We start from the raw sequence: 72,089 nt of genomic DNA on the forward strand, positions 1-72,089 counted from the left end.
TACTATATCAGCTATCTTCCTACTTATTTAAATTTCTGTCCCAACACCTCCTTTGCTTCGACCGATCAACCTGCACATTAAGAAAAACAATATGCAAGGCTGAGTACTTGATATACTCAGTGGGCTCATGCCGAAAACATTTCTCTTTTGGTTGTCAGCCAAACTTGATTGAACGCGGGGTTTTTCTGAAAATAACTCCCGGTCACTAAAACAGTTATTTCTTTCTGAAAATAGACTGCAGTCATATAACTTCTCATGAAATACCATATCTGATCTGTGTGAACTGGGAATATGGCCACATTCCACGACGATCACTGGACCGGCCAACGTTCTTGCAGGTTCCTTAAAAGTATTTCGATGATACTGTGATTGAGCCTGTAGCTACTGGTTGTCGCTATAACTCCTAGTGTTTTCTCTCGGTTATGGAGTATCCTTGGTGTTTACTACGTTCCAACCCATTTTCTTTAATATGTTAGAACCTACGTCCTCTGTGATCCCTATGATGCTTCTCTAAATGCAAGAGTTGAGGTTACCTCTCGTGAGTGTAGTGGAAAAGATGGCCGTGAGCCTCTGGTCACGTTTACACCGAGCTCCCTGCTACAGCCTGATCCTCTTTGCCCTCTTATTTGCTATCTAACTGAGTGAAAGGCGTTGGTGTGATAGAGTGTAACCGAGGGGGTTTAGCATGTGTATACATATACACATCTTGTAACCGAAAGCTGCTAAGTTTGTTGTTTGGCTGAAAGAAAGAGTCCTTAGGCTGTGAATGTTGGAAATTATTTATCATCATATATTCAATAATACATAATTGAATATAAATAAGGCAAGATCTTCGAACATCATGTATTTCACGTATTAACCATAAACATAATGGATCGAAAACTTACCTTTATGATCCATAGCGGAAGCGATTGGGGAAGACGAAGAGAACTTCCTCGGTCTTTCTTTGGCTTAGTGGCGCAACTCCAAGGATTTGTTTCTCTCTCTTTCCCTCGTTTATGTGTTCTCTGTAATGTGTGCAATTTGATGGGATCACTACACTTGTATTTATAGGCAGAGAGAGGACAAACCCTAATTATCAATCATTAATGCCCTTTCCATCAAAGTGGCTATTAAATTAATATAGACGTTTCTTATTGACCAAGAATATAATCTTCCATCAATTGATACTACTAATTGATCACAATCAATTCTAATATAATCATAATAATATGTACGAAAGTTTCTTTCCTTAATAGCCAAAGAATGAAATATTCATTCCATAACGACTATGTAATCTATCGACACATATATATAAATCCAATTCATTCCTTATAATTGGAGAAATATAATATGATTATTTAATTAATTGATAAATGACAATAATTAATTGATAGTCAATTAATTAGGATAAAATGTGTCTTATACCAAGTTAATGTATTACATTCAAAATCCAATTCTATTTAGGATTCTATCACATGTCACATATGTGAGACATAAAACTTACATTCTCCCACTTGGCGAACATGTGGGACACAAAGTTTTTGATTCTCCCACTTGTCACACTTGACAGAGCCATAGTAAAATAGACATAATAAACATAAGGCGCGCATAGTATTGGACTTTATAAATACTTTCATCATTGGCAAACATAAGTATTATATTAGAGAGACTACTAATGCGGGTCATGGCGGGCGTATATCATTCAATCGACATAGTTCCTTCCATGTACTACATCACCAATAACCGCACCAATATAATCTATAAGTGACACAATGTCCATAATTGTCTTATTTCAAGACCTCCTGCATTAATACTAAAAACGTATATATGCATATCAATAATAAGTTTATGCAGGAAAAATAGAAACAACTTTATTGAATTCAAAATATCCATAACTTAAGTGTCTGAACCAACATGGATACATAAAGATTAGACATCTCCATACCCAAGACCCATTCTGTTAACGTGTTCCATAAATGTCTTAGGCGGTAATGCCTTAGTCAATGGATCAGCAACCATAAGTTGTGTGCTTATATGTTCTATAGATATTCTTTGTTCCCGAACTTCATCTTTCACGACAAGAAACTTTAATTCCATGTGTTTAGCTCCTTTGAATACTTGGCATTCTTACAGAAAGATACAATTGCACTATTATCACAATACAATTTCAAGGACATGGATATTGAGGAGACAATACCAATGCCTGAAATAAAATTTTGCAATCATTAATGCTTCAAAGCAAGCCATAAATTCAGCTTTAATGGTGAATGCTGAATTAGAACTTTGTTTTACACTTTTCCATGATATGGCTCCTCCAGCCATAAGAAGAATGTAATCAAAATTCGATTTTCTAAAGTCAACACATCAATCATAATCTGAATCAGAATATCTAATCACTTCTAATTGATTAGATTTCCTAAATGTGAGCATATAATCTTTTGTCCCCTTTAAGTATCTCATTTCATCTTTGCAGCTCTCCAGTGTTCAATGTCAGGGTTACTTTGGTAACGACCTAGCATTTCGAGTGCAAAGCTAATGTCTGGTAGTACAGACTTGAGCATACATCAAACTTCCCACAATAGATGCATAAAAAATATTTTTCATCTCGTTACATTCTAATTGATTCAAACTGAATTTGTCACCTTTATGAATTAGAACAACACTTGGAGAACATGCATTCATCCTATATCTCTCTAAATTCGATCTATATAGTTTTCTGAGATAATCCAAAAGTCCACGTGATTGGTCACGAGATATTTCTATCCCTATGACGTAGGATGTCTCACACATATCTTTTATGTTGGAATTTTTTGAGAGATAATTCTTAGCGATGTAGTAATCCAAGGTCACTACTAGCAAGCAATATGGCATCAACATACAAAACCAAAAATATGAACTTGCTCCCACTAACCTTGAGGTATATACACCGATCAACGGTGTTTTCTTTAAAACCAAAAGCAGTAATAGTGTCATGGAATTTAAAATACCATTGTCGAGAAGCTTGTTTCAGTCCATAAATTGATTTCTTAAGTTTGCAGACTAAATGTTCATTCCCTTTCTTAATGAAGCCTTCATGTTGTTCCATGTAGACTTCTTCTTTCAAATCACCATTCAGAAAACAGTTTTCACATCCATTTGATGCAGTTCCAAGTCAAAATGGGCTACAAGTGCCAAAATAATTCTAAGTGAGTCCTTCTTTGATACGGGAGAGAAGGTCTATTTATAATCAACACCATCTTTCTGAGTGTAACCTTTGGCAACAAGTCTGGCTTTAAATCTTTCGATTAAACCGTTCATGTCGAATTTGGTCTTGAAGACCCATTTACACCCAATGCACTTGTGTCCATCAGGCAATGCGACAAGGTCTCAGCCTTCATTAAAATCCATAGATTTCAACTCTTCTATCATGGCATCAACCCATTCATTAGAATTATGACTTTTAATGGCTAGTGAATATGAAACTGGATCGTTGCGTATTCCTATATCACATTCAGATTCTTGGAGATAAACCAAATAGTCATCAGAAATGGCCGATCCTCGTTCTCGTTGAGAACGCCTTAGTGGCACTTCTGGAGGTGCTTCTTCCACACCTATGTTCAATGACTTTGGCATCATCATTAAGTGGTTGGTCATTCAAATGTTCAATATTGTTAGGCTATTCAACAATATTTGGCACACTTAATTTTTAAGGAAATGAGGGAAGAGGGAAATCTACCCTTATTTCACTAATGACCGCATTATGAGTGTTAAAACTCCCACTGATCTCACCATTCTCAAAGAATCATATATTTCCAGTTTCTACAATTCTCATGTTATCATTAGGACAATAAAACCTATATACCCTTTGGATTTTTTCTGGTAACCCATAAAATAACCACTAACTGTCTAAAATCCAATTTCTTTTCTTGCAAAGATTATACTCTAGTTTCCGCTGGACAACCCCAAACATGAAGGTGCTGCAAACTTGGTTTTCTACATGTCCAAAGTTCATAAGGGAGTCTTTGGTACAACCTTACTAGAAACCCGGTTTAATACATAAATAGCGGTTCTAAGAGCATAAATTCACAACGTTATGGGTAAGGTAGAATTATCATACTTCTAACCATTTTCATGAGAGTTCGGTTTCGTCTCTCAACAACATCATTCTGCTGAGGCGTACTTGGCATAGTATATTAAGCATAAATGCCATGCTTTTCTAAGTATTTGGCAAAAGGTTCATGTAATTGACTTATTTTAGTGGTACGACCGTAAAATTCACCACCTCTATCAGATCGAATAATTTTCACCTTTCTATTTAATTGCCTTTCAACCTCAGTCATAAAATGTTCAACTGTGCCTGAGATTTTTCTTGCAATAAATAAATCCATAACGCGAAAAAATCGTCAATAAAGGTGATAAAATATTTTTTCTCCACCAAAAGTCGGAATACCAAAAGGTCTGCAAATATCTGTATGTATAATTTTAAGGAGCTCATTGCTTCTTGTGGCATTCATAGTATTGTGTTTGGTTTGTTTACATTTAATACAATCCTCACAGACGGTAATGCTTGTAAAGTCTAAATTCGAATGAATATTATCCTTTATAAGCCTCTTAATTCTTTCACTGGAAATATGATCCAGTTCCTTTATGCCATAAGAATGATAAATTCGAATGAATATTATCCTTTAGATGCTCCTTCGGTTGCAATGTGAGCATGAGATGCACGCTCAAAGAAGTTAGTTCCATTAAGTTGGGGAACGATTGAGGTAAACATACTAGTAGAAAAAAATATGTTTTTACATTATAGGAGCAATTAAGAGATGAATGCTCACATATAAAAGCTTTGAATAATAACACGAACATTAATTTGAAAACCCATATCATGAGGCAATTATGAAAACTCCTTTGGGTAGTCTTCATACAATAATAAAAATCATGCTTTTAATATCCATATCTTAGTTCAACAATTGAGTAATAATAAATTGGCATTACCTTTGGGTAATCGACACCAATTTAAATTATTAACTCCATTAGTGTTCATTATGTCGCAAAGACTATTTCCTTTGGGAATCTAGACCTTTTATGACAAACAAACTATTTAGATAATGAATAGCCACAACAAGCATGATGATTAATTGCATACATAGATTTTCATATTAACTTGATTATAAACTCTTCTTATTTTACCTCACTTTGATGATTGTAAAATAAACATTATATAATCAATAATGTATAATGATTAATTGTTTAAGCAGATTTTCACTTAATTTGATTATAAACTTCTATTATTTTATCTCACTTTGGTGATGGTAAAATAAACATAATATAATCATAAATGTATAGTGATTAATTGCTTAAACAAATTTTCATATGAATTTAATTATAGACTTTACTTATTTTGCCTCACTTTGGTGATTGCAAAATAAACATAATATAATCATGATTGTATACATTAAAACATAAATTGAATTATATATGTAATCATTTATTCCACCGTCTCGATAGATTCATAATCATGAAACATTTAATTGAAATCTCAATTCATCCATACACACATTCAAACATAATTTACATACAGTATACACAATCAATATACCCAAATCAATTCCATATAGATAAATAGAATCAATTTGGGAACAAATATTTCAAACATGGAAACCATTAATTCTCGGTAGTGAGCATACAAATATGAATTGACAATTCATCAATTAAAAAAAATATCCAAAACCTATGATGCCGTGCACAACAAGATTCAAAACATACACTTAATGTATAACATATTCTCTCGAATCTATGGCATCAAATAACCATCATTCAGTTTAATAGCCATTTTTAATTGTAAGTATACACTACTGCATACGCATATTTCATGTAATTTCATAATCACGCAAAATAAACAACCTTCAATTCATAAAGATAAAGTAATTAAACCAATACAATTCACAAATATATTATGCGAATAAACTAAATTTACCAATTCAAATATCTCACTGCCACGCCGTGAGATATTCAGGCAATACATAATCAAATCATGTGAATAAAATAAATATTCAGGCAGAAACAGTTTTCCATGAAAACATCCGAATCAAAACATAAAGGTTCAACTAGTCATATGCATATATTGAATTCACAAATACGTAATACACAATTCATCAAATTTGAAGTCATAATATGCTTGAAACATATTTTAAAAACAGTCGATTCAATTAACAGTAATTTATCAAAAAAAAATACATTCAAACAATATGGTTTTCAATAATACGAAAATACATGAGTTCTCAACCATGCTCTGATACCACATGTTGGAAATTATTTATCATCATATATTCAATAATACATAATTGAATATAAATAAAGCAAGATCTTCGAACATCATGTATTTCACGTATTAACCATAAACATAATGGATCGAAAACTTACCTTTATGATCCATAGCGGAAGCGATTGGGGAAGACGAAGAGAACTTACCTTTATGATCCATATCGGCCTAATTCGACGGCTGCTAACACTTATATGGTGTCGAATTTGATGCACGTGGGTTTCAAGCAAATGGACGTTGGGTGGGGCCCTGCCGCGTACGGTGGGGTGTCTAAAGGAATTTATTGGGCGGCCGGTAATATTCAAGTGGCATGGTACTTAGGCTACAATGATGGATTCGTGGTTCCGGTTTGCCTACCTATCAAATCAATCAAAGTCTTCGAGAAACATCTTCAGGTCATGATGACAGCATAGCTAGTGAGAAGAAGACACCATCGATTTCACGGAGGTAAAAATATGCTCAATTTGATATGGAGGTACTCTTCTTTTTTCCCCATCAAATATGTTGTGCAGAGAGGTGAAATTCAATATTATCCTATACATCAACTGCCTGAGTATGAACATGGCTTGCAGATTGAGAGTCTGGTCGAGGCCCCGACTTCGAGTGAATCGGTCAGTGGAGGTAGGAGTCGCCTTAGAATGTAAATAACACTCTGACCATGTCGAAAGAGTAGCTGAAATCATCAGCTGCATTTGGGCTCATCAGGCAGACCAGCCTTCTTCACATATGTCGGTGGTGTCAGCGCTGCACGCAGAGCTTGAGAGAGCTCAGACGCAGGTCAATTATCTAATGCAAGAGCAGCGGAATAGAGACAAGGTCCATCATCTCATCAAGTGTTTTGCTGAGGAAAAGATGTCGTGGAAGAGGAGTTCATCATCTCATCAACCTTCTTCACACATGTTAGGGTTAGTGCGAAAATTTTAGTTCAGCCCCAAAAATGGAGGAATGAGGACAATCTGGGAATTATGAAATATTAATGAGGATAAATTTGTGCATTTATGTGTGTATCTACAGTTTGGCTACCTCATACCAAACAGAGTGTTTACAAAAGTGAGATACGATCTCGTGTATGTACAAACAAACAAATGTATGTGATTACTAACTCCAACCCTAAACATGAGATTGGAGTTTACAATATTGTAACATAGGTTAGACCGCCAAACAGAGTGTTTACAAACGTGAGATACGATCTCGTGTATGTACAAACAAACAAATGTATGTGATTACTAACTCCAACCCTAAACATGAGATTGGAGTTTACAATATTGTAACATAGGTTAGACCGTCATGGAAAACAAATGAGCCCTTAGATTCCCAATTTTCAAATAGGCTGTAAAGTAAACTCTACTCTAAAGTGGATTTCTTTCTTTCTTTCTCATAATAATTTTATTGAAGGTATGCATCCAATAAAAATGACCCGATCAATTTGGTCATTATGACTTGGACAACTCAACCAAATATGTATGCCGAATTGATTGATTTGATGTAGAAATTAATATTGCATGTGATCTTGGACCATTAACTAAGAGTGTCCACAGTGGGGGAGCCGCGGCCCGCGGCCCCCACTGCAGAGAGCCACGTTTTGCGGCTGAGGGCCAAGAGCCACGAGAGAGCCGCGGCCCTCCACTGCAGCGAGCCACGAAACGCGGCTGGGCCGCGGGAATTTTTTTTTTCGATTTTTTTTATATATATGCACTTCCATTTTCATTTTTTCCACTTCATTTTACACTTCCAATCCCTAATTAACATTCTACAAAAAATGCAAGGTAGAGATGGTGATTCCCCAATGGTAATTAACACTGGCCTAAGTGCACCTACTGGAATGAATATATGCTTCTCTGAGACCGCCCTCAATTCAAGGCGATCTGCGATGATGAGGCCGGTCCCACCGGGAAGCGGACAAAACTCCGTGCCGACGGCACCTATAGCAGTGGTAGCGACACACGTGCATTCGACCTGAATGACGATGCGTTGGATGAGCCCCCCTCTACAATGTCGAGGCGCCAACGCCCGCAGGGCCAACAATCCGCCATCCGGGAAGCTAAAACCGCATCCCAAGTCTCTGCTGCGAGCGTGTCGGTACCGCGTCCATCACCGACCGCGGCGTTGGCTCAAACACTGGAGGTGCAGATGATGAAGCAACTTGGGGATAACTTGTCATTGTACGAGAAGTCGACAGACCCTCTCACCAAGAAGATGTGCTACGACCTCATTATTAGATTGAGGTCGAAGTTGGGGTGGATCGATGGGTCGGAGACGGGCGAAGCTAGTGGCAGTGGGGGTGGTGGCGGCGGGGGAGAAGGTGGTGAAGAAGATGTGCCGGATTCCGATGACGCCACCGAGTAGAAGGCGGTGGCGTTTTTTTTATCTTTTGATGTTTTTTTTTGTGTTTAAAAATTTTCGTTGTAGAATTTTCATCTATCTATAGTACGACGAAAATTTGTCTTTAATTCGTAACTTTATTAAATTATGTTTATTTTCCAAATTATTAGTCTTATAAAATTTAATATAGTTAAATTAAAAAATATAATTAAAAAAAGCAAACAAATTAATATTTTTTTTGGAGATGGCCACATTTCGTGGCCCTTATTGTTATTGTTAATTTTGTTCATTTACCATTGCGGAGGGCCACAAGAAAGCCACAAACGATGGCCGGGCCAACTTTGATGACATTCAAGGGCGTGTACACTCTAAAATGACCTGATCAATTTGGTCATTATGATTTGGACACCTCAACCAAATATGTACGTCGAATTGATTGATTTGATTTAGAAATAAATATTGCATGTGATCTTGGACCATTAAAGTTAAAGACAAATATAAGTAACAAGATCAATATACTAGTACTTACTAACTTCAATTATTATAAGACAATTTAAACTCTCACTCTGTATGTGATAAATTGAACGCATCAACAACCAAAAACCGATCTTGAAACAATGCAAATGCTCTCTTAGGTTATGTCTAAAACCGTAACCGGAAAAATGGATGACCGGTTTGAGCCGAGCTGCTCTGATGAGGCTCGACCACTTCTGCGACCCTTGTCATAAATTATGCGAAAATTGTGTTTTTAGAAACACGTCACTCACGTCAAGCTTTAGAAATTGGGAACCTAAAGTTACATACAGAAATTAGCTGAATGTAAGATCGGTCAACCAAAATTGGGAACCTCGATCGGTCAGAATGCCATTCAACACAGCTCAAAATCTCAATATCCTTCTTCAACCAAAAGAACTCTTGTATAGAGGTCTATATATGAAAGCATTTACAAAAATTATAAAAGATAATAATGATGCAGCCCCTTCTATTTCGTGTAACAGTAATGTTACACCACACTACTCGTACATAATTGCCAACTTTATGTAATATGTGTGCTGCAAAAAATCTACTTTAATTCGGAAAATAAACCATATCCTAATGAACTAAATTAAATAAAATCCTAATAACTTATAGATTTAAAATATAAGACCGATGTGATCCGTTGCTAACTTTTCTTAAGTTGCTAACTTAGACGTTAGCAAAAGCATATATAGATCATATAAATGATACATGAAACATTAAAAAAAAATTATAACAGTCTAAACAACTAAATTTTATAAAGTTTTTTATGTGTTTTTTCTATTTTAAAAAATATGTTACTCACATTTATTAATTACCTTGAAAATAAAAAAATAATGCAATATTTAAATTTTACTAATATAATATATAATAATTATTTACATATATTATATTTATTAATTATTTTTCAACCACATGGATTGGATTTTCTGGGTACGTCATTGAATGGAGGGAATCGCTGGGGACGCAGCTGAGCAGGCATGGCAGCTAACGGGTGAGGAAGGCGACGCAAGTGAGTGGGAGGAATTCTTGAATATTCGAAAGTATTAATCATTTTTATAATTGATGTTTAAAAGCTTCAAAGCTTGGCACATCATTTTTGTATATGAAGTCGTCAATCTTAAAAAATACTCATAAGAAAGTAATTATTAAAGATAAACCTATACAAAAATTCTACACAATTTAGTATTTAAAAGAATATAAAAGTGTTTAAAATATGGATAAAGAAATAAAAATATGAAAGTACACTATTAATCATCAATCTTAAAATGATTGGTAAGAAAGCTGTTAATTACACGAATATTTTTTAATAAATTACTAAAATAGTACTGTAGTACACTATAAAAGTAAAAAAAATTAAATGTAGATTAAAAAAAAGAAGAAGGAAGAAACGAAAAAGAGAAAATACAATATAAATATGCGTTTAATTCACTATCTTTTGCTTCTTGAAAATAACATTAAACATTGTATTCTATTCCATTTAATGTTTTAAATATATGTGCATATATAAAGGGGGGAATTTTCTAGAAACTTACATAAATGCCATTGTAATTAATTTAAATTTATAAAGTAATAACTTTAGATCTTTACCTACACATATTTTCTTTATTTGTACATTATTTTAATTAATTGATATTTTTTTATTATTAGTCACACATCTTCTCTTTATCTTAAATTTTATTATTTTTACTCCACTTAAGTCATAAATTAAAATTGTATAAAATTGTTTGCCTAATTTGAAATGTTTCATTCATTGAAATGTAGTGAATTCTCCATTTAGAATGACACAAGATAAGTACATTTCTGTTTTTGTAAATCTTTACATTGCTTTGAATTCTTATTTTCTATGTATTCATTATATGTTGTACTTTATTATTTAATCAATCAAGGGAAGTGGGCTGCCTCATTTTAATAGGAGAAATATGAGTTTGAAATACCATAAATCAAGGGAAGTGGGCTGCCTCACCATCGGTCAAGGGAAGTGGGCTGCCTCACCATCGAACTCTAACTATATACTTCATAGTATATAGTTAGAATTGAGTTAACTTTGATTACTCATATTCCCTCCTTTTATTTTATTTTCTTGATATTAGATCATAAATTTGGTGTTACTTCAACTCAAGAGGGACGATAAAATTTTTAAGTATTTTTTAATTTTTCTTAGTTTATTTTATCATGTTTAGGTATATTTTCCTGTATTGAATTTAAATTTGGCAAAAATGAATATATTAATTGTGAAAAAACAATTATTTTTATATTTGTTTGCTCATAATAATATTTGTTGCAATTTAAGTATTTTTTAATTGGGACATTTAGTTTTTTTTATAAGTTATTATTAATATAGTATAACTATATAAAATTTTATTATAATTTTATTTTGGATGAAAGAAAAAAAAATTCTCTAAACTTGCATAGTACATATATTCAAGAAATGTTAAAATTTTAATTAAGTAAAATGATAGTGTTTGAGCGATGATATTCATAGGATAAGATTGTGACAAAATAATTTGCGTCATGATATAAGATTGTGGACACTAAAGGTAGTATGAAAAGCTACAATTTATTTGATTTTGATTTCCTTTATGAGATAAGATTTCTCCCCATCTTACACGTGTTTTTATTGAATATGTCTTTGTTATATATCTCTCATAAAATGCCTATTAAATTTAGATATTTGTATAGTGTTTTTTGTCATTTGTCACTTTGTGTGTATTTGTGCATTTTGTATATGTATTTTATTTTCGTGCGTACTAATGTAACAGTTGGGTGAAAGATATAGTCATACATGGTTTATGGTTTTATATATTCATTTATTTTGTATTTATAATTTGAAACTTTTATGTCCCGTGCATAGCACGGGTGTTAATACTAGTTAATACTCAATATGCTACTATTTGCTATTGTTTTATTCTTTTCTTTTGGACGCACAATTATCGTTTGGTTTTTTCCCTTTTCCCCAACTAATAATACACATATCCTCCTTTATGGATTTCAAGTAATATTTCCTTTATTTCAAAGTAGTTGGGGCATTGTTTTTAGGCACGAGATTAAAGAAATTGATTTGTTAACGTTTAAAGTGGAGAGAGAAAAAATAAGAGAATGAATAAAATAAGAGAGATGGAGAGTGAGTAAAGTAAGAAAAAGATAAAAAGAATAATAATTGAATTAAAAGTTTCAAAAGTGTCCAGTAGGTTAGATACAAAATAATAAACTATGGAGTTGAACAACTTTAGATATGATTAAATTAGGTATATTGATAGGAGCGTGTCAGAGAAATAAAGTGAAAAAGAATTGTGGATATCCTTCTAACACTTTGTGGAAGGAAAATAATAAAAATAAAAATAAAAATAATTGGATACATAAAAATAGCAATCTCTTTCATATAAAGGCCTCGATCGGTCAGAATGCCATTCAACACAGCTCAAAATCTCAATATCCTTCTTCAGCCAAAAGAACTCTTGTATAGAGGTCTATATACGAAAGCACTTTAAAAAATTATAAAAGATAATAATGATGCACCCCCTTCTATTTCTTGTAAAAGTAATGTTACAACACACTACTCGTACATAATTGGCAACTTTATATAACATGTGCGGTGCAAAAAAATCTACTTTAATTCAGAAAATAAATCAAACCCTAATGAACTAAATTAAATAAAATCCTAATAAATTATAGATTTAAACTATAAGACTGATGTGATCCGTTGCTAACTTATGAAAATGAAATGTCTACATAAGCTTAAATTGATATTTTAATATATTATGTTGATATTAATATTTAAATGCCTAATACAGTTTATTAAAATGTCAACACAAATATGTGTTGACATTTTAATGTGATTATGTTGACATTTTTAATACACTACGGTGGTGTACGGTTTCCTACATAAAATAGTACAAAGATACAATCTAGGATATAGTTGTGAGATTATATTAGTCATAAGGGTTAGCTATGACTAATTATCCCATGATTATTGTGATAGAATCTCATGAACCAAACACACTACATATTTAATTCCGGGATACAATCTTGCAAATCGAACACTTCCTATGTTGATGAGTTAGCAAGTTAGCAATTTAAGAAAAGTTAGCATTGTAACGCACCTCTATAAACTATATTCTAAATTTATGTAGAAAATTAGATAAGGCAGAAAAGATATCCGTATTAGATGCGTATCATGGTGGATAAATAATTTTGAGTCAAGCCGAGTTAGACAAACTAAGATTTATATAGAAAGGACAACGAAACAAGATATAAGAATGAACATGACTTCTCGAGCAATAACGAAAACCTTATAAATATGCATGTTATGAATTTAGTTTCCTAAGCATGGAGTCAACCAAAAGATTAACATTGAGTGTTACCAAAAAATCACCTGAGCTGCTTTGTCCAGCAGAGTCCACACCACATGAATGTAAATATCTCTCTGATATTGATGACCAGATCATCATCCAAAGGTATGGCACAACAATAATTTCTACAAAAAGAATCCATCCATGGAAGGGAAAGATCCAGTCAAGAGTATTCGTGAGGCTATTGCCAAAGCCTTGGTCTTTTACTACCCGTTGGCCGAGCGTTTGGGGGAACACTGATACGATCATATCTCTTATGATCTTCCAATTATTTAGTTTTCCTTTATTCACCATATCCATATTTGTTTAGATATTTGTTTCTTATTCATTAAGTTAGGGTAGTAGTATTCTAGTATTATAAATAGGAGAGATTATATCATTATAATCAATCAATCAATGAATCAATGAAATATTTTCCCTAAATTTGACTTGTGCAACGAGCATATTATCGTTCCCTATTGCTGCTCATCAGAAAATGTCCGAGAACCGGAAAATCGTGAGCTTTCCTTCGAGCACGTCGAAGGTTTGGTCACAGCAACTCGCGCGAAGATCGCCATCCGGTCACGTTACGGAGGACGTCCGTAACAACTGGTGCTTTCATCCCGTGCTCATCCTCCGTCTTCGTTCATCCATATCCCCCAAACGAATCACCATTATCAAAACAAAAAGTCAGCTGCATCACCACCATCTCTACCACACCCACGCTTCAGTCCGTCAACATGTCATACGACTACGCCGGCTACCGCAGTCGTCAATACAACTTCCCTCAGGCCACACAACCATTCCGTCCCTACTAGCCGGTCCAACCTCGCCGTGTAACCTGTTGGGACCCTCCGAGCAGCCGGGTGGAAGTACTCCGTCCGCCGTCATGGCCTGATCCAGAATCACCCTACGTCTCACACCACTTGGATCCCCCCGATCCGTCGCGTCGCTTGTCGGCGATGACCCGCAGGGGGGATGGTCAACCGGGGTTGTCCCTGCGCGATAATCCGGAAGGCAGCAATCCGTCGCGCGCATTCCCGGGATCGAGCGAGATTTTCTCCGCCGGGCTGGAGAAGATCATGGCCCGATTTGACAAATTAGAGTCCAGGCTGGAATCATGATATGAAGAAATCGATCGCCGTGTGAAATCATGATAAGTGATAGTGTCCATTTTTGGGGGACGGAGGGAGTAGTTATCATTATTATTTTTTCTCTTTTTACACTACTAACACTAGAAAAATCCCTTTTTCTGGATTTAAATCAATATCTTGGTCAAATTCTTAAACGATAAGAAACGTACCCATGCATTAAATTAACTCTAAAATTCTAAATTCAAGTACACCCATTTGATAAAGAAAAGCAAATAAAAAAACATGAATGAGCATAAAAATATTATAGTACTAGTAGTAATAAAAAGGAAAGGAACTTCATAAGTTTTAATTTAATAAACGCATTAAGTTTCAAGAGGGTCCAGCGTAATTACATTATAATTATGCATTTGTGCAGTACGTTAGATATGATAAAACTGATATATAATGAGATAAAACGAAATAGATTTTAACTACCATTAAATTAGACATATTGGAGGTAAATGGTGTAATATATTAGAGAAATGAAGGTGAAAAAAATTGCGTATATGCTTCTAACACTTTGTGAAAAGCAAAAGAAAATGTAATTGGATAGATAAAAATAGAAATCTCCTTTAGAATGAAGGCTTTGGCCAGAATGTCATTCAACACACGACTCAAAATCTCAATATCCTTCTTCAACCACAAGAGACTTTTATTTAGGTCTATTTACAAAAGCATTCAAAGATATCATAAAAGATAATAATGATCCAGCCTCCTCTATTTCTTGTATAAGTAATAGGGGTGCAAATTTAGTTCTCGGGTTTTGGTTATACCTGATCCCAACCCAATATCCAGTGGATTTTGGGTATCCGAAATCCGAAATTGCGAGTTCGGGTACGAGATTGGGTAGTTGATGTAAGAATTTTTTAGGTTTTGGATACCGAAACCTGTATTCGTATTCAGGTACCTGATTAGTACCCGTTTATGGATTTATAATAAACATTACTCCATATATGAAATACGATACTATTATTAATGTTCATTCTTGTTAATTTGTTATGTCTTCAATATACAATTATGCTTTACCAATTTATTCATATATTAATAAATTTTAAAATCTTTATTATAATCTCTTTGGAGTTTACCTTATTTTAAAATGAAGTAGTCTCTAGTATCTATTATATATATGTATAGTCGAGTAGAATCAAAATAATTAGAAAACAAAATCACTAAAATTGAAGTTTGAATTTTTAACAATATTCTAGATTCTTAGAAAAAAATAGATGAGGTGCAAAAGATATCCGTATAAGATGCATATCAGAGTGGATAAATAATTTTGAGGTGGGCCGAGATACAAGAATAATTAAGACTTTTAGAGCAATAACGAAAACTTTATAAATATGCATGTTATGAGTTTAGTTTCCTAAACATGGAGTCAACCAAAAGATTAACATTGAGTGTTACTAGAAAATCACCTGAGCTGCTTTGTCCAGCAGAGTCCACACCACATGAATTCAAAATTCTCTCTGACATAGATGGCCAAATCTTTATCCGAAAATATAATAAAACAATAAATTTCTACAAAAAGAATCCATCCATGGAAGGGAAAGATCCAGTGAAGATTATTCGTGAGGCTATTTCCAAAGCCTTGGTCTTTTACTACCCGTTGGCCGGGCGGCTGAGGGAACACACTGGTGGGAAGCTCGTGGTGGAATGCACCGGCCAAGGGGTAGTATTCGTGGAGGCCGACACGGATGCAACGCTACAGCATTACGGAGATGCCCTTTATCCACCCTTCCCTAACTCGGATGAACTTACACTTGATATGCCAGATAGCCTTGGAATATTGGGTGATATTCCACTTATGTTCATTCAGGTACAATATTTATTTTTTGGCAAAACCGTGAATTTCAACATTTTATTAATTTTCCCATGATAATTATTTTGAGTTTCTGTTTTTTAATATATACTTGATTTGACATAAATATTTTAAATTGACGAGAGAGTTAAATTATTTACTAAGTGTGTTGAAGAAAATGATAAATTCATGGACAAAAATGATAAAATTCCCTTGGGATTATATTTTATCGTTAATATATTTGTAGTTTTGTCGCTGTATTATACTTTAGGAATACTAGTCCAAATAACAATATATTAATGAATTTAATGAGACATATATGATCAAGTTGATAATTTTCTTAATCTGGTAACTCACGGCTATATCAACAACCTATATTATCGATGTCAACATGAAGATATTTGTATGCCAACTAAATATAGTTGACATACGCATGTCTTCTGTTGACATCTTAATCAACAAAAGACATACGTATATAAACTAAATTTAGTTGACATACAAATATTTTCGTGTTGACATATGTAGATTGTTGATATAATTGTCAGTTGACAATTTAAGAAAAGTAAACATTATAACGCACCTCTCTTTTGGTATTGCTCAAATTTTATTAAAATTATACAAACACACAACAGGTCACAAGACTAAAATGTGGTGGATTTATCTTTTCAAACAACTTCAACCACACAATGTGCGACGCGTCGGCCTTTCCAAATTTCTCTTCGCCGTAGGCGAACTTGCTCGCAGAGCAACGTTCCCTTCGATTCGACCGGTGTGGGACCGACATCTTCTCACTTCCGGAATCTCACCTCATGCCTATTCTTAAAGATGGTAATCGAGAGAGGTATAACAAGATTGGTAAGGCATATTAGAAGATAGAAGTAGAGATATATTTCTTATGCAAATGTTTGTTATATTTGAACTACTCATCCCCCTAGTATTTATAGGGATATTGAGACTCTTCAAATACATACTTGGAACTCTACTTTGCTAGGAACAATACAACATTGAATGTACTCTAGGAACTTCCACAATAATAAGTAGTGGGCGGCCATTTATGTTTTGTATTTCCAACACTCCCCCTCAAGTTGAGCAACGGTATCTCCGATACTCAACTTGCCAAGAAATTCTTTGAAAACTTTTGGACTGAGTGCCTTGGTCAGTATATCTGCAAGTTGTTCCTCAGATCGGAGGAACGGGAATTCGACAATTCCTCCTTCAAGTTTTTCTTTGATGAAGTGACGATCGACTTCGACATGTTTAGTTCTGTCATGCTGGACGGGATTCTCTGAGATGCTGATAGCTGCTTTGTTGTCACAAAAAAGTTGACTTTTCCGAGTAGGTGGAAAGCCAATTTCTGTTAACAACGTTCTTAACCATAATATCTCCATTAGACCACTTTTAATCCCTCGAAATTCGGCTTCAGCGCTAGATAGGGCTACAACCTTTTGCTTCTTACTCCTCCAAGTGACTAAGTTACCTCCAACAAAGGTAAAATATCCTCCAGTGGATTTTCTGTCAACTGGATTGCTTGCCCAATCAGCATCGGTGTACCCATCAATTTCTAAGTTTTCCTTTTTTTCCAAGAAGACTACCCCGTAACTGGCTGTACCCTTAAGATACCTTACTATTCTCATGGCAGCGTCCATATGGTCTTCTTGAGGCTGATGCATGAATTGACTGACAACTCCAACTGCATATGTGATATCCGGTCCAGTGTGAGAAAGATAAAGAAGTTTTCCTACTAACCGTTGATATATTTCTCGGTCTGTAGGCTTAGCTCCATCCACAATCTGCAGTCTATGGTTGGGCACCATTGGAGTTTCGGCGGGCTTGCAGTCTAGTAGACCTGTTTCCGCTAGCATGTCCAATACATACTTTTTCTGTCTTAGAAATATTCCGTGCTTTGACCTCAACACTTCAATTCCTAGAAAGTACTTCAGATCTCCCAAGTCCTTCATTTCAAATTCCTTGGAAAGATTCTCTTTCAGGTTTTGGATTTCTTCGGCATCATCTCCAGTTATGATCATGTCGTCAACGTATATGATTAGACATGTCATTTTTCCATTCCTCTTCTTTGGGAATAGCGTGTGGTCTGAATGACTCTGTTTGAATCCTTGGTTGACCATTGCCTGACAAAATCATCCGAACCACACCCTGGGGGATTGCTTTAACCCATATAGGGTTTTTCTTAGTCTGCACACCTGCCCTTTCCCAAAGTCTTCGTGAAAGCCCGGGGGAACCTCCATGTATACTTCCTTATTTTTCTCAAGTTCTCCATGTAGAAAGGCATTTGTAACATCAAACTGATATAATGGCCATTCCTTACATGCAGCAACAGATAGAAGAGCTCTTACAGTGTTTAGTTTGGCCACCGGGGAGAAAGTTTCTTCATAGTCTACTCCATATACTTGAGTATATCCCTTAGCAACCAATCTTGCCTTGTATCTCTCGATTGAACCATCTGCACGTCTTTTTATGGTGAAGATCCAACGACATCCTACTGGTTTCTTTCCTGGAGGTAGAGTGCACTTTTCCCATGTTTCATTTTTTATCAAGGCATCAATCTCTTTCTTCATGGCTTCTCTCCAATGTTTGTGTTTCATCGCCATCTCGAAGGACTGCGGAATTTCTTCTTCTTCATAAAGTGCCGCCTCAAATGCCCTTGCCATTTCAGTGAGATGCCCTTGTGTTAGGTTTGCAACAGAGTACCGAGATTTCCGTCCTTTCCAGTCTGGCGAATATCTTTTTGGAGGAACACCTCTCGTGCTTATATGGGGTAATTCAGAGTGCCATGTCTTTTGTTCTGTACACAACTCATCTGCATGGCTCATGTCATTGTTAGATGTTTCAATTGAATTACCAATTTCGGGATTTGAAAGAATTACCTCAGGATTCAAAGACTGGTCAGATAGTTCGGTAGTGTCTTGAAGCGGCGTGTTCTGTTCTAGGGAGTCTGACGGCCCGGTGGTACCGCTAACTTCCTCTGTTGGACCGACTTCTGTGACAGGGTTCTGGCCAGGCATGCCAGTTTGTGTATTTTCCCTCTCCCCCTGAATGGTTTCTCCCCAAAGAGGTAGCCAATGTAGGGCGTCACATCCCGAATTTTCCGATTCACTCCCCCCCTGACCGCTAGATTGGCTATAGAAATATTCACTCTCAACAAAGTCGCAATTCATAGTGGTATACATGCGATCTGTTAAGGGGTCATAACAACGATAACCTTTCTGATTTTTTCCATATCCCAAGAAGACACATTTGACTGCACAAGGTGAGAATTTATCACGATCATGTTTGGGAATATGAACAAACACTGTACAACCAAAGATTTTGGGATCGAGATGTACGGAGGACGGAACCGAGTTTATGGAAGAGAATATGTCTAGGGGAGTTTTGAAGTTGAGTATTCCTGTGGGAAGACGATTTAGGAGGTAAACAGCGGTAGCGATGGCTTCTGGCCAAAAGGTTTTTGGGATATTGGATTCGATTAAGAGAGCTCGGGTGATTTCAAGAATATATCAATTTTTTCGCTCGGCTACCCCATTTTGTTCTGGTGTATATGCACAAGAGGTTTGGTGGACAAGACCTTTGTCGGAGAAGAAAGATTGCATCTTAGAATTCACATATTCCCTCTCATTATCGGATCTAAGGATTTGAATTTTGGAGTTATACTGGGTTTGAACAAGATTGTAAAACTCAGTGAATTTGTCAAAAACTTCTGATTTAGTTTTCAAAAAATAAATCCAAGTCATACGAGAGAAATCATCAATAAATAACAAAAAATACCGAAACCCTTGTCCCCAGTAACCGGGGCAGGTCCCCACACGTCAGAGTGAATTAAGGCAAAAGGAGATTTTTCCCTAGTGTTGTTCAACTTAAAAGAATGTCTATGACTTTTGGCCAAAACACAAGTTTCTCAATTCAAGACACGCGAAGATGAAACTAACTCAGGAAAGAGTAGGCGAAGATAACCTATAGATGGGTGTCCTAACCGGCGATGCAAGAGCCAAATCTGTCTGTCAGTCAGTCCGTGAGTCAGCATCGCAGTACTCTGTTGGGCTATCTCATCCACATAGTACAGTCCATGCCGCTCAGTGCCACGCCCAACTATCGTCCCCGTTTTGATATCCTGTAACATGCAAAACCGAGGCTGCATTAGTAATTTGCAATTAAGGTCTTTTGTGACATGACTGACAGATAAGAGTTTGTGGGATAATGACGGAACATAAAGACAATTTGAGATGCGAAGAGTTGGTGAGACAGTGATAGTGCCCTTCCCCTGCACAGGTGCTAACTCTCCATTGGCTGTTTGGACACATCGTTTTGTGGATTGGGTAATTTCAAGGAAATCCGACTCATCAAAGGACATGGTGTCGGTTGCCCCACAATCAAAGATCCAGTAATAGTCTTTGGGTCCTATGTTGGAGGATGAAGAGTACGCAATGGCTTGGAAAGTGTTTGCACAAGTAATTGAGGGCTGGAATTCAAAAATTTGGGTTTTGTTTTCAGAATTTTCGAGACTTGGGGATGTTACTTGGGTCTTTTGGACAAATGCGGGTTTTTTGTATAATATTTCGGACAATTGGGGTGAGTTAGCAAATTTCTGAAATTGCTTAGGTGGCTTTGACATTTTCAGATTTTTTTGAGGTAAATTTTGTGAGAAATGTTTGGAGTGGGGTCGGATCTGGGAGAGTGTATAAGTTTGGGGGGGTTTTTTGCAAAGTGTGGAGGGGGTTTTTAGAAAATCCCACACAAGACTCTTCATCAGCGGCTCTTCCCCCACATTTCTTTCTTCTTCTCCTAAATTTCTTTCTCCACTGCTCATCCAACGCCGCCGCCTCCGCCTCTGCGGCTGCCGCCTCCGCCGCTGCCCCAGTCACCGCTGCCTCCGACGCGGCTTCAGGAGCAGCCGCTGCCTCCGCCTCAGACGCTGCCTCCGCCTCTGCTTCAGCTGTCGTCGCTGCTCTAGCCGCTACTGCCGCCGCTTCAGCCGGAGGCTGCTCACCCGGCGACGCTGCTTCAGATGGATTCTGCTGCCGATGTCGACGCCGGCTGATGTTGCTGTTTTCGCCGCCGTCGTCGACGACGCTGCTGTCTGTGACGGGTGGAGCTGCAGAAACGTTACTCCTTCGGTTGTTCGCCTGTGTTGCAGCAGTGCGTTTCAATCCTTCGCTGAGGTTATTCGGTAGGTAGAAATTTTGGCTTTGGTTTGTGTTGGATTTGTACAAATCAATTAGATTTGAGATTGTCTCGATCAACAGCTCGAGAGTGGATATTTGGTTTCCCTCCATTGGAGGTTTTTTGTTAGTTTCCTGCTCTGATACCATCTTAAAGATGGTAATCGAGAGAGGTATAACAAGATTGGTAAGGCATATTAGAAGATAGAAGTAGAGATATATTTCTTATGCAAATGTTTGTTATATTTGAACTACTCATCCCCCTAGTATTTATAGGGATATTGAGACTCTTCAAATACATACTTGGAACTCTACTTTGCTAGGAACAATACAACATTGAATGTACTCTAGGAACTTCCACAATAATAAGTAGTGGGCGGCCATTTATGTTTTATATTTCCAACACCTATGATGCCGGAACTGGTGGTACCCAAGTGCCAATGGATCAGATGGTGGAACGCTCCTTCCTTTTCACCTCCGCCGAAATCTCCGCCCTCCGGCGCAGCCTGCCACCGCATCTCCAGCGCTGCTCCAAATTCGAGATCGTGGCAGGCTGCGTGTGGCGCTGCCAGACAATCGCTCTCTCCCCCAAACCCGACGAAGAGATGAAATTCATCAGCGTTAAGGATAACCGGAAGAATATATATCTGCCGCTTCAGGTGGGATACTACGGCAATGTTTTGAAATTGTTGGTGGCGATGACGACTGCCGGTGAGTTTTCAGAGAATCCGCTGCACTACGCGGTGGAGTTGGCGAGGAGCACGAAACACGAAGCACAGACTGCTTGTGAGTTGTCTGAGTTTGACAGTGGGGAACACTTATACTGTGTCGAATTTAACGTACACGGGTTTCGAGTGGATGGATGTTGGGTGGGGTACGGCGGCGTACGGTGGGGTGCCCAAAGGGAGTTATTGGCCGACCGGTATTAGTCAAGTATCTTGGTACTTAGGGTTTATGGACGGTATCGTGGTTCCGGTTAGCCTTCCTCTTGAATCCATGAAAGTCTTTGAGAAACATCTCCAGGTCATGATTACTACGGCTCCAATATCTTCGTCGCTCTAATATTTCGTAACTATAAGCTTATTTCTAAGTTTTCTTTGTCAGTTCTTTCCCAAATTGCAGAATAAAGTAAAACCGCATAGGAACATAATTAGGTCTATAAATATGTGCTCGTCGTTTATGGATAAACATAAATTTTGAAACGATGGAATCGAAGACAGAATACAGGACCTTCGGTCTGTAGCAATGACTATTCAATCACTAGGTCAATACTATAAATAGAATCAAAATTGTAGTTCTCTGTCCAGGCCCGGTCCTGAGTTTTTATTGGCCCGGGGCGGAACTAAAAGAGGGGCCCCATAATAATACTATAAACTAATAGTAACAATAACAACAGTAGTAATAAAACACTTCAATACATCCAAGACAATATTTATAGCATACAATTTATATTATTACCTTAAAAGTTGCCCAGTAGCATGTATATACTCATGTATGTATTTGGATTTTGGAGGCCCCAACGTTTTGGGTGCCCGGGGCGGGGGCACTGCTCGACCCCCCCCAGGGCCGGGCCTGTCTCTGTCCCTTCTCTCAGATGTGTAAAGTTTACTACTCAGACTCTCTTTGGTTGCAAAAATGAATTATGTGTGAGTTCTACTCTCAGTTGCAGCGAACACAAGGAGTAAACTATTCACCCATTCAACGGTTCAAATGTCATTTTGCACTGTGAGTTAGTGAAGGAGGTGTACATAAGTGGCGGATCCAGAACCCGGAATATGGAGGAGGCTGAATTAAATATTAAAAATAATTAATATAATTTGTAAGAATTAAATTACATAGTATATTAATTAAAAATATAAAAAAAGTAATACTACATTAAATAGAAAATATTTAACCTCCATAAATATTTCAAATGTTTATTTTGATATACAATTGATAAGATGCAATAAAAATTACATAAAATAATTATTTTATAATGATAAATAGTACTCCCTCCGTCCCAATGAAGATGACCCCTTCCTTAGGCGTCATAGGATTTTATGCATCTTTATTTTGTAAAAGATTTCAAACTTGGAACTGGAGAGTGCGGGATACAAGCAAGAGTCTTTAACTACGAAACAAAATGAAATTTAACTGAGGTAACAAGTTCAGAAAACAAGAAGGTAGGAAAGCGAATAAAGTCGAGAAGCTCTCGGCTGGAACTTGAGACAACACCGAACAGATATTGATTTCTCTGTCGCGCTCCCTTTGGCCGCTCTTTTCTAACTAACCATTCCTATTATCTAACTAAGCTATCTTTGGAACTGGGGAAAACTTGGAACTCGAAACTAAAACTAAAAAGAAAAGCTAAACTAGAAGCGAAAGGAAGATCTTTTTAATGGCGCTGCATCCTCTATTTATAAGCTCCTCGCAGCAATCTCCAGCTAGGATAACAACTTTGACAGAGAATATTCGTCCTTGCTGGGATTGAGCGCCTCATCGATTGATACGTGCCATTCTTCTAGAATACAACGGTTCTTCAATAACGGAATGAGGATTCGGCTTCGTCCTTGTGTCTTACGCATCAACACGTGCCCCCCTTCTAGAATGCAGTACTTGATGATCGACATCCAGCACATTAGCCCCACGTGTCTTTCTTCTGGAATGCAGTGGTCCCCCGTCTAACGGCTTGATTACCCCTTAGATCAACCCTCGCGATTTTTGATCTTTTTTGCCTTCTGCGCCAGCTTGATCAGCTTGGCCTTGTTGCCTTTGGTCAAGCGGCATTCCTGCACAATTAACACTTGCTTTGCAAGATAAACTGATCAAGTAGTCTACATTTTATCCCTAAACCAATGCATGAAATAGGTCATCACTGCACATCGTCGGTTGTATGAGGACTACTTCACTCCGGAGCCGCAGTTTGGGGAGAACATGTTCCGACGACGTTTTAGGATGCATCATCCGTTATTTCTAAGTATCGTGGGCACTTTAGAGCATCGATACAAGTATTTCAGGATGAGGAAGGATGCGGTTGGTAAACCCGGCCACATGCCCATACAGAAGTGCACTGCCGCAATCAGGCAGCTGGCATACGGAGGTGCGGCCGACATGTTCGTTGAGTACCCCCACATCGGCGAGATGACTGCCCGCGATTGTCTAAAGTATTTTTGTGAGGGCGTTAGGGAGATATTCGGGGATATGTATCTTTGGAAGCCTACCCCCGAAGATTATCAGGCTCTGATGGATATGTACGGGAGTCAGCACGGGTTTCTGGGAATGTTGGGCAGCATATATTGTATGCATTGGGAGTGGAAGAACTGCCCCGCCGCCTAGAAAGGGGTGTACCATGTACACTACCGGTTTCAAGGGCAAGAATCCCACGATAATCCTTGAAGCGGTAGCTGACTATCGGCTGTGGATTTGACATGCGTATTTTGGAGTAGTCGGGTCGAACAACGACATCAATGTCCTCCAGTCCTCGCCCATTTTCAACGACCAGTGCATGGGTGTTGGTCCGATTGTTAGTTTCGTCGCCAACCGCAACCAGCACAACATGAGCTATTATTTGACGGATGGGATATACCCTATGTGGCCCGTCTTTGTGAAGACGATCAGATGCCCCATAGAAGAAAATAAGGTCTATTTTGTGGGTCGTCAGGAGGCAGCGTGCAAGGATGTGGAGCGGGCATTTGGTGTGCTCCAGGCTCGATGGGCGGGAGTGAAGGGTCCATCACGGTTGTGGTATATTGGCAACATCGCTGATATCATGTACGCATGTATTATCATGGATAAATGATTGTCGAAGATGAAGGTCCAGCACTGACTGATTGGGCCAATGATGATGTTGATGCTGCCGGTCCAAGCCATGGCGTGGCCACGACCAATGTACGTATGGGGATACCCCATGAAGAGGCCGATCGAGTCCGTGCATTTGCCGACATGCGCCAACGACAAGCCCATATTTGACTCTAGAACGATATAATTGAAATGTAATTTGTTTAGACTTTTTTTTGTTGAAATGTACTTTTTTTTATTTAATGAAATTATTATTGCACTTTCTCCGTCAGTATTCGTGTCGAAATTTTAATTCCGTAAATTGTTTAATTTGGTGAATTTGTGAATTTTTATTATTGTGTCTGTCGGGATGTCCTTAGGGATGTCCGTCATTGTGCAGTGGGATGTCCTTATGACGTGGCAGGAGGTTTTTTTGGGAAGTCCGCTGAGACATCCGCACCATTGCGATGCTCTTATACCGCTTCCAACTTCAATTCCCTCTGTTCTCCAATGTGGTATGGGTTTGCAGCACAACACAGACAATAATCGTTCCACTTTTTTGCAACGTGTTCATTCCTAATTAATATGCATCGGGCACTATGGCAACGTTATAGCATTTCCAGTGGCAGTAACGACTGTAGGTGAGTTATCAAAGAATCCCCTGCACTACGCGGTGGAGTTGGTGATGAAGGCAAAGCACGAAGCAGCGACCGGTGAATACCTGAGATCTGTTGCAAGTCTAATGGTGATGCGAGATAGCCCAAATTTTACGGCAGCGAACACTTATATAACCTCGAATTTGACACACATGAGCATTTAGCAAATGGAAGTAGGATGGGGCACAACGACATACGGTGGGGTGTCTAAAGGAATTATTTAGCCAACCGATAATATTCAAGTAGCTTGGTACTTAGGCTTTAAGGATGGTTTCGTGGTTCCGGTTACCCTACCTCTCGAATCCATGAAAGTCTTCGAGAAACATCTTCAGGTCATGACTACTACCGCTCCGACAATTTCCTCTTTGTGATACGGACAGCCCATCAAGCTCAAGCTCTTGAGCTCCAAATCCTTGCATGAATACTAAGTTTGTTAGTAAGGAAACAAATAATTATGTTACTTAATTAGAGGGAATATAAATCTATGTAATTGATAAGTTTTCATATTACATACTTTCCTTGTATATCGTTCGTGATATAAAGATGGTGTGTAATGTGATCACAATTAAGCAATCAAAATACAATAGTTCTCCCATTACATATATTGTTATTTGTTACCAATGTGAGACATAAGGATAATTAGATTTTTTCTGCTTAATTTTTTGTTATCTTCATATATAATAGTATTAACAATTACTACATCCCGTTCTCGAAACAAGAAACTTTTAAAATGACGCGAGTTTTAATATTCAATTAGTAAAGTAAGAGAGATGAAAAGAAAAATAGATAAAGTAATAGGGATGAATAGAAAAAGTACTGGAAATAGTATTAGTGGATTGTGCGATCCACATCCTGAAATGGAAATATTCAAAAATTTCAGCTTTTAAGTGATAGTGTAAAATGGAAATAGTTTTTATTTTAAGGAAGGAATGCGTAGTATTTTAGCATTATTAGTACTACTATTATATAGTGAAAAAAACGATTGTCGGCCATTTTCTAAATGCCCATCCCCTATCATTCTCATTAGCTTATAATATTGAGGCCCATTACAATATCAATTAAACTTTAAAGAATGGACCATATTTATTTATTAAGCATGTAGCCCAAAATCCATCCGTATATTCAAATTTTAGAAAATTAAAGATCCTTTGTCTTTCAGAATAATAATGTAGTAACTCGGGGGTATGATCAGTTGCTAACTATTTAAGTTACTAACTCTGTTAATTCATCAAAGCAGTGTATTAAAAATGTCAACACGATGATATTAAAATGTCAACACATAATTTTATTGAACTTCAATATACTGCTACTACCTCTTTCCCATGTTATTCACACTATAATTTCATTTTAGATAGGAAATTGGGATTGATTTTAGTATAATTAAATAAGTATTCTAAGTTTAATAAGAAATCATTTAAAAAAGAACGCTTAATTAACTATACTAATTAAATACCATAATTTTTACACACTTAATTTATAAATTATGGTATCTAATTAGTATAATAGGTAAAAATTATGATATTTAATTAGTATAATTGGTCAAAACATTTTATTTAGGATTAGAAGTTCACGCACTTAATGTATAAAACAAAAAAGTTCTTATTGAAAAATATACCGGATAACTTAGCAAATTACCAAAAAAACTCCAAGTTTGGTTATTTCTGGTCAATCTTACATCTTTAAAAAATAGTCGAATAAATTATAAAGTTGAAGAATTTACCAAAATTGATAGTTTTTCCTGCATTTCGTCCCCATTTATATATATGCGTATTAATTAAGGTTTTGTTCCAAGTCATGGCGTCAACCAAAAGATTAACATTCAGTGTTACCAAAAAATCACCTGAGCTGCTCTTTCCAGCAGAATCCACACCACTTGAATTCAAATATCTCTCTGATATAGATGACCAGATATTCCTTAGAACATATGTTACAACAATAAATTTCTACAAAAAGAATCCATCCATTGAAGGGAAAGATCCAGTCAAGACCATTCGTGAGGCTATTGCCAAAGCCTTGGTCTTTTACTACCCGTTGGACGGGCGGTTGAGGGAACACACTGGTCGGAAGCTTGTGGTCGAATGCACCGGCCAAGGGGTAGTGTTTGTCGAGGCCGACGTGGATGCGACGGTGCAGCATTTAGGAGTGTATGCCCTTTATCCACCCTTCCCCAACTCGGATGATCTTGTTCTTGATGTGCCAAACAACATTGGAATATTGGATGATATTCCACTTATGTTCATTCAGGTATGATATTTATCTTTTGGATAGGGTGAATGTTTTCTATACCACACATTTCAGATTCTCATATGCCACATCAAATAGTTTAGGATTAAGGAAAAATTATCTTAATATCACTTTAAAATATTATACTCCCTCCATCCCATAATAGGAGTCGCATTTTGTCATTTCGTTGCGTCCCACAATAAGAGTCACATTTCACTTTTACCATAAATGGTAAGTAGATACTATATTCTACTAACTCACTTCACTCACATTCTAATATAAAACTAATATAAAAAAGTGGATCTTATATTCCTCTAACTTTTCCAACCAACTATTCTTTACATTTATTGACTCATGGCCACACCAAATATGACTCTTATTGTGGGACGGATAGAGTAACTAAAATTCCAAAAGTACCAATACATTTCAATTGTTATCCTAACAAAAACATGGGTTAGAATATGTCCAAGCCACTAGTGTTGGGAGCGTATTTTATACCGTACTAAAAGTATCATACTATATGTAGTCTTGAATAATATCAGTGTATACAAATATTCTCCCTCCATCTTAAGGAAGATGACCCCTTCTTTGGATGGCACAAGATTTTTTGTAGTGTTATTTTTTGTGTTAAGTACAAAAACTAAAATAAAAGACAAAATAAAGTAACGCAAAATTGTAGTGATAAAAGTGTTTCTGCTTTTAATAATAAGTCAAAAAAAACAAAAAATAAAAGTAGGTCATATTTGTTGGGGGGAGGGGGAGTACCATACTGTTATCGTACCGAATTCCGGTTTTTCATTGCAAGATATCGAATACCGTTGTACGGTACTAAAACGTGACATTCTATTTTTCAAAGATTGATATAGTATATAAAGTGATGTGTTTTGATAATGTTCAAAACAACATTGTACAGGTTACACTAATGAAATGTGGAGGATTTATATTTTCAAATTGTTGCAATCACACAATGTGTGACGGTATCGGCATTTCCCAATTTATGTCCGTCGTGGGTGAACTTGCTCACGGAGCGTCGGCCCCTTCTATTCGACCAGTTTGGGACCGACATCTTCTCACTGCCACGCGTGTCGTTCGCACATCGTGAATATGAAGTCGCAATCGATACAAGTAGTGGAACCCATGCCCCGCTTATCAGATGGTGCAACGCTCCTTGATACGAGTATATCCACAGAATATCTCATATCTCTATTATTTAATATATAATTGATTTAGCATATCTTTTCTATTTTTTGGTCATTAAGTTAGGTTATTCCTATTATAAATAGAAGCCTTTTGTTATCTTTTGAATTAATCATTGAAGAAATATAATTATCTTTTATCGTTCTGTATTTTATCTTTCTGCATTTTACTTTTCCGTCTTTGTTCATCGGTTGCTCGATGGAGACTCCTCCGCGAACGGACCTTCGATATCCGGTGAATTCTCGCCATTATTCTCCGATATGAGTTTACTCATATCATCTGGTGCTTTCATTAGATCTCTTCATCACAATCGACGTCAACATGTCATACACCGACATCAGATATTATCTCCACCAAGTAGATTACCTCACTCCTCGCACCGCCATGGAGCAATTGCACAATTCCCTCGCCCAGCGCCACCAGGTTGCCCGACAGGTCTCACAATATGACAGATCGTTTCTCTCGCCACTGCCCATGCCAAGCCCCACATCGTGTTGGTACCCCCAGCAAGACGTGCAAATTGGGTACTCCTATTCAGATCCGGCGTGCCCAATTCCAGCGCTAACATTTAGCGCCCCAAGGCCCTCTTTGGTGTCCGATCCGCAACCGCCCGATCCACCAAATTGGCAATATCACTCAACGGATCCGGTTACGTCTGATTTGGAACTGAATTTATCGATGGCTGCCTTGGTTTCACAGCTTGAGCGCTTGACCGCAGATGTCGACCAACTGGTGTCCCGGATGGATGCAAAGGAACGTCGCTTGGGCGATCCACACGCTGCAACGTTCAGCGTCCACCAGCCCCTCCGTTCAGCGTCACACTACTCGCTGCACCTTACACCGTGCAACCGCACATCAACCCCGACATCGCAGGCAGCCTACAGCAGCAACCAACACAACGCTCCCTACCGTGCTCCCCACCGTGCAGCCATGATATCTGGTATGACTCAATAGAGTCCCTTCCCAATGATATTGGTGCACATGAATAAGTGCAATCTCTCCAAATTCATTATGTTGATATTTTAAGTGATCATTCACTTGGAGATGACGAGGTATTGTTAGAAGTTGAGGAATTTATGCAAGTAGCCAATGAAAAACAATTTGGTCTAGATCTCTCGAATGTGATTGCCCAGGCAATAAATGTTATTGATTCTAGTGTGGAGGGTTCCTTTTATATGGAGTTAATTGTGAAAGAGGTAGATCGTGGATTTGAGAGAAATGGGTCCGATAAGAAGTGGAAATATGTTGACAATATTGGAAAGCACGACACAGTTGGTATTAGTCATTGTTCAACGACGCTCGACACTGATGCTCGGTTGATCCCCCCGCGCATTGACATGAAGTGTTTGGGCATTCCTGGATGTGTTGACAAGCTCCATTTTTGGGGGCTGAATAATCACAATCACGATGCACGGCTAGGGCAAGTTGAAGGGGTTGACGAGATGTTGCAGGCAAGTAACTCTCGGTCATCAACCGAGCCATGGTCGAGGACTATAAGGCAGAAGGATGTATTGTCGACTCCTGCTCATTCAAGCGCTGCGAGCCAAAGGAATGCAGTCGTTGTGTAAGACAACACACTTGATCAAGTTTGTGGAACAAGGCGGTTTGCAAGATTGGCAGAGGAGAGTGCTACGGTTTTAAAGGGAGCTAATTTGTTTTCGAGGAAGGAGTTGTTTGCTGATGATGTTCTAGACTTCAAAAGGTACTTGGAAGAAAGCTTATACACTTCAGTTGAACTCTCGGGAGTTACTGATGTGGAAGATTCTAAGATCAACGAGGAGGAGCATGGTGACCTTTGGGAGGATGTTGTTGATGACCTACCTGGGGGTATCTCCAAAATTGAATTGGGTAACTTCATTAGTGCAGCCGAGCAGATTGACGTTGATGTTTTTGAGCCAGCAAGTGACAATGTCAAATTAAGGGAGTCTATTTCTGATGTAAATCAAATAATGTTAATTTTACTCTAAGATTTCTCCTAATTTTTATATTAAATCATATATCAATTTATCATTAAAGTTTAATTATTATTTATTAGTTGATATACGTATACGTGTGGCCTAAAGTCGAATTTGAGATTTATTTATTTTGGTCAGCAACTATACACGTGGGGGCCTAACAATTAATAAAAAAATAAAAGTAGTTGAGGATTTGGAGGAAAGAATCGTGACTTAGGGCACCCGCAACGCGTGCCGCCGGCATTCCGCGTGCCGTTCCGCCGGAACGGTTTCGCCGCGGAACGCGTTGCGGCGCACCGTTCCGCTCCCATTCCGTTCCCATTCCGTTCCGCGTGCCGACGGCATGGAACGCGGCACGGCTTGTGCCGCCACGCGCTCGGGCGACGTGGCGCTCCCCGCTTCGTGCGTGCTTCCCACTCGCCGGCCCGCGAGTGGGACACGTCAGCGATGACGCAATAATTAATTTTTTTTTTTAAATATATTTTTATAATTTTTTTTTTAAACGGTCATATTACAGTTTTTTTAATTTTTTTTATTTTTATTTTTATTTTCTTATTCTATAAATACACCTAATTTATTACATTTCACACACAACTACACATCTAATCTTCCTAAACCAACATCAATTCCTCTCCAATTTTCTATTTCAATCTCCTTCACAAAATGTCCGGCGACGGGAATTACGGCGGTGGCGGCTCCGGTGGGTGGGATCTCAACGCGTTCGGCGATTGGGAGACCATGTACAACACACTAGGTGGTTCCGGCCGCAAGGGACGAAGGGACGCAAGGGACGAAGGCGGCGAAGACGGCTAGAGCGAGGAAGGGCCGAGGCGAATCAAGCCAGTCGGCCTCGGGATCGGGCTCGCGGGGAGGCTCGGACACACTTATGGTGGCGTACATGACCGCCACAATGGCGGACACTTCCCGCTTCTCGTACGCCCAATTCACGGCCTGGTGGAACGGAATTGTGTATATGGCATCACAACTTGGCCTTCCGACTCCCCCTCAACCTCGACCGCCTCCGGAGGATGATTCGCCGGCGGAGTAGTTTTTTTATTTTCCCACGTTTAATTGTGTGTTTTTTATTTTGTGTTTTTTATGTTTTTAGGATTTTAATTGTGTGCTTTTTTTTATTTTTTTTAAGTTTAGGTTGAATTTTTTTTTAATGTTGTGTGTTTTTTAATAAAGTGTGTTTGTTTTTTATTAAAGTGTGTTTATTTAAATTGAATTGGGTTGGAAATAAAAAAAAATGAAATTGAATGAATAGTAATTTAAGGAACGGTTAAGGAACGAAGGGTTGCAGGTTCCGTTCCTTAGTTAAGGAATGGAGTAAAAAAGTACAGTGGGGCCCTCAAATAGTGGTTTAAGGAACGGTATAGGAACGGTATAGGAACAGCGTTGTGGATGGCCTTACTTGGCCAAGAAGAAGAAAAAAAAAGAAAAAAAAAGTAGTTGAGGAAAAGAGGGAGACGTGATTTTACTTGGAGGAGGAAATCAACGTATAAAAGGCAGACGCAACTTTTGACTTGGGGAGGAGACTATTGGAGCAGCCATATTTTCGGAGCATCGACGGGAAAAGAGATAGCAGACGGAGGGAGCAAAAATTGAGCAATTCATCATCATCCTCTCCAAATTTACTCCATGGTTTCTAGGGTTTTATCTCCATTTATCATTGTTCTTGGTTTAATTATGTTAGGCTAAGAATCTTGCGTTACTCCAAACACGTAGTATGACATTTTGATTTCGTGATTTATTCTATGCTCGTTTTTATCTCATGTTCGTTATTACTACTTATTTGATTGAATGAATTTATTACTTTAGGTGCATCTTTAGTGATAATTCTATAGTCTTGATTTAATGCATCTTTAGCTTGAATTGAGATGGATTGTGGTGGTAATGAATTATCAATTGGAATTGTTTAGATGACAACTTGATAATGGATTTTGATCTTAATTGCAATTGAACTTTGAATCTCGCGCTTCCGTAGGGTTCTTAGGATTATTGAATTTGGTTTAAAGAGTAAGTGTTTAACTATTCTTTGACTAGTTGATGTTTAGCATGTTTAGTGCTTGCATGTTGATAATTTTAAATTGTCCCGAACGTATGAGATAGAATTGAATGCATAGGATTAATCTGTGTCTTGTTTACAAGTGTTTGGAGTAACAATTGTCTCACTTATGTTCATTTGAATTCAACTTTATTTTTCATTATTTTCATAAAACAAACTTCAAACAAAAACATTCATCTTTACTATTATTTTTATTTTTTTGGAGTTAAACGAACTTACCTTCCCTGTGGATCGACACCTTAAATTACTACACACGAAATTGTACTCTTGCAGTGAAGTGGTAATATTAGGGATAATTTTGTGAACTTGAGTGCATATCTATTCTGATTTAAAAAGACCTAAAATTACACGCCAAGTTTTGGCGCCGTTGCCGGGGAAGGCAATAGGTTGTTTAACTTTCGGTTTTATTTTTATTTTTATTTAATCTTTTTAATTTTATTTTATAGGTACTTAATTCGTGTTCTTACGCGTGATAGCCACCTACCACGTCTGGACTCGAAGACGAATGAGTGTTTTATTTTTGGTAGTATCTGTCTAATTCCTTGTGTTTTATTTTAAGTTTGCTAGTACACATTCAAGCACACACTTTCTCTAAGACTAACCCCGAAGTTGTCGAGAGTCTCGCTTTCGGTAGAATTGGTATATTTGAGTTGTGCTTGGTTTCTTTTCTATTATGTAGGTGTTCTAGAAAATTAAAAACAGAAAAATAAAAAAAAGAACAGTGGATGCGAACCAGATCTAAGGGTACACCGCAATTTGGGTTATTGATACATCATAGAAGAGGACAGAATTCAGCTGTGATTGATACACATCAGGACTATCAGAGTCCTGTGGGAGAAAATCCAATTTTTGAAACAAATTTTGAGAGTAGTAGCAGTGATTCAGAAGCTGAGCCGATGGCCGAAAATAATAACAATGTTTCCCCTGTGGAAAAGTTCGGCGATACTGTCCGATCGGGAGTTGATCACCCAGGAAATTTTGCCTATGCTACGGATAACATAAGCATCCCACCCCACTACATCAGCTTGGTGAATGGTGGCACCTTGTTCCATGGTCGGGAAGACGAAGAGCCCATAAGCCACCTCAATTCATTCTATGAGTTGACCATGAAGCACAGACCTGCGAATGTGCCACATGATAATATCAAGAGAGCTCTCTTTCCTTTTTCGTTGAGAGACAAAGTACGAGAGTGGTACGACTCACTTTCGGGGTACAATGTGGAAACCTTTGAAGATCTGAAATCCAAGTTTCTCCTGGAATATAATTCACCAATGAAGATCGAGAGATTGAGGGATGCCGTCACATCTTTTCGGCAGCAAGATGATGAATCTTTTGCTGAAGGATAACTCTGTTACATTCAGAATTAATGGTGAGCAACTGACCATCAATGTTGAGAAGGCCTATGTTGGTGGTGAAAGTGGTAAGGAAGCAAGAGAAGTGGTCACACTAGAGAGTCTAAAAGTGTAGGCCGAAGATGAAGAAGGTCGAGCCAACGACTATAAAAAAAGGCGCTGATTGGGAGGCAACCCAAGTCTTTTATTGTTCTTTCGTTTTTGCTTTCATATGTTGGGGGTTTTGTTTGCTCAATTCTTTCCCTCAATATTTATTTTGAATTGAGCATTTTTTATTTTTATTTTTATGTTTTTTTTGTGTAGGAGTGAATATGGAGGTCGTATCTCTGCTGTTGGAAAAGAGTCGCCCAACCCACCCACCCATGAGCTTCACAATGACAGGGGAGCATCTTTATACCTACTTTATATTTGTCTTCTACCTTGGGAACAATGTAGAATTTAAGTTTGGGGGAGGTTTGAAATTCTGAATTCTGTGTGTGCATGTTAGAATGATTTCCTATGGATTATTACTTGCTCATAATTGTTGGAAGTCACTAAGTGGACTTAGCTTTTCCTGTGAACTTGTGCTATGAACTTAGTTGTCACTTACTTGCTTCCGGAGAACAAAGAGTCTTACTTGTTAATTTAGGAAAGAGTAGTGTTCTTTGGTGTCCGATTTCTTGAGGTAAGGAGAGAGAACTATTTCGGTTTTGAAAAATGAGTTAAAAAATCTATATGGTTAATTTGCATAATTTGAGTAGGACTTGACTATATTTTGTTGATGTCGATGCACAAAAATGATCTAGGCATTAGGACTAAAAGCCTCATTGCCAAAATATCAGATGTCTGACCCTACATGAACCCCTAGTGAGCCAGTTTGAGCCTTATAGCCTAATTTCTTTGTTAAAATTTTGAAGTCACTATACTAGCCTACATGATATATCCTTTTGTTAGCCCTTCTTTTCAGTCCTTGTCACTAAAATTGAGGTGCTAGCACATCTTTGGGTAGTTGCTGTTGGTGGCAAGAAAAAAGGTCATAAGTTTAGATGCTTGTTATGTAATATTCAATTTATGCTTGAGAAATAAAGTCCAAAGTTGCCAAAGAGAAAAAGAAAGAAAAAAGAGGCAGCCTGTTCATAGAGAAAAAGCCAAGGCAAAAAAAAAAAATCAAATTAGTGCTCGAAAGAAAGAAAAAAAGTAGTAGCGTGATTTGTTATGTTGAAAAATCTTAAGTTTGGGGGTGGTAAGCTATGGAAATTTCATGCATAATTATTATGGAGCTTTAGGAGATGTTGTCCTATGGGATGTGCTAGTATTCTTGATTTTGGTGGAATGAGCTACTAACCAAATTTGATATCCCACCCTAACCAAAAGCCCCATTACAACCACAAATAAAGACCTTTTGATTTGTGCAAAGGTATTCACATTTTGTTGATGGGTTCTGCTTTGAGTTTTGTGGAAAGAACAAATAGATTTAAAATAGAGAATAGCCGAATGAACTTCTTTTGACGATTTAGCAACGATGGTTTGAGACACTAGAGTCATTGCTTGGACTTGAATTTCCTGTTAGATAACTCGATCATAGGGAGCTGGTTTGTGCTCATACTTTCATTCTAAGTCATGTTCAAAGGAGAATGTGGAGTTAGCTTAGGTAATCTCTTGACTTGTGAGAGTTTTTATGATATGAATTTGGGGATTTCACGAGTCTCGTCATGAATTGAAAACCTTCGTGCTTGATTGCTTATCTTGCTCGAGGACGAGCAAAAACTTAAGTTTGGGGGTATTTGATGTAAATAAAAAAAAAATGTTAATTTTACTCTAAGATTTCTCCTAATTTTTATATTAAATCATATATCAATTTATCATTAAAGTTTAATTATTATTTATTAGTTGATATATGTACATACATATTGGAGATATACGTGTGGCCTAAAGTCTAATTTGAGATTTATTTATTTTGGTCAGCAACTATACACGTGGGGCCTAACAATTAATAAAAAAATAAAAGTAGTTGAGGATTTGGAGGAAAGAATCGTGACTTACTTGGGCAAGAAGAAGAAAAAAAAAGAAAAAGAAAGTAGTTGAGGAAAAGAGGGAGACGTGATTTTACTTGGAGGAGGAAATCAACGTATAAAAGGCAGACGCAACTTTTGACTTGGGGAGGAGACTATTGGAGCAGCCATATTTTCGGAGCAGTGAGACTTGAGCGACGGGAAAAGAGATAGCAGACGGAGGGAGCAAAAATTGAGCAATTCATCATCATCCTCTCCAAATTTACTCCAAGGTTTCTAGGGTTTTATCTCCATTTATCATTGTTCTTGGTTTAATTATGTTAGGCTAAGAATCTTGCTTTACTCCAAACACGTAGTATGACATTTTGATTTCGTGATTTATTCTATGTTCGTTTTTATCTCATGTTCGTTATTACTACTTATTTGATTGAATAAATTTATTACTTTAGGTGCATCTTTAGTGACAATTCTATAGTCTTGATTTAATGCATCTTTAGCTTGAATTGAGATGGATTGTGGTGGTAATGAATTATCAATTGGAATTGTTTAGATGACAACTTGATAATGGATTTTGATCTTAATTGCAATTGAACTTTGAATCTCGCGCTTCTGTAGGGTTCTTAGGATTATTGAATTTGGTTTAAAGAGTAAGTGTTTAACTATTCTTTGACTAGTTGATGTTTAGCATGTTTAGTGCTTGCATGTTGATAATTTTAAATTGTCCCGAACGTATGAGATAGAATTGAATGCATAGGATTAATCCGTGTCTTGTTTACAAGTGTTTGGAGTAACAATTGTCTCACTTGTGTTCATTTGAATTCAACTTTATTTTTCATTATTTTCATAAAACAAACTTCAAACAAAAACATTCATCTTTACTATTATTTTTATTTTTTTGGAGTTAAACGAACTTACCTTCCCTGTGGATCGACACCTTAAATTACTACACACGAAGCTGTACTCTTGCAGTGAAGTGGTAATATTAGGGATAATTTTGTGAACTTGAGTGCATATCTATTCTGATTTAAAAAGATCTAAAATTACACGCCAATTTCCGATTTCCAGACTTTTAGGAAGTTATTTTCATCTCTAAAATTATCTTTCTGCTATTATGCACTTCATGGTGTTGCTGGAGCTTATGCTAGACGAATAATTGTGGAATAGTTGGATGCAAAGGAACGCTCCTTGCTTAATTGTGCTCCCGAAGAAGATTTTGGCAGAGGACATCCTGATCATAATCTGACATATGCAAGGGAACTAGTGGCTCGTGTGAGGTTGAGCAAGTCAGACAACAATCCGGACCAGCCGAGTTTGGTGCGGCAACAGATGGAGATGTTGACCACAATATGGATTTCGGAAAAGGGTTCTTTGTCACCCCATCTGATTTTGTTGCTATTATAGCTGCATATGTTGTTCAAGCTATATCCTATTTTCCCGGTGGACTTAAAGGAGTTGCACGGAGCATGTGCACATTAGCTGCTCTTGATGTCGTAGCTAAAAACACGAATCTGATATTCTTTGAGATGCTAACTGGACGGAAATTCTTTGGCATGACTACACACTTGGAGCCGGAACTTGCTCTTGCTCTTAGAATATCAATGGATGAGGAGAACGTTTTAGACGCTGCAAATAAGCAAAACCGTCAAGAGTCTATTTTTAATTTATTGGATCTGCTCTTAAGTGATGATATGATGTCTGGGGATGATAACTCTGATGAATCTAATGAGTGCAACAAAGGCACACCAAAGAAGGCAAATGGAAATGGTAATGAGGAGTTCAGGAAGGTTTTGGAAGAATTGGGTGTTTTGTTGAGTAGTGTTGAAGTGGGTGAATTTGTACCTTGGCTTTGCTGGATCAATTAGGATGAGTGGGAGAGTTAGGGGAGATACTCGATATATTGATGAGTTTTTGGAGTTTGTGGTAAGAGATCATATTGGTGAGAGACGGGAAGGAGAGAAGTATTTTGTTGATGTTTTGCTTGATGTGCCGAGGAATGAGAGAGTTCGTGGGCATATGCATACATTTGATCCAGGTTGGGATACCTCGACAAAGCTTTTGTTCGCCACACTCTTCTTTTTGTCGTGGTTTCCACCTTGAGGACAAGATGAATTTCAACCGTGGGAGAGTTGATACAAGTATATATCCACATAATATCCCATATCTCTATTATATAATATATAATTGATTTAGCATATCTTTTTTATTTCTTGGTCATTAAGTTAGGTTATTCCTATTATAAATAGGAGCATTTGTTATCTTTTGAATTAATCATTGTAGAAATATAATTATCTTTTATCGTTCCGTATTTTATCTTTCTGCAATTTACTTTTCCGTCTTTGTTCATCGGTTGCTCGACGGAGACTCCTCCACGAATGGGCCTTCCATATCCAGAGAATTCTCGCCATTATTCTCCGATATGAGTTTACTCGTATCACTGACTCAACTTTATTTTACTCCAAATAATACCCGCAAGTGTATGGGGTTATCGTAGCAAATAGCAAGCAAGAGTATATCGTATCCCACAGAGACAATTAAGTGTCAACTTAAGTACCACGAACTAATTTCAACTACTATCCAGACGATCAGAAATTTTGGTTTTAAAACTAACAACTACTGAAAACATGTAAATGCAGAGATTAAAGTAGAACACTTAACAAGAAAGCAATTAAGAAAACTGTGTAAGATGATGGAGAAATATGCAGAATTCAAGGATCCGAAGCACAACTCATAGCCTAACCCAATTAACACCGTTTTACTAGTTAAAGTCTCCAGAATTGTTGAATCAATCATAATTGTAGATTAAACCCCCTCCCGAGGTGAGAAATCTGTAGATTAGGTGTAATAAGCGAAGTCCCCTTCTAAATCTTAGACCTAACTCCCAAAAGTTTGATTAGACTAAAGATCTCACTCATAATCTCAACTCTCCCGAGTTTTATTGAATTAAGGTGTGAATTATTCCTCTTTCAAGATTAAATATTTCATCTCCCGATTACTCTAAGAAATCCTACACTCCCAATTGGTGATCAAGCAATTGATAGGAAAAAGCACGAGAATAATTCAAACAATTACAAGAGCAAGATAAAAACGAAATTAATTAGATTAAAACTATGAATCAATGCATCTTCACCAAGAATTCTACATAAAGTGTTTAGTTACTCATGTTCAAAGTAGAAAACAAATAAAAACTAAGGCAAACAACGGAATTCATGATACGGATTACAAATGGAGGAGGAATTGAAGCTTGAATCTTCAATCTTCTTCCAAGAGTGTTTCCTAGAGAGAGTGTGTGTTTTGCGGCTGGTTCAGAATACCCTTTCGTTGCCCTAGCTTTTCTCTTTTTATTTCCCTTCAGAAAAATCACGTCTGGGCTAAAAATCATCAGTCAGACGGACCCGGCCGGGTAGAATTATTGCACATAAAATCCACCCGGTCGGGCAGAAGTCTCTGGACTCTTTATGAACAAAATTGGCCACCCGGCCGGGTGGAATTATTGCACATAAAATTCACCCGGCCGGGTATCTCCTGGCAGTCCGCTCGGCTTTCATAGATTGGCCATATCTCTCTCATCCGAACTACGATTGGGGCGTGTGAGGTACCCATGCGAAGCTCTTTCGATGATGAAGATAATGGTACTCTCAAAATAGGATTTGGACCCCATATTGATAGGCAAATTAACGTTTGAAGCAGACCCCAGTCACGGCTTGGCTCATTTTGACCCTTTTTACCTATTTTAACTTCAAACACTGGATAAACTCATCAAAGCACCTTTATAGTGAAATATGGACGTAAAATCAAGTTATATGCATTTAAACACCAATTATCATCACGTTTAACGCCCAATAAAACAGTTAAAATACGAGTTTATCAACTCCCTCAAACTTAATCACTTGTTTGTCCTCAAACAAGAAACAGACAACAATCAAATATAAACTCGTACACATAAGTTGGATCTCATCATTGCCTCAGTTAATAAACAATAGCATGCATCAATAACTTCACACACATGTAAACCAACTGATCATTGCTTCAAGTTACTAACACGTATGCAACCTTGTCAATTTGCCCTCACAAGATAGATATGTAGTGTAATTCTCCCACTCTCAAAGTGTATAGGTAAAATACAAGCTCTCAAATCAATCAATCATGCATAGTTTACCATAGGCTTGCTCGAAATCTAACATCTCCTCTACTATTTTGTGACTATAAATCAAGGATCTGAAAGGTCTTATTTGTAGGTTGTAATGTAGGCTTTTTGGTTAGGTGAGGAAAATTTGGCCAAATTGACTTATAATCCCTTTCGAAACTATAATAACTTCGTTCTTAAAACAACTCAAATCCTCAGTAGTCTTTATAGACTCTTCTCATCTACCAATTCTCCCCCAAACTTGGTTTCTTACGCATTTCTAGACTTCGTCTAGCTTACCCCCTCTAGGCTTCGCCTAGCTTATACCACCAAATTATTCTTTTTTTTACAACTCTTTTTTTTTCACAACTAAAAGCATACATCCACTTTTCCAAAGATATTCAAGTCAATACTTCATCTTTAAACTCTTCTTATCATCCAACAGTGTTCTTTTCCCCCAAACTTATTTTCAAGCATATATACAACCCCAAGTTATCAAATAATAGGCTATTAGGCTCAAATATGGCTAACAAAGGATTATGATTTTTATTTTAGGGTGGCGTCACTTCCTAAATCTATGCTCACTATGTAGACTCAAGGAAGATCGCGAGCAAGTTCTAGAAACATATAACACAATGACGATAATCACACATTTAGAAATATATAGGCTCAAGTCTCACAGGGTTATGGCAAAGGACAATACAACGAGCAATTCACTTTAGGCAAATCACAATAAGGACATACAAGCATGCTTGGTCATATCAACAAGTTTTCACAAACATTTTAATGTATAGCATCATTAGCAACTCATCCAACAAACATGCTTGAATTCAATTCAAATTGCTCCGAACCCATTCAATTTCATCCAAGGGAGTTTATTAATCCTAAACTAAAATCCTAAGCAAAAATTTTAAAACTACCCAAAAATAACATGAAAACAATAAACATGCTTATAGGTTCACCATCCACCATATCACCCCCCAAACTTATTCAAAGCTACGCAAAGAAATAAGTTTGAAACGTTGGTGGAGAGGTGATGCCTACTGAGCAAACACACTAAAAGAAATACATAAAACAATACAAGATACCTTCCATGGGTTGCATCCCATGCAGCGCACCTTTTTATCATCGTGTGCCCGACGTCTTTAAATATCAACCGAGATCCCCTTTCATCCCAGAGTTGCCTCCAGGTGATCGCTTGGCTCCTCCTCTATGAGGAAATAGATCGTTCCACGTCTTGGTGAGCCACCACTTTTCAGGCTCTCTTGGGATAGGCTCCTTCAGTGTTGGAGCAGTTATCTTTCTTCCCTTGACATCAGTTGGTATTTTACCCCCCATCCTAGGGGGTTCAGTAGTGATCACCGCGTGCACCGGTGAAGGGCGACTATGGTCTGCATCGATCCATGCTATTGGCTCCGAGTCAGTGGAAGCCATCATCTCCATGTGAAGCTCTTAAAAGTCATTCTGCTTCACTTTTCTGACTGCACTCGATCCTCCTTCTTCAGTAGTCTCTTGGTGCTTCAGACGCACCACCTTGCACTCCTCAGTTCTTTCATCCATGCTTCTCGGTTTGTGGGAAAACGTTTGACTTTCTTCTCCCATGAAGATTGTCAACTCTCCCTTTTTCACGTTTATATTTGTCTCAGCAGTGGCAAGGAAGGGACGTCCTAGCAGTAGGGGGACTCCCTTGTCTTCTTCCATGTCCAAGACCATAAAGTCGATGGGAAAAATAAATTCCCCGACCTTAATCAGTAGGTCTTCCACGATGCCCTCTGGATACACGACAGATCTGTCTGTCTGCCATCTGTAGTGTGGCTGAGGTGGGCTTCAAAGTACCAATGTTCATTTTCTTGAACACCGATAGTGGCATTAGATTAATGCTCGCGCCTAGATCGCAGAGAGCATTCTCCACCTTATAGCCCCCAATGAGGCAGTCGACAGTGAAACTTCCAGGATCCTTCAGCTTGGCAGGCAGTTTCCTTTGCAGCAGAGCACTGCAATTTTCAGTTAGATTAATAGTGTCAACCTGTCCCCAACTGGTCTTCTGGGCTATTACCTCCTTCAGAAACTTAGCGTACTTAGGCATCTGCTGCAGTGCCTCGATCAAAGGAATGTTCACATGCACCTTTTTGAAGATGTCCAGAAATCGAGTGAACTGCTCATCTTTCTTCTTCTTCTGATTCAGTACCTGCGGGAATGGCACCTTTACTCCAGAAGTGGTGCCAGTATTCTCCTTTTCAGCCTCCTTTTTCCTTTTCTGCCACGGCAGCCTTGGGCTCAAGAACGGTATCAGATGTGGTCGCAGGCAGTGAGGGTGCTTCATAAACAGTGCCACTCCTTAGATGCACAGCTTTGCATTCTTTGGGATTTATGATGGTGTTCGAAGGGAATTTTCCCGATTGAGTAATAGTACTCACAGTCTGGGAAATCTGGCTGATCTGTGTGTCGATGTTCTTCAGATGAGTGGCCATACTTTGCACATCTGTCTCAACCTTCTCCATCCTTTGATTGTTCTGTTCCATGAGCTTGTTGGACTGTAGCATGAAAGACTTGAGTATGTCTTCCGTGGTCATCTTCTTCGGATCATTAACCACTCCATCAGTAACTGTGAACCCCGGGGGTGGTTGCAGGGCATTATTTGGGTTTCCATAAGAGAGATTGGGATGCCATTTGTTCCCGAACTGATTATATCCTCCACCCTGAAAGTTGGGGTGGTGATTATTGAAGTACCGGTTGTTGTCCCCTTGATTCACATAGTTCACGTCCCCCATTTTTCCTTGGGCTTGTTGAGACGGCTGTCCCATTGTAATGCAGTCAAATTTCATAGTCAGCGCATCCAACTTGTCGGATAGGGCACTCATAGGATCATGATCTGTAGTAGACGCTACCCTATGCACCTTACTCCTTTCGTTGCTCCATCCTTCGTCATTAGATGCAAGCTCCTCTATTACTTCCATGGCTTCATTAACTCCTTTCTTGAGAAAATTACCGTCTGAGCTCAAGTTCAATTCCCTTTGTGCTTCAGGCACACATCCCTTGAAAAATGTAATAACTTGGACTGTCGGGGTTAACCCATGATTGGGACACCGTTTCATCAAAGATTTAAACCTCCCCCATGCGTCTCTGATATTCTCTGTAGAAGTCATCTGAAAGGCAATGATCTCGTGTTGTCTCTTTATAGCTTCACTAGGGGGGTAGAATTTCTCCAAAAATTTTTCCACCATAGCATCCCATGTTCTAATTGATCCTGGCTCCAAACTCTCCAACCAATCCTTTGCTGAATCCTCTAAAGAGAAAGGAAACAGCCTTAGTCGAACCTGCTCATCTGTCACTCCATTCATCTTTGTTGTGTTGCAAATCTGAATGAACTTGGTGATATGCTTGTTAGGGTCATCTGTGGATTTGCCCCTAAAAGCAATGTTCTCCGCCATCTGAATCAGTCCTCTTTTCAGCTCAAAAGTATTGGCCGCGATGTTGCTATGGACGGTTGGATTTGTCTGGCCTTGGTATACATATTGATTCTGCACAGGCATAGGTGGTCCACGGTTAACCTGTTGACCCAACTCCTCCAGCTGTCGTAGAAGCTCAGCATAATTAGGAGGAGGAGGTGGTGGACCGTTGTTACCCTCTTCGTTCTCCATCAGACTAGGAGAAACGGGATCAAACTGAATATGATCCTGAACTGGTGATCGGATGGGTGAAAGATCCCTCTGATCTGAAGATGCTCCTGCGCGGGTAGGCGAAGAGGTGTGAATTTTCTGCGTGAGCCTCCTATATGCGTTCCTCTTCCGGTTCGATGCTTCGATCTCAGAGTCGAAAGGTTCTAGAGGCAAGCCTTTAGAACATGTGTGCATACACCTGAACAAGAAACACAAATGTGAGAACTAAAAAAAATAGAAATTAAACGAAAAATAAAGCAGTAAAATTTGAAGTAGTAATCTTGATTATTATCACGATATCAAGCTATATAACATAAAATTGTCCTAGGCAACGGCGCCAAAAACTTGACTCAACTTTATTTTACCCCAAATAATACCCGCAAGTGTACGGGGTTATCGTAGCAAATAGCAAGCAAGAGTATATTGTATCCCACAGAGACAATTAAGTGTCAACTTAAGTACCACGAACTAATTTCAACTACTATCCAGACGATCAGAAATTTTGGTTTTAAAACTAACAACTACTGAAAACATGTAAATGCAGATATTAAAGTAGAACACTTAACAAGAAAGCAATTAAGAAAGCTGTGTAAGATTATGGAGAAATATGCAGAATTCAAGGATCCGATGCACAACTCATAGCCTAACCCAATTAACACCATTTTACCATTTGAAGTCTCCAGAATTGTTGAATCAATCACAATTGTAGATTAAACCCCCTCCTGAGGTGAGAAATCTGTAGATTAGGTGTAATAAGCGAAGTCCCCTTCTAAATCTTAGACCTAACTCCCAAAAGTTTGATTAGACTAAAGATCCCACTCATAATCTCAACTCTCCCGAGTTTTATTGAATTAAGGCAAGATTAAATATTTCATCTCCCGATTACTCTAAGAAATCCTACACTCCCAATTGGTGATCAAGCATATGATAGGAAAAAGCACGAGAATAATTCAAACAATTACAAGAGCAAGATAAAAACGAAATTAATTGGATTAAAACTATGAATCAATGCATATTCACCAAGAATTCTACATAAAGTGTTTAGTTACTCATGTTCAAAGTAGAAAACAAATAAAAACTAAGGCAAACAACGGAATTCATGATACGGATTACAGATGGAGGAGGAATTGAAGCTTGAATCTTCAATCTTCTTCCAAGAGTGTTTCCTAGAGAGAGAGTGTGTTTTGCGGCTGGTTCAGAATACCCTTTCGTTGCCCTAGCTTTTCTCTTTTTATTTCCCTTCAGAAAAATCACGTCTGGGCTAAAAATCGTCAGTCAGACGGACCGGCCGGGTGGAATTATTGCACATAAAATCCACCCGGTCGGGCAGAAGTCTCTGGACTCTTTATGAACAAAATTGGCCACCCGGCCGGGTGGAATTATTGCACATAAAATTCACCCGTCCGGGTAGCACCCGGTAGTCCGCGCGGCTTTCGTAGATCGGCCATATCTCTCTCATCCGAACTCCGATTGGGGCGTGTGAGGTACCCACACGAAGCTCTTTCGATGATGAAGATAATGGTACTCTCAAAATAGGATTTGGACCTCATATTAATAGGCAGATTAACGTTTGAAGCAGACCCCAATCACGTCTTGGCTCATTTTGACCCTTTTTACCTATTTTAACTTCAAACACTGGATAAACTCATCAAAGCACATTTATAGTGAAATATGGACGTAAACTCAAGTAATATGCATTTAAACACCAATTATCATCATGTTTAACGCCCAATAAAACAGTTAAAATACAAGTTTATCAATCACTCCCTCTATTTCAGTTCTACCCAAATCTCCGCCCTCCGCCGCAGCCTGCCACCACATCTCCAGCGCTGCTCCAAATTCGATATCGTGGCAGGCTGCGTTTGGCGCTGCCAGAAAATCGCCCTCTCTCCTAAACCCGACGAAGTGATTAGATTATCAGTGGTAATGGATAACTGAAACCAAATAAACCCACCTCTTCCAATGGGGTAATTCTTCCCTTCTTTAAATTTTATTCATAAATTTAGAATATATTGTTTAGTCTTTTAATCTTTATTACTACATCCGTCCCATAATAAGAGTCATATTTTGCCATTTTGGTCTGTCCTACAATAAAAGTCACATTTCACTTTTATCATAAATAATAAGTAAGTCACACATTCCACTGACTCACTTCACTCACATTTTATTATAAAATTAATTTAAAAAATCACCCTCTCTCCTAAACCGGACGAAGAGATTAGATTATAAGTGGTAATGGATAACAGAAACCAAATAAACCCACCTCTTCCAATGGGATGATTCTTCACTTCATCAAATTTTATTCGTGAATTTAGAATATATTGTTTAGTCTTATAATCTTTATTACTACCTTCATCCCACAATAAGAGTCATATTTTACCATTTTTGTCTGTCCTACAATAAAAGTCACTTTTCACTTTTATCATAAATAGTAAGTAAGTCATACATTCCACTAGTTCACTTCACTCTCATTTTATTATAAAATTAATATAAAAAAGTAGACCATGTGATCAGTTTTGTTGTAATTGGGGTACTCCTCTAAAGGCCTCATACTAATGGAATTGGGGTAGCCCATATATACGGTTGCAATTCTTGTTCACTCTCCGATTTGGGATATGGTTTGCTCCCTTATATAAATTAATATAAAATATTTATATCATACTTTGTCGTAAACTTGTTAATTCCTAATTAATATGTATCGGGTACTATGGAAACGTTATAGCATTTCCGGTAGCAGTAACGGCTGCAGGTGAGTTATCAATGAATCCGCTGCATTAGGCGGTAGAGTTGGTGACGAAGGCAAAGCGTGAAGCAGCGACCGGTGATTACTTGAGATCAGTGGCAGGTCTAATGGTGAGGCGAGATCGCCCTAATTTGAAAGCGGTGAACACTTATATAGTGTTGAATTTACGCACGTGGGGTTAAAGCAAATGGATGTTGGGTGGGGCACGGCGGCCTACGCTGCGGTGTTTAAAGGAATTTATTGGCGGCCCGGTAATATTCAATTAGCTTGGTTTGTAGGCTTTAAAGATGGTTTCGTGGTTCCGGTTTGCCTACCTCTCGAATCCATGAAAATCTTCGAGAAACATCTTCAGGTCATGACGACTACCACTCCAACAGCCTCATCTTTGTGATACAGACAGCCCATCAAGCCAGATTAATGATCCTCCATATGGCCGGTGTCTCGGCCAGGTTGCAACGTCAGTGCCCCTAAGCACTTTTATCGGTTTTCTTTATTGGTTCGAACCGGAACAGAGTGATAAATTTCTCAATAAGTACTCTTTTTTTTAGTGAGGGCATAATAATAGAATCAAATTCATATATCTGTTTCCCTTCTCTCTTCTTCGAATCAAATTCATATATCTCTATCCCTTGTCTCTCTGACTCTCTCATTTTCTACCCTTTCTGTTACAAAATATTTCGGAACCCTAGCCAAGACACTAAGTTTCCGGCACCACCTTTAATAAGGACAGCCTCTCGCTGCCCCACTCGATCGTTCTATGTCGATATTAATACTTTGGGGTCTTATTAGACTTTTAACTAGTTTAATTTGCTAACATAGTTAACTTGTCAGTTCTGCATATAAAAAATGTTAACACAAATCTAGTTAACACACCTAGCTAATTTTGAGTTATTTATCCAATTAGTTCTACCTTGTTTGCTCTTGTAGTTGTTGGAATGATCTAATGTGTTATTTTTTCATTCACTTGATTCGCTAACTATTGAATGTTGTTAGGATTAGTTATATTAATTGGAATATGAAATAATTAGCTTGGAATAAGGATAATTCACTCTTTAATTAATAAAACTTGGTAGAGTTGAGATTCAGTTTGAGATCTTTGGGTTGTTAAAGTCTTTTAGGAGTTAGATGTTAGGTATTTGAAGGGGACTTTGATACCAACTTATAATCTACAGATTTCTCACCTCGAGATGGAGTTAATTTAGCTAAGTGACCGTCCTAGCGACTCTAGAGACACTATAAACAAGGGAATTAATTGGATAATAACTTCTTGTTGTGCATTGGATCTTAGAATTATCCATTCATTAGATACAAAAACTCATTTTGGTTAGTACTAGTTAAGTTAACTAAAGAATTATCCATTCATTAGATACAAAAACTCATTTTGGTTAGTACTAGTTAAGTTGACACATTAGTCACTATGAAATACGATAATCTTACTTGACATTGTTGCATTAGCCTTGCACACTTATGTATAGCTTTAGTAGTAAAATAAAAACGAATCACTATATTATTAGTTGGCACTTGTACAAATATCTCCCTAGTTATAACTTATAACCATACAAGCTTAGAGTTATCAAATGGATTGGACAAGCCCAACTTAGGCCCACCAGCAAAGCTGGCTGGGTTGGGTTTCTTTCTGTAAATTCGGACTCATTCTAGCCCAGCCCACTTACTAAGTGGTTGGGTTGGCCCAGGTCGGACCATATTGGGCAGAAAATATTTTTTTCAAGCATTTTTTAATTTCTCATATATATTTTTAAATTTTTTATTAAATGTTATGAATAAAATATAGTTATATTTGAAGAATCAAACTACTTATAAAATTTTATATTTCGATGATATTTCAAATATATATAGAGAGAGAGTTGACATAAATAAAACAATTTTCTCTTAACGTATAGAAATACATAAAACTTGATAAGCATCGATGAAATTAATGGAATTTAAATAATCGAGTAAACAAAGAGAAAACTATTTGAAAATTAAAAATATGTTGAAATGTGTGCATCTTCTAACGCCAATATTACTACTGCAAACAACCATAGAGTATTTCTATTTTTTTCTCTATTTTATTCTCTTATGGAATCCTATCATAAATGTTGTAGTTGCTTTCGACGACGCCAACACCAAAAATTATCCACAACTATAAACTATAGCAACCCAAAGGTTCTTACCCCGCCACCAATATCCTATCCTAATAAGGGCTAATTACAACTAAACACGTTTATATAATTATTATTCATTAATATGGGCTAATCTAAAAGAGCCCACTATCTAAATTAGGCTAAGAAATAAACTAACCCAATGTTAATAGGATTAATTAGTTTATTGTATCTATCTTCTTCTCCCCCTCTATTGCCGTTTCTGTTTTCTTTTCTGTTAGTTTTTATTCCCATAATTTTTGTTCTTGTATATTTTTTCTCTTCCTCCATCTTTCAACTCTTTAATAAATAATAATTTGAACTTGAATACAATAAATGAAAATCTTTGATTTGAGATTGTTTTAGCCAAAATTGAGTATATTTTCTTTAAAAATGTAAAATAATACTCAAATTTTGGGTTTTTGCAGTACTATTGGAAATTGTCTAGATATACTAATATTCCGTAACTAATCAGATTACTGCCCTTATTTTGGATAAATAGTTAAAGTGAAGAATAAAGTAAGAGAATGAACTACAAATATAGTTATGATGAACTTCTGGTTATCTTATAATGAAATGTTCATCACTTGCGTTTAAGACTAGCTTGCTATATAATACAACTCTGTACTCAGTTAGTCCAAGGTAGATGTTACATTTTTCTTTTTAGTGCGCTTCAGTTACCATTTTCTCTCTCCAATAATGTATTCAACTATTTTTTTTCTCTCTATTTACTTCACTTAACAACGTTTCCTAAATTTTCATGTCATAACCCAAGGGCCAAGTGTGATATTTACCTTGGGATGGAGAGTGTATATATTACTCTTTGGTCTCATTCAAGATGTTCACATTTCATATTTAGTTTGTTCCATTAATGATGTATTCTTTAATTTTTTGTGGACACAACTATAAATATGCATATTAAGGGTTTTGTTCCATGGTATGTAGTAATGGCATCAACCAAAAGATTAACATTGAGAGTTACAAGGAAAACACCTGAGTTGCTTTGTCCAGCAGTGTCCACACCCAATGAATTCAAATATCTCTCTGACATAGATGACCAGAGCTTCCTCCGAAGTTATGCTGCATCAATAAATTTCTACAAAAAGAATCCATCCATGGAAGGGAAAGATCCAGTGAAGATCATTCGTGAGGCTATTGCCAAAGCCTTGGTCTTTTACTACCCGTTGGCCGGGCGGTTGAGGGAACACACTGGTCGGAAGCTCGTGGTCGAATGCACCGGCCAAGGGGTAATGTTTGCCGAGGCCGACGCGGATGCTACGTTGCAGCATTTCGGAGAGGATGCCCTTTATCCACCCTTCCCCAACTTGGACGACATCTCTCTTGAAATGCCAAACAACCTTGGAATATGGGGTGATATTCCACTTATGTTCATTCAGGTACAATATTTTTTACTCTCCATAACGGAAAATTTGTCACTTGTTTCTATATTGTTTGTCCCTAAAAATATGTCACCTTTCAATTTACCATTTTTGTAGTGGATCTCATATTTCATTAACTCATTCTCACTCACATTTTATCACTTTAAAACTAATATATAAAAGTAACACCCACATGTCACTAACTTTTCAACCCACTTTCTATTACATTTCTTAAAATTCATCCCGGATCAAATTGTGATAAATTATTAGGGACGGAGGGAGTAATTTGGTAGGAAGAAGAATGTACCCAATACTTGATTATCCTATATTTCCATTAACTATTCATTGATCCAACAAAAAATATTATGGGGTAAATTGCTGAAAAGCCGATCCATTCACATTTTATTAACAATAACAAACGAGTATCATGTTGGCTTCAGTTCTTTTATTAATTAACGACTTTCTGAATCTGTTTAGACAATCCAGCTTATGCATCATTCACAATTCTCATAATTTATTATTCTAATTGGATCTTTCCACTCATACATTAATTGGATCCTTTTGTCTCCTACAAATAGTGACTTTAGGGCCGACACGAGTTTCAATGTTAAACTGGTGAAGTGTTAGAAAAAGTAAAAGTGATTAAAATAGGGTTAGTGGATATGAATAGTGATATCCACCTCATTAGAGCACCCGCAACGCAGCTCGTTGCTGGCTCGGACTCATCTCGCTGAGCCAGCATCGAGCTAGCGTTGCGGACGTCTTATGCATCGAGCTCGCTATTGGTAAGTTGGGAAGACAGCGAGGTTGTGGGTTCAAACCCCAAACTCGTTGTGGATTCACCAATGCAAAATCAAAGCTTGGTCTATGGATTTTCAAGACATATTTACGACTAGACTAAGCTTTGATCTTCAAGAAATTAAATTGGGATAATAGTCATTCAGGTAATAATCGTACACTACACTTAAAATTTTTGTCTATCAATTTATTTTTTCCTTTCACCAGTATAATGTTTTCTAGGGATAATAGTCATTTAAATTACGAAAATTGACAGGTCACACGGCTAAAATGTGGGGGATTTATCTTTTCAAACAACTTCAATCACACAGTGTGCGACGGTGTCGGCCTTTCCCAGTTTCTCTCCGCCGTGGGTGAGCTTGCTCGCGGAGCGTCGTCCCCTTCTATTCGACCGGTTTGGGAACGGCATCTTCTCATGGCCCCCCAGCCACCGTGCGTGTCGTTCGCACATCGTGAATATGATGCAAGTACAAGTGGTGGAACCCTTGTCCCGCTTGATGTAATGGAGGAACGCTCCTTCTATTTCAGCTCCGCTGAAATCTCCGCCCTGCGCCGCAGCCTGCCGCCGCATCTCCAGCGCTGCTCAAAATTCGAGATCGTGGCAGGCTGCACGTGGCGCTGCCAGACTATCGCAATCTCTCCCAAACCCGACGAAGAGATTAGATTCTCGGTCTTTATTGATAACCGAAAGATAATGAAGCCACGGCTTCCAATCGGGTAATGATATAAACACTTCTCAATGCATAACTAGAGATCAGATCTCAACCACTAGATTCAAACCTGAGATTGGGCGGATTTTAAAAATAAGAGTTCTGTATAAGGGTGTTTTGGCAAAATTGTAGGTTTTACACGTCGTATGAACTAAACGCACTTGATATGAATCATTTTCGTATGCAAAACGTCCTAAATCATCTATAAAATGACCCCGTTTTGAAAACACAGAGTTCATTTTAAGGACGTTTTGATCTAAGGGTAAAATTGTCTCTTTGACCCCTAGTATAAATTAAAACGCTCTTATAATGAACTCTGTGTTTTTGAATTCTCAAATTTTTAAATCAATTTCATCCTTCATTTTTTATTAGTGGTTGAGATTTGATCTTGAGTTTTGTACTAAAGGGGTGAGTCTTTTTCATTGTTTTGCAACGTGTTAATTCCTAATTAATACGCATCAGGTACTATGGCAACGTTATAGTATTTCCGGTGGTAGTGACTACAGCCGGTGAGTTGTCAAAGAATCCGCTGCACTACGCGGTGGAGTTGGTGAGGAAGGCAAAACGCGAAGTAGTGACTGATGAGTACCTGAGATCAGTGGCGAGTCTAATGGTGATGCGAGATCGCCCTAGTATGACAGAAGCAAACACTTATGTGGTGTCGAATATGACGCACGTGGGTTTCGAGCAAATGGATGTTGGGTGGGGCACGGCAGAATACGGTGGGATGTCTAAAGGAATTTATAGGCCGACCGGTAAAATTCAAATAGCTTGGTACTCTCCCTTTAAGGATGGTTTCGTGGTTCCGGTTAGCCTACCTCTCGAATCCATGAAAGTCTTCGAGAATAAACTTCAGGTCATGATGACTACCGCTCCAAAACCTTCATCTCTATGATACGGACAACCATCAAACCCGAGTTTCAAATCCGCTAGGAGCTCAAGAGTCCCCTGACACGGCCCGTGTCTATGTTAGCGTCTAGTAAATTATAACCGAGACTGTTAGGTTATTTTATCTAATATTTTGTGATTTAGTTATGTTTATTTTTAGGTTTCCCTGTCGGTTATTTTCCATATTGCAAAATAGAGTTTAAACGGGCAAAAATAAACTCTATAAATATGTACTCTTATTTTTTATGATGTTAGCGGAATAATAAAAGTCATAGAGCCATTTCTCACTTCTTCTCCACTTTCGGATTAGAAATTTTCAAAACCATATGGAACTAGGGTTCCACCACCACCTTCAGCAAGAACAAACTATATATATATTGAAGTTGATTTCTTTTTATTTTACATTTTCGATATAACATGACTCAGAATCGGGATTTCTCAATAATTTCAACACAAATTTATTCTCAATTTTCCCATAGCGCGTACAACTTAATTTTACTACACTAACCCGATCTGAAAGACCAAATTAGTTAAAGAGCATTGAAATATAAGGTGAATAGATACGATGATAAAAATGACCACTACTCACAATGCTTCGACAACTTCCGGTAAGTTTCAGCCGCAGAAGAGGGCATCCGAGGGATCTTCTTGACGAAAAAAAAAACTCTGCATGCATGAACCAATTTATAAGGAAAATAATCAATCCAATACTCCATTCATTTCCTAAAAATAGAAACTTTTCCTTTTTTGATCCACTTTCCGAAAAATAGAAAATTTCCCTTTTAGGACACTTGTTTCCCTCTATGAGATGAGACCCATCTCTTTCTTATTTTACTAATTTTGTATTTAAACCTGTGCTATTTTAAAAATTCATATTTTAAAAAAACGGAGGGTGTATTATGTGCATGTTCTTAATGAATTTGTTAGTAGTTAGGTACCTGTATAACAATAATCGCAAGGTGAAGTAGTCAGTGATGGACCGGAAAATTAATGTAAAGTAGATATGAATTGCAAGGGTTACGATCCCTTGCTAGCTAATTAACAATCCCAAATTAAGACCAAATCTCAACCATTAGATTAGGAGAAATAGCTATTAAAATAATACAATGTGGATTATATTTTAAATTTAAAAAATTATTAAATAAATTATAAGGGTATTAATGTTAATTCCTATATATGGTAGTTAAAATTAATCACTTTCTCGGTCGACAAAATTATCTTTAAATATTAAATTTATGTAACTCTTACTATTTAAATTATTTTTTCTTAAAAAATATATCAACTTAAAGGTAATTTCATAAGGATTTCAATGAAATCTCAATTGCATATGTTTCGACGATAATCTTGGTCCACTATCTAATAACATTACTTTAATCATCTTTCTCCTCATTTCTCTTATTTTACCAATTAATACATTAGTTCCCGTGATATTTCAAATGTTTATATTTTTATGGAACAAAGAGAGTATATGTTTTTGGCTCATTTCATCGTGGAGTTTTCTAATTGAAGATATCAAAATAATACTGTATGATTTCGAATCATTAATAGCAGTTAGGGATACGTGAAAAGAAAAGATACTACTCCCTTTGTCTCATAGAAATAGGTCATTTAGGGTTGACACAAGTTTTAATGTGTAATTGATAAAGTAAGAGAGAATGTGAAAAATTAGTTGAAATTGTGTAGTGGGTGGTGGAACCATAAATGACAACGTAAAAGAGAAGAAGAAAAAAGGTTACCTATGAGACGGATGAAAAAGGAAATATGGCCTATTTATATGAGACAGAGGTAATATTATATACTCCTATTTATCATTACTTTATTCTCTCCATGTAGCAAAGAAAATAAAACTGCAAAAAGTCTCGTGTCACACAAGGAATGAGTCATCTTCCTTTCTTAAATAGGAGGGAGTAGTATATGCGGTATTGCTACGTTTAGTGGTAAATAAATAGTGTTATTAATAGTCATTGTCGTGTTCTCGATATTGCCGATTCTTTCAACGCGAACATTGCTTCTACAAACAACCACTATAGCGGGCCCAGTATCAAACGCTCGGCTTTACCACTTATAGCAACCAAAATGTTTTCCACGTTATCCTATCCACATTTATACCAATGGTCCATTGTCCTTATCTACTAAGCTAATTTTTAATTGGATCATGAATTGTCAGCAACTATATATAGGGATGGCTAAAAACGGCCATTTAAAATTTACCCTATTTACCAACTAGTAATTTTCCATTTTCAGGCAAACCTATGCGCGTTGCATATTAATTACACCTAATTACTAGGTAAAGTGACATAGTCACGAATTTGACTTGGGAGAAGCCACTTTACAACAATATATACTCCCTCCGTATACCAGTGTCTAAATATCCTATTTTTTAATTTCCTTTAATAATTAAATCATTTTATTTTTACTATTTACTATTTAGTAATAAACTCTAATTCTCCTAACTCAATTCACTTCACATGTTATTTTACTAATACTTATACTAATACTAATAAATAAATATATAACTCTCATTCTAATAACTTTTTCTATCCATTTCTCTCAATATTTTTAAAACCCATGTCAGACCAAGGTGGGACACATCATAGCGAACGGGGAAATATAAAACGCAAAAACGAAAATACGACATGAACATGGACAAAATTAACAAAATGAGACTTTATCCCGTTTGGGGCACGATAATTGCAGGTTGAGCTCAAGTGTGGTTCGGGTCGGGTTCGGGTATTCGTCAATAATGAATACTATTATTATTTTATTATTTTATTTTATTTTCCACTTTATAGAGTTAAAATTAGGTCATCATTTCTCACTTTTCATGGGGCATTCATTTCATTCCTTGTTCTCACCACCACGTCATCGTTGGGTCATATCTCATCCGCAATATGTCTGAATCATTTTATGTCATTATCTTATGATTATAGTATCGGGCTCGTACGTTATCAAGTCATATCAGATTCACAACGTTAACATGTAATTGTGATAGTCAACATGCATAAGATTGTGTTGCTAACATAGTCGTGTCGTGTGTGGATAGTATTCAGATTTTAAAATAGCAGTCAGATTCATATTCGGGTAGAAAATTTCAAAGGTATATGCATATTAAGTTGGACGGAGCTAGCTTATGGAGTAGCTAGCAAGGGAAAATGCCCCACCTCGAACTTCATCACATATGTAAAAATTATGTAAATTATAAAATTTATTTGTTTTAGTTTTTCCCTAGTTGCCCCTTTTAAAACTCTTAAATTTTGCCTATATTTTTGCCCCCAGCGTATAAATTCATGGCTCCATACTTCTTCCATTGCATAAGCATGTAATAATGGTTGTTACAAGAAAAACACCTGAGCTGCTTTGTCCAGCAGAGTCCACACCCCATGAATTCAAATCTCTCTCTGATATAGATGATCAGACCTTCCTCCGAATGTATGTTACAACAATAAATTTCTACAAAAAGAATCCATCGATGGAAGGGAAAGATCTAGTGAAGATTATTCGTGAGGCTATTGCCAAAGCCTTGGTCTTTTACTACCTGTTTGCCGGGCGGTTGAGGGAACACACTGGATGGAAGCTCGTGGTCGAATGCACTGGCCAAGGGGTAGTGTTTGCCGAGGCTAACACGGATGTAACGCTACTGTATTTCGGGGAGGATGCCCTTTATTCACCCTTCCCCAACTCTAATGACATTACTCTTGATGTGCCAAACAACCAAGGAATTTTGTTTGATATTCCACTTATGTTCGTACAGGCACAATAATTATCATTTTCAGTATACGAAGTATAACGTTACTCCGTCTATCACTAATTAATTTTAAGATGGAACCTAAAATTTTTTATAATGATATTAGAGCGTGTTGCCTAATCGCTTAATCTTTAACTGTTCCAACAGTATATTTTGGATAAGACAAACAATATTCACATCAGTATGAATACTGATTTTTTAGCACTCTATAGCTCACGTTTTAGGATACCCAAATGAGTACTGATTTTCAAATTATCATATCAATATCAATTATTCAAATGAGTAACTAAGATCGGTCAAATTCAAGTCAATTCAACAAGATTATTGAATTATTATTTTCTTAACTATTTAATTTGCGTATTTAACTGCTCAAAATATCAGTGTCTCATTGAAATAAATATTTTTTCTTTATTTCTTTTATTTTTTTCTGTTTTCACTTAAACAACTTGTACAGGTTACAAGACTAAAATGTGGGGGATTTATCTTTTCAATCTGTTTCAATCACACAATGTGCGATGGTATCAGCCTTTCCCAATTTCTCTCTGCCGTGGGTGAACTTGCCCGTGGAGCGGCCTCCCCTTCTATTCGACCGGTCTGGGAACGGCATCTTCTCACGGCCCCCCAGCCACTGCGCTTGTCGTTCCCACATCGTGAATACGACGTCGCAACTGGCACAATTGGTGGACCCCACATCCCACTAGATCAGATATTGGGAAGCTCTTTCTTTTTTGGCCCGGCCGAAATCTCCGCCCTGGGGCGCAGCCTGCCACCGTACCTCCAGCGCTGTTCCAAATTCGAAATCGTGGCAGGCTGCACGTGGCGCTGCCAGACAATCGCCCTCTCTCTCAACCCCGACGAAGAGATTAGATTCATCGGGGTTGTGGATTACCGGAGGCAGATAAACCGGTGGCTTCCGGTTGGGTACTACGGTACCGGCGGCAATAACTGTTGGAAGTGATAACAAAATTGATCAAGCCACTGCATACCAAGTTGATCAAGCCGCCGCTAACAAAGTTAATTAAGCCGCTGGACACCAAGTTGATCAAGCTGCTGCTAACAGGGTTGATCAAGTCGCTTCATGGCAAGTTGATCAAGCTGCTGCATACAATGCTGAGATTACTAACCATGATGATCAGTGTATGGTAACAAAGCAACATGCACGTGATAAACAAGTCATCAATCTCACACGTGCCAAGCTCGTGGTTGTACCAGAAGACACAGCTAAGATCGTGGACCACTTGTGTACCACTTGGAGAGACGTGTTGATCAAAAGGTTAAAGAAGAAAGTACTTGACTGTAGTTTGTTATGATTAAGCTCAGTTTGTTATGATTAAGCTCTGTAAACTTGATTTAGCTTGTACGATGTTTTATTAGAGTTGGGATCTAGATTGTTCGAATGTAATGATATATGTATCAGCTCATTGAGCTTTACAGTTAAGCAATGAAACAATAGATTCCACATGAATACTTTCTTCTTCATGAATTTCATTGCACATTTTCATGGTATTAGAGCAGGATCCTTTAGATCATGTCTCTCCTACTTCTTCAACTTTTTCATTGTTATCACTCAAATCAAAATGGCCAAAGCCAATGTGTAACGCCCCACTTTCGGAACCCTAATTTGCGAAGCATAATATTTTTGCATTTAATGCTTTTAATGCTGTGAAGTATGTGAATTAAATGATGAGTGAATTAATTGCATGTTTTCTGTGTGACCTAATTGCGTTTTGGAATTTAGATTTGATTTGATTAGTCAAATCCGTTGAGCATATGACGTGGATGTTGAATAGTCAAAGATGTGGAACACATGACGTGGCCATTGAAAGGTCAAAGTGTTGAGAATATGTGGTGGAAGTGAAAATGGTTGAAATTGTGACGTGGATGTGTGAATAATCTATGCGGGGTGAAATATATTGTGGCGAATTATTTCTTAAGGGATGAGTGAGATTAAATAGGAGCATCAGTATTCATTTGGCATTTTCGACCCCTGTTATTATTGGAGAAGAAATCTTATTTTTCCTTGGATTTAATTAATTGCTTGGGATATTTATCAAAATTAAATCCAAAGTTCGATTATTCCATATTCTCTCCATGAGAAAAACGGCACCTATGCCTTACACCATGGAGATTTCGAAATCCTTCTATTTATGGGAGGAGGAAATTATTCATTATATATTTTGATCCCTTATATATTCTCTTCCATGAATAAATATAAACATCCTAGCAAATCTTACCATATCTAAGGAGATCTTGTCATATCCTATTTAAATTAGGATTTGAATTTAATTCCTTGTGGGAGAATATATATAAAAATCGCCTACTCACTTTTTATTGGGAGGATTTATTATTTTCTGCTCCGTAGCATTTTATTCTACTCCGTGAAATACCAAATTAAATCATAGGCTAATTAAATAGCCTAGATTTCGAATTCCTCCTATTTTCTCTCATAATTCACGTCAACTTCCACTCCTCCATATCTTTTCAAATCTTTAATTTATTTAATTAAAGATTATATCTTGCAATCTATAAATAAGAGAGAAATCCTAAACCTAAATCACAAAATACACGCCTCCCACTCCCTTGAAATTCACGCCTCTCCTCTCCCCACTCTCTCCCAATTTTTCTTCCATTTTTCTCCATAAATTCTTCATCTTTTGAGAAGAATTTAAGTTGAGGTCTCAAGAATTATTGAAGAATCAAGATTATACTTTATTTCTACCGATTGCTTTTGATCAAGAAAGGTATAATTGAATTTCTTTTCCTCATCCTCTCCATTAAAACCTTGATTTTGATTCCATCATGCATATAATAAGTGTAAAGATCGTATATCTAATATTTAATCGGGTGGGATTGATGGTTGCATGAAAAAAAGAATATGTATATGCATTTAGGTTGTTTATGAATGAACTTGTGGATGATTTGTGGTGAATGCTATGTGAATATATGAGAACATGATGATGAGACTTTTTGAAGCATGATTATGTGTTGGGAGTATGAATATATATGTTGGGATGAATATTTGATAAACCCAAATTCAAAATTTGGAAGCATGACAACTGTGGTGTTCGTACAGTAGATTCCGAACGTGTGTTTGACTGACCAAACGATCTTATTTTGGTTCGACATTTTAACTGAGTAAACTTCAAGGTATCTTCTGCGTTGTGTGTGAATATCAGCCTTTTTGGTCAAAAGATGAATTTTTAATGAATTATTGAATTCGACTACGCAGTTCTGTCAGAATTTATTTTCTCGACCAGTGAGTTTCGTTTTTTATTTGACCGACCTAAACATGTGATTTTGATTTGAAATTTTAACTGTATGACCTTTGATGTGTATACTGGGTTGTGGCAAAATTGCAGCCCCAACGGAGGTCGGATGGATTTTTAATGATTTTTACAAAACGACTGCGCTTTTTAGCCAGATTTAAGTCATGCAAAGATAATCTATGTTGTTAAGCTTTGAATGATATACATGATGCATATGTGTGAAGAAACCCATTCTATGATGTAGTGATGTGTTGTGCGTTGATGGTGTATTTCCTTATGTTGATAAAACGAATTGATGGGAAAAGGGAAACGTTGGGGATATGCATGATTTTGAGTCGATAATTGAGACTGATTTATGATACACATAAATTTTAAAGGTGATAACTCGCGCTCTCAGCATGATAGCAAGGGGAAGAAAGTGCTTGAGATCTAAGCCGTCGGGGTGGGCTTTCTTTTAAATAAGGACCATGTCCTAAATATCTTATCGATGGGAATGCAACTATATTTATCATGCGGTATTTTGAGTTTAAAGTGCCTATCTGATGTGGTTTTTGCCACTATTATTTAAATCGAATTCGGGTCCTCGTAGGGCCGCAAACCCTACTTGGATTAGTGTACACCTATGGTAGACTGTGTGCTAGCGTACGGGCTGGCCGGTCTAGTGACTTGGTTTGTGGCCACATTCGAAGTCATGTATTGGCAGATATGGTTAACGTCTATGGGAAAATGACTTATCAATCGACTTTTACAATGGGAAATGATTTTGAGTGCCTCGGACCTTTCTAAAGATAAAACCCCGATGGTTACTTATGTATGGCATGATAAATAATACTTTTATTGAAAATGTTTTCGGCATGAGTCCACTGAGTATTATTATAGTACTCAGCCCTGCATGTGTTTTCCTTATGTGCAGGTTGAGCGGCGACGAACGGTTGGCGGTGTTGAGCAAATTAATTAAAATTATGAGACTATCTTGAAACTCCGAGTGTCGTCGTGTCTTCACACATGACTTCACTTTTCTCTTAGATGCTTCCGCTAAAACATGATTACTCTTATCTTTAGGTTGAAACTGAAACTATTGGATTCTTGTTAGGGATATTGAGACATGTTATGTTTTGGATTATTTTGAGCCTTGCCATTTTGACCTAAAATATGATAGTCATTCTTCATTGGGTTTCATTGCTAAAGCGTGACCTTCTTTTCTTATACTTAATTGTTCATTTATTTCCTTGGTCAAACCCCTTTTAATAAAACCCTAGCCCTTTTCTTTAATTGCATTTAAGTCCTGTTAGGTCATGATCGTCGCATTTAATTACCCTAGAAGGGCGGTCGTGACACAATGAGTCCATTCCCTTGGAAACACTGCCACTTATCTTTTCCCAATTGCCTCCAATTTCTGTCAAGTTGAATGATGGAAACTTGCTCATGTGGCAGCAACAAGTAGATGTAGCAGTCTATGGCTACAGTCTTGAGGGTTTTCTCACAGGAGAAGTAGATCCTCCAGAAAGACAGATCCTTGATGAAGAGAGTGAATCAATGGTGATCAATCCTACTTTTATAGCATGGCAGAGACAGGATAGAAGGGTGGCTGGATGGTTGCTATCCTCACTGTCTGAAAATGCCTTAACCTTAGTGGTTGGGCTCAGATCTGCAAGAGACATTTGGAGGGCGCTTGAGACAAACTTTGCAAGCCGCTAAACTGCCAAAGTGATGCAATATAGGCAGCAAATGCAGAATTTGAAGAAAAGAGGTCTCAGCATGACTGAGTTTGCCGCTAAACTGCCAAAGTGATGCAATATAGGCAGCAAATGCAGAATTTGAAGAAAGAAGGTCTCAGCATGAATGAGTTTCTGGGTAAGATGAGAACCTACTTTGATTTGTTAGGATCTGTTGGATGTAGAATTTCTGAGGGAGAACAGGTTCTACACATTCTGGGAGGTCTAGGCCAGGAATATGATCCTGTTGTGTGTGTTATTACTTCAAGAACAGATCTATGGAATATAGGAGATGTTAGTGCATTTCTGCTCAGTTTTGAGTCTGGAATGGAAACAACTAAAGCGCACTCAGTAGCTCAGAAGGATCTCAACCAGCCCTCAACCTTGTTCATCAACAATATGGCCAGAAAAGAGATCAGCCCTTCAACAACAACAGATTTGAATCTGAAAATGGAAGAGGCTTTGGAGGAAGGGGGCAAAGAGGTAGAGGTGGAAGAGATTTTGGAAGAGGAAACACCAACAAAATTGTGTGCCAGTTGTGTGAAAAACCTAGTCACTCTGCAGCCAAATGCTGACATAGGTTTGAACATAACTACACTCCACCTCAAGCCAACTTCAGAGGAACTGCACCACAGCAACAACAACAAGGCTATTTTAACTATGTCCAATCTGTTCCAAGATCTCCATCAGGCTCTTGCTCTGTTGCTGCTCCATCTGAGTTTAACTATGGTGATGGCTCATCATCAAGCTGGTATCCAGATTCAGGGGCCACTCACCACGTTTCAAATGATCTCAACAATCTCAACATCAGCTCAGAGTACACAGGAAGTAACAATCTCTTGCTTGGTAATGGAGATGGTGTTAAAATTGCTAATGTTGGAGAATCTGCTTTTAAATCTCATTCAGCTGGTTTCTCCATACAACTCCATCTTAAAAATCTCTTGCATGTTCCTAATATAACTAAAAACTTGCTTAGTGTGTCTAAGTTTGCACAAGACAATTCTGTCTTTTTTGAATTTCACCCAAATTTTTGTCTTGTTAAGGATATGAGCACCAAGGCAGTTGTGCTCAAAGGAACCCTTTAGAGAGGCCTTTATCATTTTCTAATAGATCATTCCCCAATCAAGTGCAGCACTAGCTCCAAATCACCTTCCAGTCAAGACTTTCCAGCAGTTCATTCCCTGAGTTTGGCTAACTTCAATTCCAACAGCAGTAGCTCTTCTCATGTTTCTAGTCAAAATTTGGCTTTATGGCATAATAGACTAGGACATCCTACTCTTGATGTAGTCAAGCTTGCTTTAAATAGTTGTAATATCTCCTACAATGAAATGAAAAATCCTACTCTTTGTTTTCCTTATTCTGTCTCAAAGTCCCACAGACTGCCATACTCTATTTCTCTTTCGGAATATGATTCCCCTCTTCACCTAATTCATAGTGATCTTTGGGGACCATCTCCTGTCAAATCTATGAATGGTTTTTCATATTATGCGTCCTTTATTGATCATTACTCAAGGTTCACTTGGATTTTTCTACTTAAAAACAAGAGTGATGTTACTGCTGCCTTTAAACAGTTCAAGGTCATGGTAGAACTCTTTTAAGCTTGAAAATAAAAATTCTACAATCTGATTGGGGAGGTGAGTTTCAGGGTTTAGTTCCTTTCCTTAAGGAGTGTGGGATTGTTCATAGAGTCTCCTGTCCACATACACCTCAACAAATGGTCTAGCTGAGAGAAAACACAGACACATAGTTGAGACTGGTTTAGCTCTTCTTGCTCAATCTTCTTTGCCTCAACGTTTTTGGGATGATGCATTCATTACTGCAGTCTATTTGATCAATATTATGCCATCAAAGGTCATAAAAAACTCCTCTCCATATGAAAAACTCTTTCTCAAAAGGCCAGATTATTCATCCTTAAGATTCTTTGGCTGTCTATGTTATCCTTTCATTAGACCCTATAACAAACATAAGTTTCAATTCAGGTCTATGAAAGGGACTTTTCTAGGGTATAGTCCATCTCATAAGGGGTACAAAGCTCTCCTCCCAGATGGGAGACTAATTGTCACTAGAGACATAGTCTTTGATGAATAGTGTTTCCTTTCCAAATTTCCCCTCCTGCAATACCTAGTCCAGTTGAGTCTAGTTCTCCCACACCCTCTTTTCCTATCCACTCTATTCCCATCACTACCCAGCCATCTCATTCTGTTCCTTTTTGTTCACCGTCCTCTCAGCATAACTCAGAACCAGTTCCTGAGTTGCCCCAGCCTCACCCTGATGAATATAGCCAGGCCTCTCCACTCTCCCAGTCTTATATTGAGGATCATTCATCATCCCCTGATCCTCCTACTCAGCCTGTTCATTCTATGACCACTAGATCTAAGTCTGGCATTTTCAAGCCAAAAATTTTCAACATCACCACTTCTTCTTCTTCTTCTCTGCCTAAGTCTGTCATTGATGCCTTGCTTATTCCAGTTTGGAGATCTGCTATGCTGAATGAATTTAATGCTCTTCTTAAAAACAAAACATGGATTTTAACATCTCTCCCTCCAGGCAAGAACCTTATAGGCTGCACCTGGGTATTTAAGATCAAATTGCACTTATCTGGTGCCATTGCCCGACATAAAGCCAGGTTAGTTGCTCAAGGCTTTTTCTCAGCAGCCTGGATTTGATTTCAATGAGACTTTTAGTCTTGTTGTGAAACCTACTACGATCAGAATTGTCCTCAGTTTGGCAGTCTCACTTGGCTGGCAGATAACTCATCTTGATGTGAATAATGCCTTCTTGAATGGTGAGCTTAAAGAAGATATCTATATGAAGCAGCCTTTGGGTTTTGAGCAGGGGGGGCTCATCTTGTCTGTAAACTCAATAAAGCAATCTATGGCTTAAAGCAAGCCTCTAGAGCTTGGTTCTTTACTGTGCACTCTGCTTTGCTTGCTCTAGGCTTCTCTTAATCTAAGGCAGATGCATCAATGTTCTTCAGACAGTAGGGAAATGAAGTTATATATCTTCTAATCTATGTTTATGATATGTTGATAACTGGAAATGCTCCTGCATCCATTTAATTGGTCATTTCTCAGCTTAACTCTTCTTTCTCTTTAAAAAATCTTGGGGAGGTGAACTTGTTCTTAGGTGTTGAAGTGGTTAAAACTCAAGACAATGGACTTCATCTATGTCAGTCCAAATACATCAAAGACCTTTTAAAGAGAGCCAATATGACAGGAGCAAAGGGGTGTCCAACACCTATGGTTTCTAACTGTGAATTGAGGAAAAGTGCAGGTGAACCTATATCAGATCCCAAACTCTATAGGAGCATAGTGGGAGCACTGCAATATGCAGCCATTACTAGACCTGATATCAACTTTGCACTAAACAAAGTGAGCCAATACATGGCAGCTCCATTGGTTACACATTGGAGAGCAGTTAAAAGAATCTTGAGATACTTGTCAGGGACATTGGATTATGGTATTCAAATCCAGAAATCAAATGGAGATATATCAGCTTTCTCTGACTTAGATTGGGCTGCTGACTCAGAGTGTGCCTATCATGGAAAGAACTTGATATCTTGGTGTGTCAAAAAGCAAACCGTGGTTGCAAGATCAAGTACTGAAGCAGAGTATATGAGTCTGGCTCAAGCTGCATCAGAAGTGACATGGCTAGTCTCATTACTTAGTGAATTGAAGATCAAGAGAAAGCAAGCTCCAGTGATTTGGGTTGATAATATGAGTGCAATAGCTCTGGCATCTAATCTAGTACTACATGCAAGAACCAAACACATCTAGTTGGATATGCACTTTGTTCGTGATAAAGTTTTGACCAATGAGCTAGAATTAAGACATGTGCCCACAGCTGATCAAATAGCTGACATCTTCACCAAACCTCTGAGTCATCAACTCTTCGTGAAGCTGAGAGAAAGGTTAGGAATAATATCCCTAGCCTCACTCGGTTTGAGGGGGTGTGTTGGAAGTGATAACAAAGTTGATCAAGCAGCTGCATACCAAGTTGATCAAGCCGCCGCTAACAAAGTTGATCAAGCCGCTGCATACCAAGTTGATCAAGCTGCTGCTAACAAAGTTGATTAAGTCGTTTCATGGCAAGATGATCAAGCTGCTACTAACAGAGTTGATCAAGCTGCTACATGGCAAGTTGATCAAGCTGCTGCATACAATGCTGAGATTACTAACCATGATGATCAGTGTATGGTAACAAAGCAACATGCACGTGATAAATAAGTCATCAATCTCACACATGCCAAGCTCGTGGTTGTACCAGAAGACACAGCTAAGATCGTGGACTACTTGTGTACCACTTGGAGAGACGTGTTGATCAAAAGGTTAAAGAAGAAAGTACTTGACCGTAGTTTGTTATGATTAAGCTCTGTAAACTTGATTTAGCTTGTACGATGTTTTATTAGAGTTGGGATCTAGATTGTTCGAATGTAATGATATATGTATCAGCTCATTGAGCTTTACAGTTAAGCAATGAAACAATAGGATTCCACATGAATACTTCTTCTTCATGAATTTCATTGCGCATTTTCAAAAAGGCAAGTTATCGGAGAATCCTCTGCACTACGCGGTGGAGTTGGTGTGGAAGGCGAAGCGCGAAACAGCGACGGGTGAGTACCTGAGGTCGGTGGCGGGGCTGATGGTGATGCGAGATCTGCCTAATTTGGTGGCGGTGAACACTTATATGGTGACGAATTTGACGCACGTGGGGTTCAAGGAAATGGACGTTGGGTGCGGCGTGGCGGCGTACGGTGGGGCGCCGAAAGGGATTTATTGGCCGACCGATAATGTTCGAGCAGCTACGTACGTGGGCTTTAAGGACGGTTTCGTGGTTCTGGTTAGCCTGCCTCTCGAATCTATGGAAGTCTTCGAGAAACATCTTCGGGTGACGATGACTACCGCTCCAATTCGTGATAACTAGTTGAAAATATCGGTTCGGGCAACTGTTCGTGATCGATTGTCCAATTGACGATGACTACCACTCCAATTCGGTTCCGGCAACCGTTCGTGATAGATTGTCCATATTTATCTGGTTGAGAATATCGATTACTTACTTCTACAAGATAACAAATGAAAGATCTTCTATTACCATGAGTTTACCGATCAGTCTACAATGTAGAAGGACCATGTGTTCTGTTATTTATTATTCTCTCAATCCCAAGATAGTTGAGTCGTATTTCTTTTTGAGTTGTCCAAGGTAGTTTGAGTAATTTATTTTTTTGGCAAAAACTTTATACTCCCTCATACTTTACTCTCTCTTCATCTCTCTTACTTTATTTTCTCCACTTTAACATTTAAACACATCAATTTTTAAAATTTTGTGCCCAAAAAAATTGTCTTCATTTCCTTGAGACGAAGAGAGCATTTTCTTTAGTTTTAATTAATAAATGATGTGATAAAAAAATGTTCTTCTCATAAATACTTGGTAATTAGGTTTTACAATCCAAAATAGAAACACTTTTATCTGTACTTTAATTCATCTCTCTTATTTTATTTTATTCACTTAAGACACAAAATTAATTTGCATAAAATGTCATGTCGTCCAAGGAAGGGGTCATCTTCCTTGGAACGAAAAGAGTATATCATATAGTACCAGTAAATTTAAGTTTAAAACTCTTGCTTTTTGTTCTAAAAATATATGCTTTTTATTGGTAATTACCAAGGGTATTCATCGGTGGACAGTGACTGTTCCTCGCGCTGATTTGTAGACACCTCTATGGGCATGATAGTTTGCCCAAGGATTTAAAGTTGTTCCATACCAGAAGGCAGGAATCAATTTTATGACCATTTGGTAAAAAATATATGCTTTGATTCATTTCATAATATTCTAAAGTTAAATTTTGGCTTCTCTGACTGAAAGGTGCATAGAAAATTATCGAAATGGTATATTGTCAGATTTAGAATCGTTAGTAGCAGTTATGTATTATATTGGTGCAAAATAAATACTCTCTCCTTATTCAAAAAATAGAAACATTTGGAATGACACGGGTTTTAATGCATATTGGTAAAGTAAGTTAGACCTGCCCACGGTTCATGAACCGGCGGTTTCAATTCGGAACCGCCGGTTCCGGTTTTGGGAAATATGGAACCGGAACCGAACCGTGAGGCTGTTTCACGGTTTCGGTTCGATAACCGGCAGTTTCGGTTTCGATTCCGAACCGCCGGTTTTCAAACGGTTTGTAGCGGTTTAGGTTCGGTTTTTCTGTTTTTTTCCTTAATTTTTTTTTTGCCATGTAGTTTGAAATTATAAAATAAATTGGAACAATGAAATGAATAGTTTAAATTGAATTAATACGAGTAAGGTAAAAAGATATCAAATTTACAATTTACATATACAAATTACAATGTGATAAAATTTATAAACAAATTACAATATTATATAATTTACAAACAAATGAGAAATATGAGGCAAAGGGAGAGAATTGAGAGATTGAAGAGAGAAATTTTTGTTAACACAAGAATGGGGTGAGTGTAAGTAAGGATGGATGGGAGTGTTTATAGATTAAAATAGGGGGAAATGAGATCCAATTTGAATTTAAAATCAGCATTTAAAAAATAAATAAATAAATAAAAATAAAAGAAATGGTGTTTTGTGCAATCAATTTTGAATAATGCAGCCATCACCCACCGCATCAATCAATTTTGAAGACTACAGATTCATTAATCAATGTTAGTTAGAGTATTATGCTTTATTTAAAGTAATCAATTCTTCCAAGTTTTATTAAACAATGTTGATAAATATTTATTAATAATGATTCATACTCCATAGACTCCATACGTAAAAAAACTGCGTTAATTAATAAAATCAGAAATAGTATTATAAAGTTATTACCATAATGGAGTATAGTTTTAATATAAGGATTAACTACGTTTAAATTTATCATTGCATTGGCGGTTCAGAACCGTGAACCGCGGTTAACCGGCGGTTCGGTCGTAGTTTCGGTTCGAAAAATTTTGAACCTGAACCGAACCGCGGTTCTAAAATTCACGGTTTCGGTTCGGAATATTTCTCGCGGTTTTGGTTCGAAACCGTAACCGGCGGTTACGGTTTCGGTTTTAACCGCCGGTTCGGCAAACCTTGGGCAGCTCTAAAGTAAGTGAGAAAAATTGGTAAAGTAAGAGAGAAGAAAAGAAAAATGAGTAAAATAAGAGAGAGGAAGAGAAAAAATAGTGAAAGTAATGTTAGTGAATTGTGGGGTCCATGTCCTAAAATAGAAAGATTCTAAAATTTCTATTTTTAAAGAACTGCCCAAAATGAAAATAGTTGTTATTTTGTAAAAAAGGAGGGAGTATATTATATTGTATATTAAATGATGAGAGTTATTAATATATAGCTGTCATATATGACATCATAATTGTCATTCTCTCGATATTGCCTATTCTTTCGACACCAACATTGCTTCTACAAACAACCACCGTATGTATCTCTAGTTTATGTTACTCATTATCTAATTCATTCCCTTCGCGTCCCATTCATCAATGCTGCAGCTTCATCCAGCAACGCCTACATCGAAAAACACCCGGGATAGGCTTAGGCCAAGTATCAAAAGCCCGACTACGCTCTGCCTTCAATATTCTACCCTAAGGCCTGTCTAGATATATATAGAGGGTAGGATGATTATTATTATAATTATTATTATTATTATTATTATTATTATTATTATTATTATTATTATTATTATTATTATTATTTAGTTAGTTAGTTAATTATGGATTTGCATATCTTTTCCATATCTTTTGTCTTGCTCATTAAGTTAGTATTCACTATTATAAATAGTGGACATTGTTATTCATATTATTCATTCAAGAAATAAAATACTACTTTTTACACAATTTATCTTTTTCTCTCGTGCACAAAAGCACGAACCCTAGAATTCGACGCCGGATTGATCGACAGGCAAAGCTCCCGCGACGTTCGACGCGATTTCCTATCGTTGAGGAACTATATCCTTAACAAGTGGTGCTTTCATTCTCGAACTCATGGCCGAAGTCAATCTTCATTCATGGCCAGAGATATCGCAAGCATCCGAAGGCTTGCAACTGAATTCAACAGCAGCAACGTGGGAGTATATCCACGCTTGTCTCGCCCGACTCGAGACCCGATTGGTTGAGCATAAGCGCGGGGTAGCAGCAACGCTCCCTCCGTTGCAACCCGAACCGGACCCACCGGATGGCCCCCCGCTGTACATCGTCGCACAGCAGCAATTCCAGATCACCTGCTACCAGCCGCCGCCTCCAATCAGCCGCCCACTGCTGCGACCCCCACCAAACCCACCTAACGGACAGCCGTGGAACTACGTCCAGCCTCGTCCCAACCAGCAAGTCCCGACCTATGGTCTTGTGTCGGCGTATGATCCTGAGCTTTACCGTCACCAGTTCAACCCTCCCGCAGCCCTGCAGCCGCCCTACACCTACATGGATTCGTACGCGCTGCTGCGAAGTCCTTATGACGGACCTCAGAATCCACCGCTTCCTCCATACAAGCCGGACAGAGACCAATTGCACCACGGCCACCAGCCCATCGACTATCAACAACCACCGCTGACAGCAGGCGCCGCCGCAAACCTACCCCACCAAAACTACCAGCCCGTTGGACAGCAGCGCTGCACCAGGAAGCCCCCACTCGACTGGCCACAACCACCCCCGCAACACTCACCGTCCTGCTGGTGTCCACCGACAGCCACGCCGCCGCCCACTGCTGCTGTCCCGATATCAACCCCTGCCAATGGGTTTGTTGAAATCCAACATTTGCCGCATCCACCGCAGCATGCCCAATTTCAGTTTATCGTTGAACCTATCTCTGATTCCAGTGACGTAGAGATGCCGATCACGGAAGAGTTTCGGACAGAAGAATTGCCTCCGAATGAGGTGATAGACGGGGAGGATGGATCCATTGAGGATGGATTTGATTATTCCGCCGAGAAGATTCTTGATTCTTCTGCTAGTTTTTGTGGAGTTGAAAAGGCTGAGAATGAGACGAAACCCAATCAGGATCACAAGCGCGATGAGGAACAAGTTCACGGGCAGTTAGAGTGCTCGATGCAACTGAATGATTTTCCAATCAAAGTTCTTCAAGCTAAGGTTGATTTTGGTAATTCCATGAGGTGCAACACGTCAATGGAATTATTGAGTGATTCATCACATGTTAAGAATGTTGCAAATATGAATCATCGATTAACATCACTCGATGTCGATGCCCGTTTGATTCCTCCGCAAAATGACACTCTATGCTTAAGCATTCATGGACGCATTCACAAGATTTTAGAACTGAATTATCATGTCCACAAGGGTCATCCCTTTGTGATTTTTTATGGAGATGATGCATGGAGACGCCCAACTATTCGGTGTATGTTTGACCCAGGAGGATTCCTCGACGCTCATCGTTGCTTCATGGTTCCCACCTTGAGGACAAGGTGGATTTCAACCGTGGGGGAGTTGATACGATGATTATTATTATAATTATTATTATTATTATTATTATTATTATTATTATTTAGTTAGTTAGTTAATTATGGATTTGCATATCTTTTCCATATCTTTTGTCTTGCTCATTAAGTTAGTATTCACTATTATAAATAGTGGACATTGTTATTCATATTATTCATTCAAGAAATAAAATACTACTTTTTACACAATTTATCTTTTTCTCTCGTGCACAAAAGCACGAACCCTAGAATTCGACGCCGGATTGATCGACAGGCAAAGCTCCCGCGACGTTCGACGCGATTTCCTATCGTTGAGGAACTATATCCTTAACATAGGCCAAAAACGGCCATTTCAAATTTGCTGCATATTCAAAATGGAAATTAACTACAATCAATAAGTCCATTTTGCAGCATCATTGTCAAACCTAAGCCCGTCCAATATTAATTACATAGGTAGGTAAAGTTACATAGTCAGGAATTTGACATTTTGACTCAAGAGAAGCCATTTTACCGTCCATTAAAAATGAAAAATTTGGTTATCCCAATAAAAATGAAATATTTTCTAAAATAGAAACAACACCATCTTTACTTTTCTCTCTTTTACTTTACCATCTCTTCATTAACTTACCAAATAACACTGCATAAAATCATGTGTTGAAAACTAAATGTTTCATATTTATTGAGACCGAGAGTGTAGTGGTTTGAGGTAACAACCAATATGAACTAGAAATATAAGCTCAAAT

The 72,089-nt window shown here is 37.8% G+C and overlaps 5 protein-coding genes, 1 long non-coding RNA gene and 2 pseudogenes across 7 annotated transcripts in view; 6 read left to right on the forward strand and 2 right to left on the reverse strand.

The window, feature by feature from the left end:
- Positions 1 to 7,445, reverse strand: part of LOC121782027 — a 7,762-nt gene extending 317 nt beyond the window's left edge. Inside the window, exons 1-3 of the long non-coding RNA XR_006046235.1 lie at positions 888 to 7,445; positions 534 to 760; positions 1 to 70 (exon numbers count right to left, since the gene is read on the reverse strand). The exon at positions 1 to 70 is cut by the window's left edge and continues 317 nt beyond it. This is a non-coding gene — a long non-coding RNA (uncharacterized LOC121782027). The remainder of the gene's footprint in view (positions 71 to 533; positions 761 to 887) is intronic.
- An 8,506-nt stretch (positions 7,446 to 15,951) lies between these two features.
- On the forward strand, positions 15,952 to 22,483 carry LOC121781374 (annotated as a pseudogene).
- A 5,008-nt stretch (positions 22,484 to 27,491) lies between these two features.
- On the forward strand, positions 27,492 to 29,531 carry LOC121782025 (annotated as a pseudogene).
- Positions 29,532 to 36,806: 7,275 nt separating this feature from the next.
- On the forward strand, positions 36,807 to 38,987 carry LOC121782026. 2 transcript variants are annotated; one of them, XM_042179730.1, is made up of 2 exons: positions 36,807 to 37,024; positions 37,818 to 38,987. In XM_042179730.1, exon 2 carries the CDS (start codon positions 38,099 to 38,101, stop codon positions 38,612 to 38,614), a length of 516 nt encoding a protein of 171 aa, XP_042035664.1. In that variant the 5' UTR covers positions 36,807 to 37,024; positions 37,818 to 38,098; the 3' UTR covers positions 38,615 to 38,987. The 2 variants fall into 2 exon arrangements, with proteins under 2 accessions (XP_042035664.1, XP_042035663.1); XM_042179729.1 differs by having other exon boundaries at positions 37,917 to 38,987.
- Positions 38,988 to 42,619: 3,632 nt separating this feature from the next.
- Positions 42,620 to 47,623, reverse strand: LOC121781375. The gene is made up of 3 exons (XM_042179124.1): positions 47,592 to 47,623; positions 43,293 to 44,733; positions 42,620 to 43,192 (listed from the first exon to the last, which is right to left on the reverse strand). Exons 1-3 carry the CDS (start codon positions 47,621 to 47,623, stop codon positions 42,620 to 42,622), a joined length of 2,046 nt encoding a protein of 681 aa, XP_042035058.1.
- Positions 47,624 to 50,365: 2,742 nt separating this feature from the next.
- Positions 50,366 to 53,200, forward strand: LOC121781376 (benzyl alcohol O-benzoyltransferase-like). Its single transcript, XM_042179125.1, has 3 exons — positions 50,366 to 50,815; positions 51,852 to 52,312; positions 52,768 to 53,200. The coding sequence occupies exons 1-3, from the start codon at positions 50,366 to 50,368 to the stop codon at positions 53,198 to 53,200; spliced, it is 1,344 nt and encodes a 447-aa protein (XP_042035059.1).
- Positions 53,201 to 56,518: 3,318 nt separating this feature from the next.
- Positions 56,519 to 61,902, forward strand: LOC121781377 (benzyl alcohol O-benzoyltransferase-like). The gene is made up of 4 exons (XM_042179126.1): positions 56,519 to 56,944; positions 57,393 to 57,892; positions 57,999 to 58,224; positions 61,639 to 61,902. Exons 1-4 carry the CDS (start codon positions 56,519 to 56,521, stop codon positions 61,900 to 61,902), a joined length of 1,416 nt encoding a protein of 471 aa, XP_042035060.1.
- A 4,109-nt stretch (positions 61,903 to 66,011) lies between these two features.
- On the forward strand, positions 66,012 to 66,842 carry LOC121781378 (benzyl alcohol O-benzoyltransferase-like). The gene is made up of 2 exons (XM_042179127.1): positions 66,012 to 66,115; positions 66,407 to 66,842. The coding sequence occupies exons 1-2, from the start codon at positions 66,012 to 66,014 to the stop codon at positions 66,840 to 66,842; spliced, it is 540 nt and encodes a 179-aa protein (XP_042035061.1).
- The last annotated feature ends 5,247 nt before the right edge of the window (positions 66,843 to 72,089 follow it).

This window comes from Salvia splendens, chromosome 20 (genome assembly GCF_004379255.2).
Source record: "Salvia splendens isolate huo1 chromosome 20, SspV2, whole genome shotgun sequence".
NCBI lineage: Eukaryota > Viridiplantae > Streptophyta > Magnoliopsida > Lamiales > Lamiaceae > Salvia > Salvia splendens.

What these genes read in the sequence shown, in the direction of transcription:
- LOC121782026 (XM_042179730.1), top strand. Translation starts at nt 38,099, where the DNA reads ATGGATTTCGGAAAAGGGTTCTTTGTCACCCCATCTGATTTTGTTGCT.
- LOC121781375 (XM_042179124.1), bottom strand. Translation starts at nt 47,623, where the DNA reads ATGTTTCTCGAAGATTTTCATGGATTCGAGAG. An exon ending in GATTTTCATGGATTCGAGAG is followed by an intron (nt 44,734 to 47,591) that starts GTAGGCAAACCG and finishes TTTCTTGTTCAG; the next exon opens with GTGTATGCACACATGTTCTA. An exon ending in TCAGCCAGATTTCCCAGACT is followed by an intron (nt 43,193 to 43,292) that starts GTGAGTACTATT and finishes CTGTTTATGAAG; the next exon opens with CACCCTCACTGCCTGCGACC.
- LOC121781376 (XM_042179125.1), top strand. Translation starts at nt 50,366, where the DNA reads ATGGCATCAACCAAAAGATTAACATTGAGAGTTACAAGGAAAACACCT. An exon ending in TTCCACTTATGTTCATTCAG is followed by an intron (nt 50,816 to 51,851) that starts GTACAATATTTT and finishes GAAAATTGACAG; the next exon opens with GTCACACGGCTAAAATGTGG. An exon ending in AAGCCACGGCTTCCAATCGG is followed by an intron (nt 52,313 to 52,767) that starts GTAATGATATAA and finishes AATACGCATCAG; the next exon opens with GTACTATGGCAACGTTATAG.
- LOC121781377 (XM_042179126.1), top strand. Translation starts at nt 56,519, where the DNA reads ATGGTTGTTACAAGAAAAACACCTGAGCTGCTTTGTCCAGCAGAGTCC. An exon ending in TTCCACTTATGTTCGTACAG is followed by an intron (nt 56,945 to 57,392) that starts GCACAATAATTA and finishes CAACTTGTACAG; the next exon opens with GTTACAAGACTAAAATGTGG. An exon ending in TCAAAAGGTTAAAGAAGAAA is followed by an intron (nt 58,225 to 61,638) that starts GTACTTGACTGT and finishes CTCATGTGGCAG; the next exon opens with CAACAAGTAGATGTAGCAGT.
- LOC121781378 (XM_042179127.1), top strand. Translation starts at nt 66,012, where the DNA reads ATGATCAAGCTGCTACTAACAGAGTTGATCAAGCTGCTACATGGCAAG. An exon ending in ACCATGATGATCAGTGTATG is followed by an intron (nt 66,116 to 66,406) that starts GTAACAAAGCAA and finishes ATGAAACAATAG; the next exon opens with GATTCCACATGAATACTTCT.